The 67,006-nt window shown below is 52.7% G+C and overlaps 1 protein-coding gene across 1 annotated transcript; it reads right to left on the minus strand.

Annotated features, from left to right (window-relative positions):
* Positions 1-37,470: 37,470 nt before the first annotated feature.
* LRRC8C (leucine rich repeat containing 8 VRAC subunit C) lies at positions 37,471-41,923 on the minus strand. Its single transcript, XM_009979096.2, has 2 exons — positions 41,783-41,923; positions 37,471-39,760 (listed from the first exon to the last, which is right to left on the minus strand). Exons 1-2 carry the CDS (start codon positions 41,918-41,920, stop codon positions 37,490-37,492), a joined length of 2,409 nt encoding a protein of 802 aa, XP_009977398.1. The 5' UTR covers positions 41,921-41,923; the 3' UTR covers positions 37,471-37,489.
* Between the last annotated feature and the right edge of the window lie 25,083 nt (positions 41,924-67,006).

The raw sequence follows: 67,006 nt of genomic DNA on the forward strand, positions 1-67,006 counted from the left end.
GCCTCCGTTGGCCTTTGGGACCAGGGCTGCCCTGTAAGTCAGGGCCCGGCCAGTGCCCTGGAGTCCCGGGCGCTTTGCGGTCCAGGCAGCGGCTCCAGCCCCCTGTAAGCAGGGGCACAGCCTGTTTGGCCGCTGCTTTGCATGCCCAGCTCGATTTGCCCAGGGTGCCCGCCTCCAAGCCCGGCTCCAGCACCGGCTGGAACTCTGCTGCGCGTCGCTGTGGTGAGACAAGCTGAAGTCAGGAGGGTTTTGCGGCGGTAGGGGCTCGGCGGGTGGGCGGGCGGTGCCTTGGGGAGCTGCCTCTGGGGTGCGGGGGTCCCCGTCTCCTTCAGGCAGTTAGCACGTGGCGTTCTCGGGCCTAACCGTGTCCTCCTTGCTTGGCAGCAGCCGGCGGAGAAGAACGAAGAGGTCTCGGCATCGTGTGGACCGGCGAGGCAAGAGCGAGCGAGAAGAGGAGCGGCGCCGGGCTGAAGAGGGGGCAGGAGAAAGGCGCTCTGGGCAAAGGGACCTCCCTGTCGTCACCAGGGCGCGGTCACGTAAGAGTGTCGCGGGCACCTTTGGGGTGCCCTGGCGGGCTGGGCGACCTCCCTGTAACCAGGGCTCGGTCTTTGCTTTTGCTGTTGTTGGCCTTTTGCCATCTTGCTCCTTGGGCTGCCCGGAGAGAGTGGCAACCCTGTAAGGAGGGTAAGCGCCACCGTCTCCGCACCCGAGGGGGAAACGGAGCTCTCTGGACCCCAAGCCCCCCCTGTAGGCAGGGGAGGGCCGTTTCCCCCGGCCCCGGCGGCTTTGTGCCTGCTGCTGGCGGCCTGGCCAGCGTGACCCCCTGCAGTCGGGGCGTGTCATGGCATTTGCCCCTTGGCCACCCGTGAAGCCCCTTGGCGTGTTGAGGCCTCCCTGGCCTCCATGCAGTCTGGAGACCCCATGCCCTACCTGTAAGCAGGGGAGGGCTGTTTCTCCTCCTGCCGCGGCAGCTTTCTGCCCGCTGGTGGCCTTCCAGCGTGACAGCCCTGTACTCGGGGCGTGTGTCACGAGCCGTGGAGCCCTCTGTGCCCAGGAGCAGCCCGAGCTCCCTGTAAGCAGGGCTGGGCAGGCTGCTTTAGCCAGCCGACAGGAACGAGCCCTCCCTCGCCCTCGAGAGGCTGCAGGTTGAGGACGCGCTGTGCCGGGGGGCGCAGGCCCGCCTTTGGCGCTGCTTTTGGCCGGGGTGACCTCCCCGCAGTTGGGGTCGAGGTCGCTCGCTGGGCTCCCGAAGACGTGGTGTTGTGTTGTGCTGCAGCCAGGACGGCCAGCCCGTAACTCGGGCGCGGGTCGGAGCCTCGGGCTCCGTGGAGCTTGTTGGGAGGGCCGAGCCGAGGGGGCCGCCCTGTAAGTAGGGCTGTGCGTGCCCCCTGTGCTCGGCGGGAGGTGCTTGGAGGGACCCCCCTGTAATCAGGGGGGTATCTCTGGCCCCGGCCTTTCAGAGGCGTGGGGCCAGGATGCGTGGGGCCGGGCATGTGCCCTCCCTGGCCTCGGGGCTGGGGCCCCGGCCCCCCGGCCTTTGGCCGTGAAGCTCCACTGCCTGGCTGCTGAGCCTCGTTCCTGTGGCTGCGGGGGAAGGCCGAGCTCTGGGGCTCCCTGGGTGTCGACCCGCCTGTAGTCAGGGTCCGGGTCTGGGAGCCTTTGTGCTCTGCTGGCAGCCTGTGTGGGGTGACCGCCCCGTTAGCGGGGTGCGGGTCAGGGTGCCCCTGAATCGGAGAGAAGGAGCCTCCGTTGGCCTTTGGGACCAGGGCTGCCCTGTAAGTCAGGGCCCGGCCAGTGCCCTGGAGTCCCGGGCGCTTTGCGGTCCAGGCAGCGGCTCCAGCCCCCTGTAAGCAGGGGCACAGCCTGTTTGGCCGCTGCTTTGCATGCCCAGCTCGATTTGCCCAGGGTGCCCGCCTCCAAGCCCGGCTCCAGCACCGGCTGGAACTCTGCTGCGCGTCGCTGTGGTGAGACAAGCTGAAGTCAGGAGGGTTTTGCGGCGGTAGGGGCTCGGCGGGTGGGCGGGCGGTGCCTTGGGGAGCTGCCTCTGGGGTGCGGGGGTCCCCGTCTCCTTCAGGCAGTTAGGACGTGGCGTTCTCGGGCCTAACCGTGTCCTCCTTGCTTGGCAGCAGCCGGCGGAGAAGAACGAAGAGGTCTCGGCATCGTGTGGACCGGCGAGGCAAGAGCGAGCGAGAAGAGGAGCGGCGCCGGGCTGAAGAGGGGGCAGGAGAAAGGCGCTCTGGGCAAAGGGACCTCCCTGTTGTCACCAGGGCGCAGTCACGTAAGAGCGTCGCGGGCACCTTTGGGGTGCCCTGGCGGGCTGGGCGACCTCCCTGTAACCAGGGCTCGGTCTTTGCTTTTGCTGTTGTTGGCCTTTTGCCATCTTGCTCCTTGGGCTGCCCGGAGAGAGTGGCAACCCTGTAAGGAGGGTAAGCGCCACCGTCTCCGCACCCGAGGGGGAAACGGAGCTCTCTGGACCCCAAGCCCCCCCTGTAGGCAGGGGAGGGCCGTTTCCCCGGCCCCGGCGGCTTTGTGCCTGCTGCTGGCGGCCTGGCCAGCGTGACCCCCTGCAGTCGGGGCGTGTCATGGCATTTGCCCCTTGGCCACCCGTGAAGCCCCTTGGCGTGTTGAGGCCTCCCTGGCCTCCATGCAGTCTGGAGACCCCATGCCCTACCTGTAAGCAGGGGAGGGCTGTTTCTCCTCCTGCCGCGGCAGCTTTCTGCCCGCTGGTGGCCTTCCAGCGTGACAGCCCTGTACTCGGGGCGTGTGTCACGAGCCGTGGAGCCCTCTGTGCCCAGGAGCAGCCCGAGCTCCCTGTAAGCAGGGCTGGGCAGGCTGCTTTAGCCAGCCGACAGGAACGAGCCCTCCCTCGCCCTCGAGAGGCTGCAGGTTGAGGACGCGCTGTGCCGGGGGGCGCAGGCCCGCCTTTGGCGCTGCTTTTGGCCGGGGTGACCTCCCCGCAGTTGGGGTCGAGGTCGCTCGCTGGGCTCCCGAAGACGTGGTGTTGTGTTGTGCTGCAGCCAGGACGGCCAGCCCGTAACTCGGGCGCGGGTCGGAGCCTCGGGCTCCGTGGAGCTTGTTGGGAGGGCCGAGCCGAGGGGGCCGCCCTGTAAGTAGGGCTGTGCGTGCCCCCTGTGCTCGGCGGGAGGTGCTTGGAGGGACCCCCCTGTAATCAGGGGGGTATCTCTGGCCCCGGCCTTTCAGAGGCGTGGGGCCAGGATGCGTGGGGCCGGGCATGTGCCCTCCCTGGCCTCGGGGCTGGGGCCCCGGCCCCCCGGCCTTTGGCCGTGAAGCTCCACTGCCTGGCTGCTGAGCCTCGTTCCTGTGGCTGCGGGGGAAGGCCGAGCTCTGGGGCTCCCTGGGTGTCGACCCGCCTGTAGTCAGGGTCCGGGTCTGGGAGCCTTTGTGCTCTGCTGGCAGCCTGTGTGGGGTGACCGCCCCGTTAGCGGGGTGCGGGTCAGGGTGCCCCTGAATCGGAGAGAAGGAGCCTCCGTTGGCCTTTGGGACCAGGGCTGCCCTGTAAGTCAGGGCCCGGCCAGTGCCCTGGAGTCCCGGGCGCTTTGCGGTCCAGGCAGCGGCTCCAGCCCCCTGTAAGCAGGGGCACAGCCTGTTTGGCCGCTGCTTTGCATGCCCAGCTCGATTTGCCCAGGGTGCCCGCCTCCAAGCCCGGCTCCAGCACCGGCTGGAACTCTGCTGCGCGTCGCTGTGGTGAGACAAGCTGAAGTCAGGAGGGTTTTGCGGCGGTAGGGGCTCGGCGGGTGGGCGGGCGGTGCCTTGGGGAGCTGCCTCTGGGGTGCGGGGGTCCCCGTCTCCTTCAGGCAGTTAGGACGTGGCGTTCTCGGGCCTAACCGTGTCCTCCTTGCTTGGCAGCAGCCGGCGGAGAAGAACGAAGAGGTCTCGGCATCGTGTGGACCGGCGAGGCAAGAGCGAGCGAGAAGAGGAGCGGCGCCGGGCTGAAGAGGGGGCAGGAGAAAGGCGCTCTGGGCAAAGGGACCTCCCTGTCGTCACCAGGGCGCAGTCACGTAAGAGCGTCGCGGGCACCTTTGGGGTGCCCTGGCGGGCTGGGCGACCTCCCTGTAACCAGGGCTCGGTCTTTGCTTTTGCTGTTGTTGGCCTTTTGCCATCTTGCTCCTTGGGCTGCCCGGAGAGAGTGGCAACCCTGTAAGGAGGGTAAGCGCCACCGTCTCCGCACCCGAGGGGGAAACGGAGCTCTCTGGACCCCAAGCCCCCCCTGTAGGCAGGGGAGGGCCGTTTCCCCGGCCCCGGCGGCTTTGTGCCTGCTGCTGGCGGCCTGGCCAGCGTGACCCCCTGCAGTCGGGGCGTGTCATGGCATTTGCCCCTTGGCCACCCGTGAAGCCCCTTGGCGTGTTGAGGCCTCCCTGGCCTCCATGCAGTCTGGAGACCCCATGCCCTACCTGTAAGCAGGGGAGGGCTGTTTCTCCTCCTGCCGCGGCAGCTTTCTGCCCTGCTGGTGGCCTGCCAGCGTGACAGCCCTGTACTCGGGGCGTGTGTCACGAGCCGTGGAGCCCTCTGTGCCCAGGAGCAGCCCGAGCTCCCTGTAAGCAGGGCTGGGCAGGCTGCTTTAGCCAGCCGACAGGAACGAGCCCTCCCTCGCCCTCGAGAGGCTGCAGGTTGAGGACGCGCTGTGCCGGGGGGCGCAGGCCCGCCTTTGGCGCTGCTTTTGGCCGGGGTGACCTCCCCGCAGTTGGGGTCGAGGTCGCTCGCTGGGCTCCCGAAGACGTGGTGTTGTGTTGTGCTGCAGCCAGGACGGCCAGCCCGTAACTCGGGCGCGGGTCGGAGCCTCGGGCTCCGTGGAGCTTGTTGGGAGGGCCGAGCCGAGGGGGCCGCCCTGTAAGTAGGGCTGTGCGTGCCCCCTGTGCTCGGCGGGAGGTGCTTGGAGGGACCCCCCTGTAATCAGGGGGGTATCTCTGGCCCCGGCCTTTCAGAGGCGTGGGGCCAGGATGCGTGGGGCCGGGCATGTGCCCTCCCTGGCCTCGGGGCTGGGGCCCCGGCCCCCCGGCCTTTGGCCGTGAAGCTCCACTGCCTGGCTGCTGAGCCTCGTTCCTGTGGCTGCGGGGGAAGGCCGAGCTCTGGGGCTCCCTGGGTGTCGACCCGCCTGTAGTCAGGGTCCGGGTCTGGGAGCCTTTGTGCTCTGCTGGCAGCCTGTGTGGGGTGACCGCCCCGTTAGCGGGGTGCGGGTCAGGGTGCCCCTGAATCGGAGAGAAGGAGCCTCCGTTGGCCTTTGGGACCAGGGCTGCCCTGTAAGTCAGGGCCCGGCCAGTGCCCTGGAGTCCCGGGCGCTTTGCGGTCCAGGCAGCGGCTCCAGCCCCCTGTAAGCAGGGGCACAGCCTGTTTGGCCGCTGCTTTGCATGCCCAGCTCGATTTGCCCAGGGTGCCCGCCTCCAAGCCCGGCTCCAGCACCGGCTGGAACTCTGCTGCGCGTCGCTGTGGTGAGACAAGCTGAAGTCAGGAGGGTTTTGCGGCGGTAGGGGCTCGGCGGGTGGGCGGGCGGTGCCTTGGGGAGCTGCCTCTGGGGTGCGGGGGTCCCCGTCTCCTTCAGGCAGTTAGGACGTGGCGTTCTCGGGCCTAACCGTGTCCTCCTTGCTTGGCAGCAGCCGGCGGAGAAGAACGAAGAGGTCTCGGCATCGTGTGGACCGGCGAGGCAAGAGCGAGCGAGAAGAGGAGCGGCGCCGGGCTGAAGAGGGGGCAGGAGAAAGGCGCTCTGGGCAAAGGGACCTCCCTGTTGTCACCAGGGCGCAGTCACGTAAGAGCGTCGCGGGCACCTTTGGGGTGCCCTGGCGGGCTGGGCGACCTCCCTGTAACCAGGGCTCGGTCTTTGCTTTTGCTGTTGTTGGCCTTTTGCCATCTTGCTCCTTGGGCTGCCCGGAGAGAGTGGCAACCCTGTAAGGAGGGTAAGCGCCACCGTCTCCGCACCCGAGGGGGAAACGGAGCTCTCTGGACCCCAAGCCCCCCCTGTAGGCAGGGGAGGGCCGTTTCCCCGGCCCCGGCGGCTTTGTGCCTGCTGCTGGCGGCCTGGCCAGCGTGACCCCCTGCAGTCGGGGCGTGTCATGGCATTTGCCCCTTGGCCACCCGTGAAGCCCCTTGGCGTGTTGAGGCCTCCCTGGCCTCCATGCAGTCTGGAGACCCCATGCCCTACCTGTAAGCAGGGGAGGGCTGTTTCTCCTCCTGCCGCGGCAGCTTTCTGCCCGCTGGTGGCCTTCCAGCGTGACAGCCCTGTACTCGGGGCGTGTGTCACGAGCCGTGGAGCCCTCTGTGCCCAGGAGCAGCCCGAGCTCCCTGTAAGCAGGGCTGGGCAGGCTGCTTTAGCCAGCCGACAGGAACGAGCCCTCCCTCGCCCTCGAGAGGCTGCAGGTTGAGGACGCGCTGTGCCGGGGGGCGCAGGCCTGCCTTTGGCGCTGCTTTTGGCCGGGGTGACCTCCCCGCAGTTGGGGTCGAGGTCACTCGCTGGGCTCCCGAAGACGTGGTGTTGTGTTGTGCTGCAGCCAGGACGGCCAGCCCGTAACTCGGGCGCGGGTCGGAGCCTCGGACTCAGTGGAGCTTGTTGGGAGGGCCGAGCCGAGGGGGCCGCCCTGTAAGTAGGGCTGTGCGTGCCCCCTGCGCTCGGCGGGAGGTGCTTGGAGGGACCCCCCTGTAATCAGGGGGGTATCTCTGGCCCCGGCCTTTCAGAGGCGTGGGGCCAGGATGCGTGGGGCCGGGCATGTGCCCTCCCTGGCCTCGGGGCTGGGGCCCCGGCCCCCCGGCCTTTGGCCGTGAAGCTCCACTGCCTGGCTGCTGAGCCTCGTTCCTGTGGCTGCGGGGGAAGGCCGAGCTCTGGGGCTCCCTGGGTGTCGACCCGCCTGTAGTCAGGGTCCGGGTCTGGGAGCCTTTGTGCTCTGCTGGCAGCCTGTGTGGGGTGACCGCCCCGTTAGCGGGGTGCGGGTCAGGGTGCCCCTGAATCGGAGAGAAGGAGCCTCCGTTGGCCTTTGGGACCAGGGCTGCCCTGTAAGTCAGGGCCCGGCCAGTGCCCTGGAGTCCCGGGCGCTTTGCGGTCCAGGCAGCGGCTCCAGCCCCCTGTAAGCAGGGGCACAGCCTGTTTGGCCGCTGCTTTGCATGCCCAGCTCGATTTGCCCAGGGTGCCCGCCTCCAAGCCCGGCTCCAGCACCGGCTGGAACTCTGCTGCGCGTCGCTGTGGTGAGACAAGCTGAAGTCAGGAGGGTTTTGCGGCGGTAGGGGCTCGGCGGGTGGGCGGGCGGTGCCTTGGGGAGCTGCCTCTGGGGTGCGGGGGTCCCCGTCTCCTTCAGGCAGTTAGGACGTGGCGTTCTCGGGCCTAACCGTGTCCTCCTTGCTTGGCAGCAGCCGGCGGAGAAGAACGAAGAGGTCTCGGCATCGTGTGGACCGGCGAGGCAAGAGCGAGCGAGAAGAGGAGCGGCGCCGGGCTGAAGAGGGGGCAGGAGAAAGGCGCTCTGGGCAAAGGGACCTCCCTGTCGTCACCAGGGCGCAGGTCACGTAAGAGCATCGCGGGCACCTTTGGGGTGCCCTGGCGGGCTGGGCGACCTCCCTGTAACCAGGGCTCGGTCTTTGCTTTTGCTGTTGTTGGCCTTTTGCCATCTTGCTCCTTGGGCTGCCCGGAGAGAGTGGCAACCCTGTAAGGAGGGTAAGCGCCACCGTCTCCGCACCCGAGGGGGAAACGGAGCTCTCTGGACCCCAAGCCCCCCCTGTAGGCAGGGGAGGGCCGTTTCCCCGGCCCCGGCGGCTTTGTGCCTGCTGCTGGCGGCCTGGCCAGCGTGACCCCCTGCAGTCGGGGCGTGTCATGGCATTTGCCCCTTGGCCACCTGTGAAGCCCCTTGGCGTGTTGAGGCCTCTCTGGCCTCCACGCAGCCTAGGGGGCTGGTCTGCGGCTCCCCTCTCCTGCTCGCGGGTAGGGATGGCTCCCCAGACATTGGCTGAACAGAGCTCTCGTTCTCTTCCGGGAAGTTCTGTTTGTGTGTGCCTGTGTCTGTGTCTTTGTCAGAGTGAGTGACTGAAGGAGAGAGCTTGTCCTTTAAGCCTCTCTTAAAATCGCTGCAGTTTAGCTTAAACTTCCCAGGAGGGAGAGAAGGGCTCTGGGCAGCAACAGGGGGGTCCCCTCTGAGACCGCGAGCGGAGACAGGGTCCGGGCTTGCCCCTTCTTTCGAAGGACGGAGCAAAGCCGCCTAGCCGTAGTGTGGGCAAGGCGACCCGCCTGTAGTCAGGGCCTGGGTGTCTGCCTGTGCGGCTGCCTGTCCTGCTGGCGACCTGCCAGCGTGACAGCCCTGTACTCGGGGCGTGTGTCACGAGCCGTGGAGCCCTCTGTGCCCAGGAGCAGCCCGAGCTCCCTGTAAGCAGGGCTGGGCAGGCTGCTTTAGCCAGCCGACAGGAACGAGCCCTCCCTCGCCCTCGAGAGGCTGCAGGTTGAGGACGCGCTGTGCCGGGGGGCGCAGGCCCGCCTTTGGCGCTGCTTTTGGCCGGGGTGACCTCCCCGCAGTTGGGGTCGAGGTCGCTCGCTGGGCTCCCGAAGACGTGGTGTTGTGTTGTGCTGCAGCCAGGACGGCCAGCCCGTAACTCGGGCGCGGGTCGGAGCCTCGGGCTCCGTGGAGCTTGTTGGGAGGGCCGAGCCGAGGGGGCCGCCCTGTAAGTAGGGCTGTGCGTGCCCCCTGTGCTCGGCGGGAGGTGCTTGGAGGGACCCCCCTGTAATCAGGGGGGTATCTCTGGCCCCGGCCTTTCAGAGGCGTGGGGCCAGGATGCGTGGGGCCGGGCATGTGCCCTCCCTGGCCTCGGGGCTGGGGCCCCAGCCCCCCCGGCCTTTGGCCGTGAAGCTCCACTGCCTGGCTGCTGAGCCTCGTTCCTGTGGCTGCGGGGGAAGGCCGAGCTCTGGGGCTCCCTGGGTGTCGACCCGCCTGTAGTCAGGGTCCGGGTCTGGGAGCCTTTGTGCTCTGCTGGCAGCCTGTGTGGGGTGACCGCCCCGTTAGCGGGGTGCGGGTCAGGGTGCCCCTGAATCGGAGAGAAGGAGCCTCCGTTGGCCTTTGGGACCAGGGCTGCCCTGTAAGTCAGGGCCCGGCCAGTGCCCTGGAGTCCCAGGCGCTTTGCGGTCCAGGCAGCGGCTCCAGCCCCCTGTAAGCAGGGGCACAGCCTGTTTGGCCGCTGCTTTGCATGCCCAGCTCGATTTGCCCAGGGTGCCCGCCTCCAAGCCCGGCTCCAGCACCGGCTGGAACTCTGCTGCGCGTCGCTGTGGTGAGACAAGCTGAAGTCAGGAGGGTTTTGCGGCGGTAGGGGCTCGGCGGGTGGGCGGGCGGTGCCTTGGGGAGCTGCCTCTGGGGTGCGGGGGTCCCCGTCTCCTTCAGGCAGTTAGGACGTGGCGTTCTCGGGCCTAACCGTGTCCTCCTTGCTTGGCAGCAGCCGGCGGAGAAGAACGAAGAGGTCTCGGCATCGTGTGGACCGGCGAGGCAAGAGCGAGCGAGAAGAGGAGCGGCGCCGGGCTGAAGAGGGGGCAGGAGAAAGGCGCTCTGGGCAAAGGGACCTCCCTGTCGTCACCAGGGCGCGGTCACGTAAGAGCATCGCGGGCACCTTTGGGGTGCCCTGGCGGGCTGGGCGACCTCCCTGTAACCAGGGCTCGGTCTTTGCTTTTGCTGTTGTTGGCCTTTTGCCATCTTGCTCCTTGGGCTGCCCGGAGAGAGTGGCAACCCTGTAAGGAGGGTAAGCGCCACCGTCTCCGCACCCGAGGGGGAAACGGAGCTCTCTGGACCCCAAGCCCCCCCTGTAGGCAGGGGAGGGCCGTTTCCCCGGCCCCGGCGGCTTTGTGCCTGCTGCTGGCGGCCTGGCCAGCGTGACCCCCTGCAGTCGGGGCGTGTCATGGCATTTGCCCCTTGGCCACCCGTGAAGCCCCTTGGCGTGTTGAGGCCTCCCTGGCCTCCATGCAGTCTGGAGACCCCATGCCCTACCTGTAAGCAGGGGAGGGCTGTTTCTCCTCCTGCCGCGGCAGCTTTCTGCCCGCTGGTGGCCTTCCAGCGTGACAGCCCTGTACTCGGGGCGTGTGTCACGAGCCGTGGAGCCCTCTGTGCCCAGGAGCAGCCCGAGCTCCCTGTAAGCAGGGCTGGGCAGGCTGCTTTAGCCAGCCGACAGGAACGAGCCCTCCCTCGCCCTCGAGAGGCTGCAGGTTGAGGACGCGCTGTGCCGGGGGGCGCAGGCCCGCCTTTGGCGCTGCTTTTGGCCGGGGTGACCTCCCCGCAGTTGGGGTCGAGGTCGCTCGCTGGGCTCCCGAAGACGTGGTGTTGTGTTGTGCTGCAGCCAGGACGGCCAGCCCGTAACTCGGGCGCGGGTCGGAGCCTCGGGCTCCGTGGAGCTTGTTGGGAGGGCCGAGCCGAGGGGGCCGCCCTGTAAGTAGGGCTGTGCGTGCCCCCTGTGCTCGGCGGGAGGTGCTTGGAGGGACCCCCCTGTAATCAGGGGGGTATCTCTGGCCCCGGCCTTTCAGAGGCGTGGGGCCAGGATGCGTGGGGCCGGGCATGTGCCCTCCCTGGCCTCGGGGCTGGGGCCCCGGCCCCCCGGCCTTTGGCCGTGAAGCTCCACTGCCTGGCTGCTGAGCCTCGTTCCTGTGGCTGCGGGGGAAGGCCGAGCTCTGGGGCTCCCTGGGTGTCGACCCGCCTGTAGTCAGGGTCCGGGTCTGGGAGCCTTTGTGCTCTGCTGGCAGCCTGTGTGGGGTGACCGCCCCGTTAGCGGGGTGCGGGTCAGGGTGCCCCTGAATCGGAGAGAAGGAGCCTCCGTTGGCCTTTGGGACCAGGGCTGCCCTGTAAGTCAGGGCCCGGCCAGTGCCCTGGAGTCCCGGGCGCTTTGCGGTCCAGGCAGCGGCTCCAGCCCCCTGTAAGCAGGGGCACAGCCTGTTTGGCCGCTGCTTTGCATGCCCAGCTCGATTTGCCCAGGGTGCCCGCCTCCAAGCCCGGCTCCAGCACCGGCTGGAACTCTGCTGCGCGTCGCTGTGGTGAGACAAGCTGAAGTCAGGAGGGTTTTGCGGCGGTAGGGGCTCGGCGGGTGGGCGGGCGGTGCCTTGGGGAGCTGCCTCTGGGGTGCGGGGGTCCCCGTCTCCTTCAGGCAGTTAGGACGTGGCGTTCTCGGGCCTAACCGTGTCCTCCTTGCTTGGCAGCAGCCGGCGGAGAAGAACGAAGAGGTCTCGGCATCGTGTGGACCGGCGAGGCAAGAGCGAGCGAGAAGAGGAGCGGCGCCGGGCTGAAGAGGGGGCAGGAGAAAGGCGCTCTGGGCAAAGGGACCTCCCTGTCGTCACCAGGGCGCGGTCACGTAAGAGCATCGCGGGCACCTTTGGGGTGCCCTGGCGGGCTGGGCGACCTCCCTGTAACCAGGGCTCGGTCTTTGCTTTTGCTGTTGTTGGCCTTTTGCCATCTTGCTCCTTGGGCTGCCCGGAGAGAGTGGCAACCCTGTAAGGAGGGTAAGCGCCACCGTCTCCGCACCCGAGGGGGAAACGGAGCTCTCTGGACCCCAAGCCCACCCTGTAGGCAGGGGAGGGCCGTTTCCCCGGCCCCGGCGGCTTTGTGCCTGCTGCTGGCGGCCTGGCCAGCGTGACCCCCTGCAGTCGGGGCGTGTCACGGCATTTGCCCCTTGGCCACCCGTGAAGCCCTTGGCGTGTTGAGGCCTCCCTGGCCTCCATGCAGTCTGGAGACCCCATGCCCTACCTGTAAGCAGGGGAGGGCTGTTTCTCCTCCCGCCCTGGCAAGCTTTCTGCCCTGCTGGCGGCCTGCCAACGTGACAGCCCTGTACTCGGGGCGTGTGCCACGAGCCGTGGAGCCCTCTGTGCCCAGGAGCAGCCCGAGCTCCCTGTAAGCAGGGCTGGGCAGGCTGCTTTAGCCAGCCGACAGGAACGAGCCCTCCCTCGCCCTCGAGAGGCTGCAGGTTGAGGAAGCGCTGTGCCGGGGGGCGCAGGCCCGCCTTTGGCGCTGCTTTTGGCCGGGGTGACCTCCCCGCAGTTGGGGTCGAGGTCGCTCGCTGGGCTCCCGAAGACGTGGTGTTGTGTTGTGCTGCAGCCAGGACGGCCAGCCCGTAACTCGGGCGCGGGTCGGAGCCTCGGGCTCCGTGGAGCTTGTTGGGAGGGCCGAGCCGAGGGGGGCCGCCCTGTAAGTAGGGCTGTGCGTGCCCCCTGCGCTCGGCGGGAGGTGCTTGGAGGGACCCCCCTGTAATCAGGGGGGTATCTCTGGCCCCGGCCTTTCAGAGGCGTGGGGCCAGGATGCGTGGGGCCGGGCATGTGCCCTCCCTGGCCTCGGGGCTGGGGCCCCGGCCCCCCGGCCTTTGGCCGTGAAGCTCCACTGCCTGGCTGCTGAGCCTCGTTCCTGTGGCTGCGGGGGAAGGCCGAGCTCTGGGGCTCCCTGGGTGTCGACCCGCCTGTAGTCAGGGTCCGGGTCTGGGAGCCTTTGTGCTCTGCTGGCAGCCTGTGTGGGGTGACCGCCCCGTTAGCGGGGTGCGGGTCAGGGTGCCCCTGAATCGGAGAGAAGGAGCCTCCGTTGGCCTTTGGGACCAGGGCTGCCCTGTAAGTCAGGGCCCGGCCAGTGCCCTGGAGTCCCGGGCGCTTTGCGGTCCAGGCAGCGGCTCCAGCCCCCTGTAAGCAGGGGCACAGCCTGTTTGGCCGCTGCTTTGCATGCCCAGCTCGATTTGCCCAGGGTGCCCGCCTCCAAGCCCGGCTCCAGCACCGGCTGGAACTCTGCTGCGCGTCGCTGTGGTGAGACAAGCTGAAGTCAGGAGGGTTTTGCGGCGGTAGGGGCTCGGCGGGTGGGCGGGCGGTGCCTTGGGGAGCTGCCTCTGGGGTGCGGGGGTCCCCGTCTCCTTCAGGCAGTTAGGACGTGGCGTTCTCGGGCCTAACCGTGTCCTCCTTGCTTGGCAGCAGCCGGCGGAGAAGAACGAAGAGGTCTCGGCATCGTGTGGACCGGCGAGGCAAGAGCGAGCGAGAAGAGGAGCGGCGCCGGGCTGAAGAGGGGGGCAGGAGAAAGGCGCTCTGGGCAAAGGGACCTCCCTGTCGTCACCAGGGCGCGGTCACGTAAGAGCATCGCGGGCACCTTTGGGGTGCCCTGGCGGGCTGGGCGACCTCCCTGTAATCAGGGCTCGGTCTTTGCTTTTGCTGTTGTTGGCCTTTGGCCATCTTGCTCCTTGGGCTGCCCGGAGAGAGTGGCAACCCTGTAAGGAGGGTAAGCGCCACCGTCTCCGCACCCGAGGGGGAAACGGAGCTCTCTGGACCCCAAGCCCCCCCTGTAGGCAGGGGAGGGCCGTTTCCCCGGCCCCAGCGGCTTTGTGCCTGCTGCTGGCGGCCTGGCCAGCGTGACCCCCTGCAGTCGGGGCGTGTCATGGCATTTGCCCCTTGGCCACCCGTGAAGCCCCTTGGCGTGTTGAGGCCTCCCTGGCCTCCATGCAGTCTGGAGACCCCATGCCCTACCTGTAAGCAGGGGAGGGCTGTTTCTCCTCCTGCCGCGGCAGCTTTCTGCCCGCTGGTGGCCTTCCAGCGTGACAGCCCTGTACTCGGGGCGTGTGTCACGAGCCGTGGAGCCCTCTGTGCCCAGGAGCAGCCCGAGCTCCCTGTAAGCAGGGCTGGGCAGGCTGCTTTAGCCAGCCGACAGGAACGAGCCCTCCCTCGCCCTCGAGAGGCTGCAGGTTGAGGACGCGCTGTGCCGGGGGGCGCAGGCCCGCCTTTGGCGCTGCTTTTGGCCGGGGTGACCTCCCCGCAGTTGGGGTCGAGGTCGCTCGCTGGGCTCCCGAAGACGTGGTGTTGTGTTGTGCTGCAGCCAGGACGGCCAGCCCGTAACTCGGGCGCGGGTCGGAGCCTCGGGCTCCGTGGAGCTTGTTGGGAGGGCCGAGCCGAGGGGGGCCGCCCTGTAAGTAGGGCTGTGCGTGCCCCCTGCGCTCGGCGGGAGGTGCTTGGAGGGACCCCCTGTAATCAGGTGGGTATCTCTGGCCCCGGCCTTTCAGAGGCGTGGGGCCAGGATGCGTGGGGCCGGGCATGTGCCCTCCCTGGCCTCGGGGCTGGGGCCCCGGCCCCCCGGCCTTTGGCCGTGAAGCTCCACTGCCTGGCTGCTGAGCCTCGTTCCTGTGGCTGCGGGGGAAGGCCGAGCTCTGGGGCTCCCTGGGTGTCGACCCGCCTGTAGTCAGGGTCCGGGTCTGGGAGCCTTTGTGCTCTGCTGGCAGCCTGTGTGGGGTGACCGCCCCGTTAGCGGGGTGCGGGTCAGGGTGCCCCTGAATCGGAGAGAAGGAGCCTCCGTTGGCCTTTGGGACCAGGGCTGCCCTGTAAGTCAGGGCCCGGCCAGTGCCCTGGAGTCCCGGGCGCTTTGCGGTCCAGGCAGCGGCTCCAGCCCCCTGTAAGCAGGGGCACAGCCTGTTTGGCCGCTGCTTTGCATGCCCAGCTCGATTTGCCCAGGGTGCCCGCCTCCAAGCCCGGCTCCAGCACCGGCTGGAACTCTGCTGCGCGTCGCTGTGGTGAGACAAGCTGAAGTCAGGAGGGTTTTGCGGCGGTAGGGGCTCGGCGGGTGGGCGGGCGGTGCCTTGGGGAGCTGCCTCTGGGGTGCGGGGGGTCCCCGTCTCCTTCAGGCAGTTAGGACGTGGCGTTCTCGGGCCTAACCGTGTCCTCCTTGCTTGGCAGCAGCCGGCGGAGAAGAACGAAGAGGTCTCGGCATCGTGTGGACCGGCGAGGCAAGAGCGAGCGAGAAGAGGAGCGGCGCCGGGCTGAAGAGGGGGCAGGAGAAAGGCGCTCTGGGCAAAGGGACCTCCCTGTCGTCACCAGGGCGCGGTCACGTAAGAGCATCGCGGGCACCTTTAGGGGTGCCCTGGCTGGCTGGCTGGGCGACCTCCCTGTAAGCAGGGCTCGGTCTTTGCTTTTGCTGTTGTTGGCCTTTTGCCATCTTGCTCCTTGGGCTGCCCGGAGAGAGTGGCAACCCTGTAAGGAGGGTAAGCGCCACCGTCTCCGCACCCGAGGGGGAAACGGAGCTCTCTGGACCCCAAGCCCCCCCTGTAGGCAGGGGAGGGCCGTTTCCCCGGCCCCGGCGGCTTTGTGCCTGCTGCTGGCGGCCTGGCCAGCGTGACCCCCTGCAGTCGGGGCGTGTCATGGCATTTGCCCCTTGGCCACCCGTGAAGCCCCTTGGCGTGTTGAGGCCTCTCTGGTCTCCACGCAGCCTAGGGGGCTGGTCTGCGGCTCCCCTCTCCTGCTCGCGGGTAGGGATGGCTCCCCAGACATTGGCTGAACAGAGCTCTCGTTCTCTTCCGGGAAGTTCTGTTTGCGTGTGCCTGTGTCTGTGTCTTTGTCAGAGTGAGTGACTGAAGGAGATGAGCTTGTCTTTTAGGCCCTCTTTAAAATTAGCTGCAGCGTTTAGCTTGAACTTCCCAGGAGGGAGAGAAGGGCTCTGGGCAGCAACAGGGGGGTCCCCTCTGAGACCGCGAGCGGAGACAGGGTCCGGGCTTGCCCCTTCTTTCGAAGGACGGAGCAAAGCCGCCTAGCCGTAGTGTGGGCAAGGCGACCCGCCTGTAGTCAGGGCCTGGGTGTCTGCCTGTGCGGCTGCCTGTCCTGCTGGCGACCTGCCAGCGTGACAGCCCTGTACTCGGGGCGTGTGTCACGAGCCGTGGAGCCCTCTGTGCCCAGGAGCAGCCCGAGCTCCCTGTAAGCAGGGCTGGGCAGGCTGCTTTAGCCAGCCGACAGGAACGAGCCCTCCCTCGCCCTCGAGAGGCTGCAGGTTGAGGACGCGCTGTGCCGGGGGGCGCAGGCCCGCCTTTGGCGCTGCTTTTGGCCGGGGTGACCTCCCCGCAGTTGGGGTCGAGGTCGCTCGCTGGGCTCCCGAAGACGTGGTGTTGTGTTGTGCTGCAGCCAGGACGGCCAGCCCGTAACTCGGGCGCGGGTCGGAGCCTCGGACTCCGTGGAGCTTGTTGGGAGGGCCGAGCCGAGGGGGCCGCCCTGTAAGTAGGGCTGTGCGTGCCCCCTGCGCTCGGCGGGAGGTGCTTGGAGGGACCCCCTGTAATCAGGGGGGTATCTCTGGCCCCGGCCTTTCAGAGGCGTGGGGCCAGGATGCGTGGGGCCGGGCATGTGCCCTCCCTGGCCTCGGGGCTGGGGCCCCGGCCCCCCGGCCTTTGGCCGTGAAGCTCCACTGCCTGGCTGCTGAGCCTCGTTCCTGTGGCTGCGGGGGAAGGCCGAGCTCTGGGGCTCCCTGGGTGTCGACCCGCCTGTAGTCAGGGTCCGGGTCTGGGAGCCTTTGTGCTCTGCTGGCAGCCTGTGTGGGGTGACCGCCCCGTTAGCGGGGTGCGGGTCAGGGTGCCCCTGAATCGGAGAGAAGGAGCCTCCGTTGGCCTTTGGGACCAGGGCTGCCCTGTAAGTCAGGGCCCGGCCAGTGCCCTGGAGTCCCGGGCGCTTTGCGGTCCAGGCAGCGGCTCCAGCCCCCTGTAAGCAGGGGCACAGCCTGTTTGGCCGCTGCTTTGCATGCCCAGCTCGATTTGCCCAGGGTGCCCGCCTCCAAGCCCGGCTCCAGCACCGGCTGGAACTCTGCTGCGCGTAGCTGTGGTGAGACAAGCTGAAGTCAGGAGGGTTTTGCGGCGGTAGGGGCTCGGCGGGTGGGCGGGCGGTGCCTTGGGGAGCTGCCTCTGGGGTGCGGGGGTCCCCGTCTCCTTCAGGCAGTTAGGACGTGGCGTTCTCGGGCCTAACCGTGTCCTCCTTGCTTGGCAGCAGCCGGCGGAGAAGAACGAAGAGGTCTCGGCATCGTGTGGACCGGCGAGGCAAGAGCGAGCGAGAAGAGGAGCGGCGCCGGGCTGAAGAGGGGGGCAGGAGAAAGGCGCTCTGGGCAAAGGGACCTCCCTGTCGTCACCAGGGCGCGGTCACGTAAGAGCATCGCGGGCACCTTTGGGGTGCCCTGGCGGGCTGGGCGACCTCCCTGTAATCAGGGCTCGGTCTTTGCTTTTGCTGTTGTTGGCCTTTTGCCATCTTGCTCCTTGGGCTGCCCGGAGAGAGTGGCAACCCTGTAAGGAGGGTAAGCGCCACCGTCTCCGCACCCGAGGGGGAAACGGAGCTCTCTGGACCCCAAGCCCCCCCTGTAGGCAGGGGAGGGCCGTTTCCCCGGCCCCGGCGGCTTTGTGCCTGCTGCTGGCGGCCTGGCCAGCGTGACCCCCTGCAGTCGGGGCGTGTCATGGCATTTGCCCCTTGGCCACCTGTGAAGCCCCTTGGCGTGTTGAGGCCTCTCTGGCCTCCACGCAGCCTAGGGGGCTGGTCTGCGGCTCCCCTCTCCTGCTCGCGGGTAGGGATGGCTCCCTAGACATTGGCTAAACAGAGCTCTCGTTCTCTTCCGGGAAGTTCTGTTTGTGTGTGCCTGTGTCTGCGTCTTTGCACCTGTGTGAGCGTGCGAGCGAATGAGCTTCTTGTATAGGCCCCTGTTAAAATTACTGCAGCGTGCTTAGCTTGAACTTCCCAGGAGGGAGAGAAGGGCTCTGGGCAGCAACAGGAGGGTCCCCTCTGAGACCGCGAGCGGAGACAGGGTCCGGGCTTGCCCCTTCTTTCGAAGGACGGAGCAAAGCTGCCTAGCCGTAGTGTGGGCAAGGCGACCCACCTGTAGTCAGGGCCTGGGTGTCTGCCTGTGCGGCTGCCTGTCCTGCTGGCAACCTGCCAGCGTGACAGCCCTGTACTCGGGGCGTGTGTCACGAGCCGTGGAGCCCTCTGTGCCCAGGAGCAGCCCGAGCTCCCTGTAAGCAGGGCTGGGCAGGCTGCTTTAGCCAGCCGACAGGAACGAGCCCTCCCTCGCCCTCGAGAGGCTGCAGGTTGAGGACGCGCTGTGCCGGGGGGCGCAGGCCCGCCTTTGGCGCTGCTTTTGGCCGGGGTGACCTCCCCGCAGTTGGGGTCGAGGTCGCTCGCTGGGCTCCCGAAGACGTGGTGTTGTGTTGTGCTGCAGCCAGGACGGCCAGCCCGTAACTCGGGCGCGGGTCGGAGCCTCGGGCTCCGTGGAGCTTGTTGGGAGGGCCGAGCCGAGGGGGCCGCCCTGTAAGTAGGGCTGTGCGTGCCCCCTGTGCTCGGCGGGAGGTGCTTGGAGGGACCCCCTGTAATCAGGGGGGTATCTCTGGCCCCGGCCTTTCAGAGGCGTGGGGCCAGGATGCGTGGGGCCGGGCATGTGCCCTCCCTGGCCTCGGGGCTGGGGCCCCGGCCCCCCGGCCTTTGGCCGTGAAGCTCCACTGCCTGGCTGCTGAGCCTCGTTCCTGTGGCTGCGGGGGAAGGCCGAGCTCTGGGGCTCCCTGGGTGTCGACCCGCCTGTAGTCAGGGTCCGGGTCTGGGAGCCTTTGTGCTCTGCTGGCAGCCTGTGTGGGGTGACCGCCCCGTTAGCGGGGTGCGGGTCAGGGTGCCCCTGAATCGGAGAGAAGGAGCCTCCGTTGGCCTTTGGGACCAGGGCTGCCCTGTAAGTCAGGGCCCGGCCAGTGCCCTGGAGTCCCGGGCGCTTTGCGGTCCAGGCAGCGGCTCCAGCCCCCTGTAAGCAGGGGCACAGCCTGTTTGGCCGCTGCTTTGCATGCCCAGCTCGATTTGCCCAGGGTGCCCGCCTCCAAGCCCGGCTCCAGCACCGGCTGGAACTCTGCTGCGCGTCGCTGTGGTGAGACAAGCTGAAGTCAGGAGGGTTTTGCGGCGGTAGGGGCTCGGCGGGTGGGCGGGCGGTGCCTTGGGGAGCTGCCTCTGGGGTGCGGGGGTCCCCGTCTCCTTCAGGCAGTTAGGACGTGGCGTTCTCGGGCCTAACCGTGTCCTCCTTGCTTGGCAGCAGCCGGCGGAGAAGAACGAAGAGGTCTCGGCATCGTGTGGACCGGCGAGGCAAGAGCGAGCGAGAAGAGGAGCGGCGCCGGGCTGAAGAGGGGGCAGGAGAAAGGCGCTCTGGGCAAAGGGACCTCCCTGGCATCACCAGGGCGCAGTCACGTAAGAGCATCACGGGCACCTTTAGGGTGCCATGGCTGTCTTGGTGCGTCTGCCCGTGTCCTTGTCTTGCCATCCATGTGTGCGAGCGAGTGAATGAACTTGTTGTTTAGGCCCCTTTCAAAATTACTGCAGCGTGCTTAGCTTGAACTTCCCAGGAGGGAGAGAAGGGCTCTGGGCAGCCATGTGGGGTTCCCTCTGAGACCGCGAGCAAGGAACTTTGCTATTGCTTTCATAATCAGCAAGATAAAAAGAACAATTCGCAATGGCTTTACAGTGCAGAGCTATTGCAAGAATTGCTGATCTAGGGGTCCTTTTAAGGCAGATGATTTAAAGAATCTTTCTATCTTACACCACCAGCGCTTTGCACGTTGTTTGTGGGCAACTTCACCATATCCTGATAGCCTGCAGGTACCTTGTTTTTCCCATTTAGGCCAATCACCATCTCTGATAGAAGAGCACAGCTTTTCTCCTGGCTGTAAGGCTCTCCTCGTTCTGTGCAGAGCTGCTGGGCTGTAGATCACTGTGGCACAGAAGCTGTAGCCTTGAGCAGCTTGATAAAGCCACAGCCTTTCTGTGTGCTGGCTGTTGTCTGGCATCCCCCTCCCCAGCACCCCTCTGTGGGATGTCCCCAGCCTGTCCCCTAGCTTGAGGGCAGCTTGGGAGCCCTGGCTGGTACTAGCAGCTACCTGCAAGTGTTCTGTGTAAGGAAACTGCCCTGAGCATCTAGTGAAGAGATGTCTAGTCTTAAAAAAGAGATTTGGCTCCCCAGTGCTAGTTAATATTTGTGTCACTTGTCTCAAAAATAAACAAAAAATCACACCAAGAAGAGTAAAGGCAGTGGGAACACCCAGCTGTGACAGGATGGGTGCCGTGCCCCCAGCACCCTGGTTCCCTAGGGCTAGGCTGGCTCTTAGAAACCATGGGAGGCATCGCAGCCACCTCATGGATGAAGCTGCTGTGGCTTCCATCCTGACAGCAACCACCCATATCTGCAATTAGGCAGAGTGCTCTTTTGGAGCTGTCTCTTTATCTGTAGCAAGGCTGCTCAAAACATGTAATTACTCAGACTGACCATCCTACAGGAGCCAAGTGGAGAATGGCCATGGTGAGCTCCTTACAGCCATATCCTCACTCCACGGCACAGGCGGGTGATCTCAGGGAACACAGGCACCTTGGACACAGTCCTGGGCCATCCAGGGAGCGGGGCATTGCTGGCACCACACCTTGGGTCCTGGTGGCAGCTTCTCTGCCACCCCGAGCAAGTCTGTTTTCAGACTCCCATATGCTGAAGTAATTTGCAGTCATGTCTAGGTTTTACATTGCCACTAACTCCATTAGTACATAGATTTCTTCTCCCATGGAGTTCCTGCAGCTGCTTATGTTTTCCCAGTTAATTTCTCATATATTTCCTTTCCCATCTGAATTGAATTAGTGAGCACAAGTGATGAGGCACAGTAGGAAGAAAAAAAGGCAGATAAAAGCTGACACAGACCAGATGCCTCTTTCAGCTGCTGCAACACCAATACAGTGTGGGTAAACGTCAGGTACACGAGAGAAACCAGGACATAGATAAAACAACTTGCCAGGATTTGATCAGCTACTTACATAGGGGTTTTGAAAATTCCCTGCCCTCAGGGCATCAACATTTCTCTGATCTTTCCAAGTATTGTGAGGTTTAAGTAACATGTAGAGGAGTTCATTTGCATGAGAAAAATGTTGAATAGGTGGGAACCAATGGCTGAAGGAAGACCAGCAGAAGACCATCCTATAGGGGCACAACACATCAACATTACCACCACCCACACAAAAAAAATCCTGAAACCCAGTCTCCCTTCACCTCCTCAGTAGGATACTCTGCCCATCTTTGAGACTGCTCATTCTCAGTTATATGCACCTTCATTAATTAGTGCCTATCAATCAGCACTGCAACACATACACACACAAAGCATTCAGTGCGCAGGAGACATTAACTCTCCCCATCAGCAGCACCACAAGCCAATAACTGTATCCTCCATTTTCTGCTCTGGCTTCCTACAGGAAATTAAACAAAGGTCGAAGGCCTTATATTCAAGGCAGCCATCAGCAGGGACTCAGGAGTTGTAGGGAGCAATGCAAGGCTGTGGGACAGAGCCTGCAAGCGGGAGGTGAGCTTCACACCTGGGAGAAGAGAGTGTCCAGCAGCAGGCATACCCTACTCCAGAGGAGGACTGAGACCCAGACCTCGTGCTGAGAACACAGCTACCTTCTCTGCAAAGACACTCACCAGACACAAAAGGTCCTGTTTGAATGGGCTAAACCATGCTGTGCAGGGCAGAGAGCTCAGTACTGGCTGCAGTGAAGCCATTTGAATGTAGATGCTAATTGAAAATGTCTTCTTTCCCAAGAAGAGTTTCAGCTTATTTCAGGGCTTCCTCACAGGAACTCCCCCAGAGAATGGCTCCACTGGCACTGGCTCAGCTGACTGAAGTTGAAGAGGTTTTGCACTTTTTAAAGACCTCTCCCTTTCTTTATTTCTAAGAAACTTTGTTGAAGTGATGTGAAATTATCTTGGAAGAACTAGGGGTATTGCCTTTTAATGACACGAAATAAAACATAAGATTTGTTCATAGAAGTTTGGTTTTGTGTATTTATTTTTCAACTCGCCAAATATCCAGTCTCCATCGAAGGTCTCCCAGGGTGAGCAGAGCCTACAGTTAAAGACTTGTTGAAGAAGTGAAAACACAAAAGTTCTAACAGAAGTGGTTTTCTCACTTCTGTTTGGCAGATATTTTATTAAGTGCTAAGACAATAAACAAATTAAACATCCCACTAGTTTTATTATAACTAGGTCAGACACTTGAAGCCCTCTAGTTATTCACAATTTGTTTCACGAAAAATAAGCAGGCTTTCGATTCTGATGTTCTTCCTGCATAGTAAAGAAGGAGGAAGGTACAACCCTCTAGTCTCAAATTGTAGTTTGCTTTTTAGATCCACCTTCTTCCTTCTATGTGAGTCACTTCTGGCAGCTGATAGTGATTTCTTCCTCTCTGTGCATGAAGGGAAGGAGTTGCATGAGATGTCTCCAGCATCTTTGGGAGGAGAAGCTCTCCTTCCGGCCAACCCCTTCTCCAGCAGCCACCTCTGTCCCTGGTCCCTCTGTGCATCATTTCATCCCTGTGCTAACCTAGCCTCAGCTGAGCCAAGTTTCCTACAAGTGCTGGGTCCCATGGGCTTTGCAGGAGGCTTTTCTTTCCAGTTCAATGGTGGAGGAAAGATAATGCTTTCGGTAGCCTTTGCCCGTGGGGTCTCTCATAGTCCCACAGGGAGGTAAAAGGAAGTGACTGTTTAGTAACAGATGATCCAAATGCAAATGAGCTGCAGAAAGCAAACTGAAGTGAGGCCCTCACCGAATGAGCCATGATAGTCCTGCCTAAAACACTGGTTTTGCAGGAAAAAGAAAAAAAAAAGCAGGAAAAAGAACCATGTAGGCAAGCACTGGGAAACAATTACAGAAATACAGTATTTCCTCGTCCAACTTGATAATTGCTCATTTTTATGTTTTCAGCCTATGAATCCAGTGCATCCATTAAGTTTATGTGATATAGGGCTGCTTTTATGGTGTGTTTTTTTGGGTACTCTCATTTGGTGAGCGTTTGAGCTACTGCTGATGTACCCCACTCACAGGAGAGTTTCCTGCCTAGCTGAGGTACTTCCTCTGCTTTTTAACAGCAGCAAAAATCTCCCTTTCCCCACTCCCTCGGGAAGTACCTTGACCAGGGAGGAGGCAGTGAGGCTAGAGTGCCCCAGGAGTGCCCTGGCATGCCCCCACTCCCCACCCCTCCCACATTGCCTGGAAACACGCCCGAGCCCGGAGGTGGGTGGCAGAAGATGCCAGGCATCGAAGGAGCCAGAAATGAAGTTAGGGAGAGGAAATGCAAAAATAGCTGAGCTTTTCCTGTAAGTCTGGGTTATTTATTTAATTCGTTGTTGCTGGGTTTGGTTTAGGGACTCTTTTTTTTTTTGCCCTCAATGATCCAGGAACGAGGAAATGGAGAAGCTTTAGGAAACAGGCAAGGGAATAAAAAACATTTCAAAGCAAACGGAGAGGAAAAAGAGAAGGATTTAGAGGAATGACGCCAAGGATAAGAGCTTCCCCTAGATACCTATCAGTTTTAATTATGAAGAAAGAACAGAAACTGAGAACAGCAGGAAAGCATCCTTCCTCTTCTGCCCAGGCTTTCACACCATTTGGGGCTGGGTCCCTATAGCCCTCCCTGACTCACACCCCAGGGCCGGGGCTGCTGTGCTCCCCACAGCCAGCCAGGGACGCCCCTAAGGGACGGGAGCTGGGCTCTCTGTCCACAGAAAACTGCACAGCCCCGCTGCCGGGCCCCACCCAACACCCTGCTCTGGTTTCCATGCCCCCACCGGGTGCTGCCCTCCCACCCAGCGGGACCCGGCCACAACCCCAGGGCCCAGCAGGGCAGCACAGGCCGGACGCAGCGAGGCCGGGGCACGGTCGCAGCCGGGGATTCATGGGGCAGAAGCTGAGGGAATAGGAGCCCAAGAGCGAGCGAACCGAACCGGAGAGCTGCTGCCGCAGGGTGCGCCCACGCTGCCCAGGGCTCCCGCGGTGCTGTCACCTGCCGGCCTTACTCGGCCTCCGCCCGCCCCTTTTTTCAGCCCGGCTGCTCTGGAACTTTGCTCAGCTGCAGCCTCCCCGGAGGGACCTGGCTCAGCCTGCCAGCCCCTGCCCAGCGCGGGGGCTGGGGAAGCCCGGCTCGCATCGCGGAGCGAGCGCGGACGCCGGTGGGATGTGGCTGGCGGTGCTGCATAAAGCGGCAGGGCGGCAGCAGAGATTATCTTTACACCGGGAGTGGAACTGCATTTCCTACCGCGGCCGAGAGGTTTATGCAGCTGCTGCCTGGATCGACTCAGGCCCTGTTACACGAGGAAAGTGCAAAGACGCCCTTAGCAGCGCTGCTGGCTGTGTGCACCCCTACAGCCCTGCACCAGGAGTGGTGAGAGGTTTTCAGAGAAGTCTGCTGAGATGCAGAGCTATGACAGGTTATTTTCTCAGTGGATTTCACCTGAGGATCCCAAGAGTATTTCACATCACCCCTTGTCAGCTTGACAGACTCCTCTAAATGCTCCCCCATGCTAAAGGTGGGGATGGAGATGGCAGAGAGTCACAGGATGGCTATTCACAGGGCAGCGAGTCAGATGCTGGGTACCGGCCTCTGGCTTCCATGTATAGCTCGAACCCTCGCAGGGGCTGTCCCGGGGAGCTCCCCTGGCACGTGTGTCCCAAATGTGGGACAAGACACAACCCCCCAGCTGAGGCAATGGCTGGTATCATGCTCAGTGTGTGCCCAGTGAGTTAATTAGCAAGGCAAGGAGAGAGGCTTCTCCAACTCTGCCCCCAGCAGCATCTTTAGTGAATTCTGCTTTTTTCACCCCAGAAAGGATCATAATCTGAAGAGAGACCATCACCCGTCCCCTGCCATGCAAGCCAGCACTGTGCAAGGGCTGAGGTCTCTAAGCTCCTGCCATCTCTGACAGCAGCACTGCTCAGCGTGCTCCTCACATCAGCCGCTGCCCTTTACCCTTATAAGATGCTGCTTGATGCATCCCTGGTTCCTCCCGGCCTCCATAATATCTGCTGCCTGTCAGTGACGCTGTGGAAGAAGGCCACACCCTGAGGTCTCACCTCTCTTTTCCACAGCTGTAAAAGGAAAAGCAAAATGTTAAAATTTGAATGCTTTGAAGTTTTGCAGAATAAACAAACTTTGTGTGGACTGCAACGAGGAAAAAAATTCACAGAGTGCTCCATAAGGCATAATAAATCTGGCATCTGTTGCATTATCTGTGCACCCATGACAAATAATACATTAAAGACCTGAAAACAAAGTGTTCAAGGACACCATGTTATTAAAAACCAGGCTATCTTGGAAGGCAACCGAAGCATCCAAGGCACATGTGAAGATGGGATCAAAATCCAGTGAGAGACCTGAGGACCAGCAGAAGCGTGAAATTATATGGAATTCACTTTAAAGGCTCCTAAAACTGGAAACATTTCTTATATAGTGAGAGATGTTTTAATGCAGGATGCCCTTGAAGGCCTGAAGCAACTGTAAACATGTATTTACAGAGTGCTATGAGCCTTCTATGCTGTAGAGACAAAGGGTGTGAAAAATGGAAATGTGCTTGGGGTAGGTGTAGCTTTGGGCCATTTGTTTGTTCTCTCTCTGAATTCCTTACTGGCCCTGTCTCTAAATCATCATTATCACAGATCCCCAACAGCTGAGTGATCTCCGATTGAATAATGTTGAGGCAGGCAATGTGTAGGGAAAACATGCTCATACATTAGGCAGATCTCTGAGGCATAACTTCTAAAAATGAAATTACAGCTCAAATAGATGGATTTCAGTGCCATTTCCAGCCACTTTTTAAAACTTTCTTGGAAAGCTGGTTAAATGAGATTTAAATAAGGCTAAGGCTCGCCTGTGCTGTTGTCAAGGGAAAGCATCCACACAGACATTATTAACGATTGACTTGGGGACACATTCCTCATTTTTGTTTGGATTGTGTCTCAGCCCATACTAAAATCCTGGCTACAATTTTGCAGCTGGCCAGTGGGTGCTGTACAGAGGGTTACACCCAACTGCTGCGATCGAGCACCCTTGAACACTCTGGGATGGCGATATCCAACCGTAAGCCTTTGGGGTAGGGCCCGTCTCACCTCCTTTTGGCTGCCTGGGATTGAGCATCACACTGTAGTTACTGTTCACCTTCCACCTCCAGCCAAAGGGCACGGAAAGGAGACGAAGGAGGAGGAAGTAGCCTGTGCCACCCAAGGGGCCGGAGGCACGGGGACCCCATCACGCCGATGAACATCCTGCCCCTGGGGCCTGCTGATCAGTTCACTCAGAAATTATCCCTCATCCTCTCATCTCTCTTTAAAATATCCTGGGCCAAAGACCAAGACAGACAGGACGGGTTCTCGACAGGACTGAGCATGCCCACTGCAGTGAAGGAGAGCTCCCAGAGATGCTGGGAGCACCTCAGCTGGCCTCACCTGCCCTCACCACCCTCCTCCTCCTGTTTCAAGGCTTGATAGCCCCTCCAGTGAGATGATGCATGGGGACCCCCGATACACTCTGCTCCAGCCTTGGGGTGCTGGGAGAATGAGGACGAGACCGGCTTTGGGACACTCACCACTTTAGTCATCTACTGGACTGTTAAAGGAACCTGTTTTTTTTCTGGAAAAAAAAATCAATAAATATTTTTTTATTTAAGACCTGGGATTACAGAAGGACAATCAGATCTGAAATCTGCAAGTTTTGGGCAGTCATTGTTTCATATTGAGGTGTAACTTCGCTCAGAGAGCGTGACAGAGCCTCCTGCGCCCTTATGAATGAGGACTCTTGAAACCTGCCCGGTGGCAATCTGAGCTGCGAAGCTGGAAAAAAGGAAGCTTAAGTAAACACAGGCTTTTTTTTTTTTTTTTTCTAAAATGACAGCCCCAAGTGTTGTAGTGACAAATCTGGTGCTGGAGGGTGGCAGTGGGAGCCCCAGGCTGCAGTCTAGGGTGCTGAATCTCCCTGTCCCACCGCCTCACCCAGTCGTGAGTGGCCGTGGACCTTCCCAGGCATCCGAGGCACACAGTCCCTGATGCTGGCTCTCAGCTTGGGCTGAAAAGCAGAAGAAAAGGTGACTTGTGCGGATGGTGGCTGCTCACTGCATTGCCATGGCAACACATCTGCTTCCTCCATTTCCCTGCTCCCTGCCAAGGGAGAGTCCCAGCCCCGCTGGCGTCAACACGAGCCCAGGAGAAGTCCAAGTCCCAACAAAAACTCTTTTCACTGGTCCCTTGCTCCCCGGACCACAGCCCTCTCTTCAATGACTGCAAAACCCTTTACTCTCCTGCAGAATTTGCCCTGCTGCTGCTGCCCTGCTCATGAAAATGCGGTGTGACCCCCAAGCACTCAGGTACCCTTGCAGCATCGGGGCTAACAGCACCCTTCCCCACCATGGGTATCATCACATCCCATGGCAAGCAGCAGCCCCCTGTCTCATCCTCTCAATTTTTTCCAGGCCTGCAAACTTACATTTGCGCCTCTCAGAGGCTTGATGAGCCCCGAGTTTTCCTTTAAGGTTCTTTTTACTGTGAAAGATCTTTTGCTTTGGGAGATTTATGGCAAACGTCCACTGATGATTTGGTGCAAGCTGAAGCTCCTGTTGATACACCATTTGCTCCCTCACTAAGTCCCAGCCTCACTTCCCTGAAGAAGACACCTTTGAGTACTTGGGTGCTCACAGTAGAGTGTGGTTATGGTGCTAAGGGGTCCCATAGCTCTGGAGAGGCTGTGAACAGCACAGCTCCTGTGGCAGAACTGGACCATTGATGCCCAAGGTGCCTGGACGCCAGCACCGACTGGGGCAAGCCCCTTGTGCAGCTGGTTTCCAATGTCAGGCACAATCAGCAGTTTGGAAGCCGTTCCTCTCTGCTTTCACAACTTCTGCAGAAATAATTGCTGGCGAAAGCAAAGCGTACGCTTGGTGGTTCCTCTGGCAGCTTATCAGGGTGTCTGCGCCGAGTTCCCAGGAAGAGCTGCTCTGGCAGGAGCAGCCGGCACCGCCCACTCAGCCAATCCAGCCCTGAACCAGCAGGACCACTTGATTGCTCTTCCACTGGGCAAGTGCCAGGCTTTGCAAAACCATTTCCACCAGCACGTAAAGTTACTTTTCTCTTCTGTTCAACCCACTCATGCCCCTGATAGGCTGTCTGGTTTGATACGAACACCCCAGTCTTTGGCTTCGTAGAAGTTTTTCAGCTCATTGAAGCAACAGGGATAAAATCCCGCAAAGGTTAGGCTGTGGTTTCAAGGAGCATTGTACCCACCAGCCGGGAGCACAGCTGTAACATATCTATTTACCATGTCTTACCCTGCTCAGAGTCACGTGTGGGTACTCATATGCTGATGACAACAGTGAGAAGGGTCAGCACTCCCAAAGTGCCACAGGTTGCACATTTAGACCTTGTAGTGAGGAAGCAGCAATGGATTTCTTGTATTTAAAGAAAATCATAGAATCATAGAATCATAGAATGGTTAGGGTTGGAAGGGACCTCAAAGATCACCTAGTTCCAACCCCTAGATCATCTAGTTCCAACCCCCAATAATAAGTTCTGTCCCTTTGAGCCTGGCAATCTCCTGCTCAGCACACCCAGAGCAGAGATGCTGCAGCCAAGTGGGCAAAGAAGCTGCCTCATGGAGAGCATCACCTTCAAAACACAGGGGAGAGGAGAGGGGCAGCACTGCTCCTTCCAGCTGTCCCACACCCCACCCCGGGCACCCTGTCCCTCTCACCCTCCGCTCCTGCACTTCAGAGCATCGCCTGTGTCGGGAGAGGGACAAACAGAGGACAACACGAGGTAAATGAGGTTGCAGATCTCACCAGCACTGCCTGCATTTGCTCCTGGCACTTCAGCTTCGTAAAGTTACTCTTTGCCAAGGGGATCACTTTGCTCTGTGGTTTTGTTTGCAACTTGCTCTGGACTTGTAAGAATATCATTTAGCTTGTAGCTGTAGCAGCAGCTTGTTCCTAAGGAAAACCTTGTGACTCTAAACTTTGTGAAGTTCTGTGCTGCTTTAACTACTTTCATCTCTGCTCACAGAAAGGAAACAGAATGCCATGGCTTGCCAAAATATTTTACTAAATAAATAGAACTGCAGGCAGTCTCCACAAGCCAGTCCCACAGTGGCACATGACCCCAACTGGCAACAGACAAGGGTTACATTTAAATTCCATTTTAATTCAGCAAAATATCAACACTTATTTACCACAGTCCACAAAATTCATGTGACAAAATACCTCCAACAGACAGATTAGTGGCCCTCTTACTTCATAAATGGAAACACACAACAAATGAGGTCAGCACACATTGTGCAGTGTCACACCACGGTGGCAGCAAGACATGCACTGAGTGACCCCTCGCTGAAATCCCTGCCTGCTCTGGGGCTCCCCGTGCATCTGGCAGTCCTCAATTCTCTTGCTTTGCTCCCGGGGGAACTTCCAGTTACCTGAAGTAGCGAAATGTTCACCTTTAGTGTAAGCAACACATTGCAGCGCTGTCAGGGGACACAGACACGCATGTCCTGTTGGCCTGTTGGTATCTGAATGGTTTTGAAGGAAGCATCATCTTGCCATTAGCGTTCCCAACGCCCCTGCCATTGCCACTTTGCCACACTGAGAATGCTGCTGGATGTGCTACACAGACCCCGCCAGTTTAGGCACAACTTCATAAGCCTTGGCAGCAGGGGAGAGGATGGGCCAATACGATCATGTTTGGTAACAGAATGGCTCAAACTTGCCTGCAATGTAGGTGAGACAGTGATAAAAATGCACAAGCTCCTTGTGCCTGGAGCCAGAGGGCTGGAGCAAGGTCCTCTCGCTGGTCTGGGCTTCCTGTGTGGAAGCTCTGGGGCCATTGCCATCCATTGCACGTCAAACCTCACATCCCCCCATGGCATGCTGGCTCTCTCTGATCCCTGTGGGGATGGGGCAGGTCCAGCCTGGGTTGTCCCCTGCGCCCAGTGCTACAGACAAGAGTGTGACGAAGGGCAGGACATGTGATGGGAAGTCAGGAGCTGAGCCCAGGGCACGCCAGTACCCACGGGTGGAGGTGGACCTGCAGAGACCTCCATGCCGAGCTACCCTGCCGGCAGGATGCTGCCTGCCCAGCCCTGCCCAGGTGCTGCCCTGGCGGGGAGGGGACCGAGGGGCTCATCCTCACCCTCCCGGCAGATCCACTCCTGCCTCCTGTGGCAGCCCCGGCTGTGGGCCATCGCTCCCACACACCTGCTGCTCAAGGGGACAGAGGTGGCAAGAGGGAAGACCGGCACCCTTGGCACAGAGGAAATAAAAGAGAAATGGAAACTTCATCTGAATCTTCAAGGCTCCATGTATGCTCCAAAGGAGAAAAGAGGACAGATGTGCAATTTTTTCATCATCATCTACATTACTGAACGCAATATTTGAAGACATATAAGCAAACTGTCCCATTTATTGGGAATTCCCAGTAGCTATTTGGCCTGAAGTGAAGGACAAACTGGGCCTCGCGTTGCTGCCTGCTTGCGAGCACAGGATGTAGCTGCTGGTGGGGTTGTGTCTTGGGAGCCCCTTGGGTGGTAGGGCTGGGGTTTTCTAGGGCACAGTATCTGCTCTGGTTAACTCTTGCTCCTTAGCACGTGTATTCAGGAAATTGAAAGAAGAGGTTTGTTGGGGCTCAGCTAACTTGGGCTGTGAACTTCTCCTGCCACCAGCGCACTTAAACAAGGCAACATCTGCTCCGGCAGCGTGATCTCATCGCCCCAGGGATCCCTAGGGCGGTTTCACCCGTTCCCATGTTCCCATCCCACTGGGTGCAGCCCCAAGATGGTATCACCTGCGGGGCCTGAAGGAAGCAGCAGGGCTGCGAGGAGCGGACCAGCTTTCCCAGTTCTCCACATCTTTGCACGAACAGCACAGAAGTCCAGAGCCAATGCTGTCAGCGAGGCTTCCTCTGCTCCTTGGCAAGGACCACTGTGCCCCAGGGGCTGCGTGTCTCCGGTGCCAGCTCCCTGCCAGGGCTTATCCAGAGGCAAAGCTGACTTGGGCTGCTGTGCTTGCTGCTCCCCACCTCTCCCTGGAACCACAAGGACCAGAGAGGAGCATTTCTTGCTCTGTCTCAGCAGGACAGCGTTGTCTCAGTATAAAAAAACAAAACTGAAACACATCATTCCTTCCGACTTAAAAATATAGAGAAACCAGGAAAACATTCCATGCCAAACGCAGGCAGCACGAGCCCATCGCCTTTGCTCAGGAGATTTATAGGGAGTTACGTCAGACGCAAGGGCTAACGGCATCGCTCCCCTCAGCAGCACAGACGTGCTGGGGGAGGCTGGAGCCCTCGTGCCCCTGGCTGCATGGCAGGAGGTGCACAGGAAGTGAGATCAGGTGGCTATAAATCCTGTCAAGTGTAACGATATTTTTTCAAGCATATTTTCCTGACTTCCCTTCCAAGGGATCAAACTCAAAAGATGGTTATGTCTGATCTTTAGGTAACCCAGAAACAAAAATGTTTCCCAAACAAATAATCACATTGCACTCTGACAATGTTCATTACTACAAAAGAGCATTTTATTTCCATTTTTTTCTGGGTGTACTATATTGCCACGTAACACTAAGCAGGTCTATTATCATATTAAGATTCTTGCTACAGAATTAAGAAGTTTGTCTCAAATCTCAAAGTTTTTCCTTGGCACTCTTACAGGACTCGTCACCACTTAATCACATGAATTAGTGGAAGTGCCAGAAATGTGCTATGAGACTTGGAGCAGGCGCTTTCCAATCAGAATTTGCGAAAGTTGTTGGGTTGGTTAGATGCAGGAGGTCAGCACATATTTCCATCCTAACTTTGACAAAGGGGGAGGTGCACATCTCTGGATTTTGATCACAAAGTGGATTTGTTTTCAGGCTTAATGTACTATTAAGATTGTCAAGTTATTTTTGATGCATTCTTTGTCATCTCTGCTTCTGTTACCAAGGAAGATTTGTGTTATTTTTGAACAATAATGTAAAATGCCTTGCTTATATTCTGGAATTGTCTTACTTGTTAGGCACCTGATTAATGTAAGTAGTTATACAAACTCATACAAATCGTGCCTAAAGTATTATCCACAAAATGTCCATCCATTCCAAGTCAAATACTATAGGTCACAGAAAAGTCTAGTATGCATTGCATGTGAATATACATATGAGCAGTACATGAATCACTGAGTAAATATGGCACTTGTACATATTTTCCTGGATGTCATACAGAATTAGGAAACAATCTTCTCTTAGCTGACGCATTTCTACAATACTGTAATATGGTTTTGGAAAATACACCTCACAGACTAGAGAGTAAGAAGTTTAGAAAAGTCAACAGTGCAGCTACCTGAGTTTGTTTCATTAAGTTTAAGCAATTAACAGTAATGTGATATTTTACCATTCACTGCAAGCCTGAGGGTTGTCTACCCACAAAAGTCACGCCACCTAATCCTGCTATAGATAAAATTGCACAGCTCTCCAAGCACATGGCTCGGCAGGATGATGCACTGACCTAGCAGCTCAGCACCTCCAAAGTGACTTGTCCCACCTTCTCCTTGCTCAGACTGCAGCAGCAGTGTCCTGTCCCCTTGCTACTCCTACCCTAGTGTCCATCTGGTCCTTTGGAGAGCTGATCCAGCAGAAAATTAGTCTCTTTTTCATAGAATCATAGAATCATAGAATGGTTAGGGCTGGAAGGGACCTTCAAAGGTCATCTAGTCCAACCCCCCTGCAAGGAACAGGGATATCTCCAACTAGATCAGGTTGCTCAGGGCCTCGTCCAACCTGGCCTTGAACGTCTCCAGGGATGGAGCATCCACCACCCCTCTGGGCAACCTGTTCCAGTGTTCTACAACTCTCATGGTAAAAAACTTTTTCCTAATATCCAACCTGAATCTACCTCCCTCTATTTTAAAACCATTACCCCTTGTCCTATCACAACAGGCCTTCCTGAACAGCCTCTCCCCATCTTTCCTGTAGGCCCCCTTGAGGTACTGGAAGACCGCTATAAGGTGACCCCGGAGCCTCCTCTTCTCCAGGCTGAACAGCCCCAACTCTTTCAGCCTGTCCTCATAGGAAAGGTGCTCCAGCCCTCTTATCATCTTCGTGGCCCTCCTCTGGACCCTCTCCAACTGGTCCATGTCCTTCTTATGTTGGGGGCTCCAGAACTGGACGCAGTATTCCAGGTGAGGTCTCACGAGGGCAGAGTAGAGGGGAAGAATCACCTCTCTCGACCTGCTGGCCACACTCCTCTTGATGCAGCCCAGGACGCGGTTGGCCTTCTGGGCCGCAAGAGCACATTGCCGGCTCATATTGAGCTTCTCGTCCACCAGTACTCCCAAGTCCTTCTCCTCAGGGCTGCTCTCGATCCATTCACCACCCAGTCTGTATTTGTGCCTGGGATTGCCACGACCCAGATGTAGGACCTTGCATTTGGCCTGGTTGAACTTCATGAGGTTGACACAGGCCCACCTCTCCAGCCTGTCGAGGTCCCTCTGGATGGCATCCCTCCCTTCCAGCGTGTCGACAGCACCACACAGCTTGGTGTCATCAGCGAACTTGCTGAGGGTGCACTCCATGCCACTGTCCACGTCACCGACAAAGATGTTGAAGAGGGCCGGGCCCAACACGGACCCCTGAGGGACGCCACTCGTGACCGGTCTCCACTTGGACATCGAGCCGTTGACCACTACTCTCTGAGTGCGGCCATTGAGCCAATTCCTTATCCACCGAGTGGTCCATCCATCAAACCCATGCCTCTCTAGTTTAGAGAGAAGAATGTCGTGCGGGACAGTGTCAAAAGCTTTGCACAAGTCCAGGTAGATGATATCCATTGGTCGACCCTTGTCCACCGATGCTGTCACCCCATCATAAAAGGCCACCAAGTTGGTCAGGCATGATCTGCCTTTGGTGAAGCCATGTTGGCTGTCACCCACCACCTCCTTGCTCTCCATGTGCCTTAGCATGGTTCCCAGGAGAATCTGCTCCATGACCTTGCCAGGCACAGAGGTGAGGCTGACCGGCCTGTAATTGCCCGGGTCCTCCTTGTTCCCCTTTTTAAATATGGGGGTTATGTTCCCTCTCTTCCAGTCATCAGGGACCTCGCCAGACTGCCACGACTTCTCAAATACAATGGCCAGTGGCTTGGCAACTTCATCCGCCAGTTCCTTCAGGACCCGCGGATGGATCTCATCAGGTCCCATGGACTTGTGCACCTTCAAGTTCCTCAGATGTTCTCGAACCTGCTCTTCAAGTACAGTGGGCGGTGGTTCATCCTCACAGTCCCTGCTAGTTCTTTCCACAGCTTGGGTGGTAAGACAAGAGGCTTTATCAGTGAAAACTGAGGCAAAAAAGTCATTGAGTAACTCAGCCTTCTCTATGTCCCGGGTAACCAGAGCACCAGTATCCTTCCGGAGGGGGCCTACGTTCTCCTTGGACTTCCTTTTGTCCCCTACATACCTATAGAAGCTTTTCTTATTGCTTTTTATATCCCTTGCCAAATTTAATTCCTTCAGGGCTTTAGCCTTCCTCACCTGATCCCTGGTCACTCGTACAGCTTCTCTGTATTCCTCCCAGGCTATCTGTCTCCGCTTCCACCCTCTATAGGCTAACCTCTTCATTTTCAGTTGATCCAGGAGCTCCTTGCTCATCCACGCAGGCTTCCTGGTCTTTTTGCCCGACTTGTTCTTCATCGGGATGCACCTCTGCTGAGCTTGGAGGAGGTGCTCCTTGAATGTGGACCAACTTTCCTGGGCCCCTCGTCCCTCCAGGGCTGCCTCCCACGGCACTTTGCCCATCAGGTCCTTGAAGAGGCCGAAGTCCGCCTTCTTGAAGTCTAGGGCACAGAGTTTGCTGTATAGTTTCCTTGCTGCCCCGTGGATCTTGAACTCCACCGTGTTGTGGTCACTGCAGCCAAGGCTATCCTTAAGTTTCACATTGCTCACCAGTCCCTCCCTGTTGGTGAGCACAAGGTCGAGCATGGCACCCCTCCTTGTCGGCTCCTCTATCACCTGCAGGAGGAAGTTGTCGTCCACGCATTCCAGGAACCTCCTGGACTGCCTGTGCCCTGCCGTATTGTCTCTCCAACAGATGTCAGGGTGGTTGAAGTCCCCCATGAGGACCAGGGCTTGTGACCGCGAGGCTGCTCCTATCTGTCTATAAAGCGCCTCATCTGCTCTGTCCTCCTGGCCAGGTGGCCTGTAACAGATCCCTTTTTAACCAGCTTAGTTTTCTGCTGGCTTAGAAAGTTCATTTGTCCTGTGGAGGGATCAGACCAGCACCAGATCAGTAAAGGTACAAGAGAAGCAGCTGGAACATATTGGCAAGAATGAGGAGCATGGGAGAACGAAGGAACTGCCTTTATGGTGGCAGTGAGTTGTTAGATTGACTAAGCTGTCTCAGCAGACCAGACCCTTGGAGAAGATAGAGTTATTAGTGTGAAAGTGCTTAGACCAGTATAGTTTATTCCTGTCAAAGTGAATAAAGATATACCAGCACAAGGCACTTTATACTCATGTAACTGCGTCCACATGAGGGGTTGCACTGGTATAAGTATATTCAGTAACAAACAAAACCCCCCACATCCCCTAAGTGATGTATTGACAAAAATGGCATAAAGCAAGTCTCCAACTTTCAGTTATGAGGCGTGCATAACTTCCGTTCAGAAAATAGACCACAAACTACACATGAAACAACATCAGACACAAAATAAATTAGAGATTTAAAATGCTACATCTAGGAATATAAAGATTTTTCTTAAAAAACTTTAAATGTAATCCCATATTTCAAATCTAAGTAAGAGAACTATACAGCTCCACCGATTACTTGGACATTTTAAACAGTTTACATTCATCAGGGACAACAGCACTTTGGTTTACATAATTAGGTTAATATAAGCAATGAAACATTTCTCTCCCTCACATTACATCAAAGTGAAATACATTTAGAATACATATATACTGCCAAGCTGTTCCAACAAGTGCATTCCATACACGTGTAAGAGTAGCTCTCACAACAGCTACATCAGTTAAAGGTCTTTAATAGAACTAACTCAAAACCCCTTTAGAAAAGCTTGCTTTGATTCCTTCATGCCTGACCCATTTTTGATTAATGACATGGATCTTCTCCAGAACACAGCCAAGCGCAAAAAATAAGTCTGACTTGGTACTGTGGCAAGCCCACATACCAGATTGCACAGCACACCCTGGATTAATGAGGAAATTCTAGTTTTAGTTTGTCTCCCCACCTTTATAAGTCAGACTCTTAAAACAACAGTATGCTTTTGTACCAGGTTTAAGAACTCAGATTAACTGTAGCTCAAGACACGCAACGGCAGTTAGAAAACATTTAAGAACAACCAACCTGACGATCATCAAACAATTATTTTACATAACTTTAAACAATCAGCAACTCAACCTCTGCAATTTATGAACAGCGTTGGCTCCTAGAGAAAGAAGTACTTATTCCTAGATATTCTTGCACAGTATTTATCCAGTGCCTGCATCTGACTCAAATATGTGTTGTCGAATGGGATGAAGAGATCTCCTCCCAGCAAAATACTGTCATATGGTTATTTTTGAATGGCTTAAATGAGCTTGTGAGCAGCACGTGAGTTACCATATACCTGCCAAACTTGCCTAAAACAAAGCAAATGGCTGGATTAAATAAACAACTGAACATAGCTTCAGAGGATAAAGTTCCCAACTTGATGCATAATCATCACAGATTATCACATTACTTTAAAAAGCAGACTTCCAACTGTATGATTTCTAATGTAATTACTAGCTGGGAGATGAAAACATAGCCTTCATCACTGTCCTCTGGTAGGTCAAGACTTTTGAGAAGTTAACGTATTCATTTAATCTCATTTTCGCAAATCTGCAAATGTTCCTGTGCTGAGCTTGGTTATATGATACCCACGCTCAATTAAGGGGCATATTAGATGCTATTTCCTCGTCAGAAGCTTTACAAACTAAACATGATTGCACTTTTTCTAGATTCCATCCCTGCAAGGTGCCAAGCATCCCAATGGGGAACTGACCTGAGGGAGGCCAAAGGCACTCTCTCCCTCACAGGACGAGGTGTTTAGTGGAGGATGGGGATTTTTCAAGATAGTGTTTCATCTCACTGGGCTGACGTTTCCAACCCAGGGAGTTCATTGCACCCCTTCTGTTCAAGTTAGCAGGAAATGGGCAGCCACATCCCTTTGCACTGTGAGTCACTTTCGTTCTGACTCCTCTGTGGTCTGTGACCTTACTCTTCCTGCACCAGAGACGAAACTGCCATCAGTGCCTCCTGCTTGGCACGGTGTGTGAACGGAGAGCTAGACTAAACTTGCCAAAAGGCCCTGAAAGAGTTCTGCATGCTCTCTCAGACCTGTTAAAATATATAAAAAACCTTTTCTACTTGCTTTGACCATCTGAGAAAACATGTCATAAATAAAAAAGAATGGTCAACCCAGATTTGATCTTTTTAGATGTTGAACACCTTCTACTGCCACTGAAGAAAAGAGGAAACAAGGCATTCAACACCTGCAGCACCACCTGTTGAAGACTATGTCCTAAGGGATTAACAATAACTGGGAAGACAGTATAATCATCTATTACAAATTATGCAACCCAAGGCATACAGCTTAAACACAGTTCTCCTGTTGGGACTAGGCCAAGGAAAAAAAGAATAAATCAGCAGATAAAACCATTTACTTTTACCAGTAAAAATTAAGTTACAGATACCCTTGTTCTCAGGGCAAAACGAACTTAAAAAATATCTTAAAACAGTGAAAAAATACAAGAAAGTTTTATTAAAAAATATACGTACTCCTTACTCCAAATTTGTTTGTACAGAAAGGGTTTGTTTCAAAAAGAAAAACATAATGACAAACTAAATGCATATTCGGAGTATGCACTTTCTACAGCATATTTGGTAGAAGCGTTATTTCTGTAAAACTGAGCGAGAGAAAGTTAGTTATTCAGCTTTCATTTGTTCCCTGACGTCAGAAGGCAACGTTTCAAACAAGGTGTCCTCTACAGTGAAACCAGTCCGCTTCAGAGCTCTACATTCACCAAGCTCAGGTGGGAGGATTTCAAAGTGATTGCCTTTAATATCCAAGTAGGAGAGGAATACCAAATTACCAATTTTAGGTGAAAGGACTGACAAGTTATTTTTCCCAATTTTAAGAGTCTTAAGTTTTTTGCAAAAGTATAGTTCATCTGGCACGCTCTCCACTTTGTTGCAAGTGATGGAAAAGTATTGTAAACTCTGCAGAACTCCTATTTCAGGTGGGATAAAGCGAATGTCATTGTAAGACAAATCCAAATATCTGATTTTGTTGCATAGGAATAGGTGGGATGGAAGAACCTCTATTTTGTTATGGCTGAAGGAAAGCCGCTCGAGACTGGTGAGTTTCTTTATATGCTCTGGGATGTACGTTATACTGTTGTACCACAGCTTTAGGATTGTCAGTTTTCGCAGATGTTGAAAACTTACTATTTCTTCAATGGATTTGAGGTTGTTTTCCTTTAGATCCAATTCCTGAAGACTGAGAAGGCTGAAGACTGCATGAGGAATGCGCTCTAAATCACAATGAACCAATTCCAGCTGTGTCAGGTTGACCATCTTTTTCAGGTTGTTGAGCATCACTAACTTGGTGCCGTCATTATGGATGCACAATTTTTGCAGGTGACTTGAAACATCGACTGCAGATTGTGGAATTTTGGACAAATTACTTTTTATGTAAAGAACTTTAAGGCTTTTAAGTTCCCGAAAAGTCTCCAGTGTAATGTTTTTTGAAATATCGTGACTTAGGGAGCCAATTAAATAGAGCTCTTCCAAATTTCTGAGGCCATACATCCAGTGTGGAAGTTCTCTGATGTCATCAAACTTGACGCTCAAGATTTTGAGATTCTCCTTTAGAAACGCCAAGGCAGCACTGTGGATCTTCACAGAGCACTGGTGCAATGAGAGCTCCTGGAGATTGTCCAACTGCGCAATGGTTGCCGGTATCATTACGTTATTAATTATTTCAAGTTTTAACGACTGCAGCTCAGTAATTTCAAAAACTGTGTCTGGTAGTCCAGAGAGCATGAAAAGCTGTAGCTCCAAATGGCTATGGGAGTTTGTCTGTAGCCTCTGTCGCAGTTTATCTGCAGTCCACTCGTTGTTTAGGTTCAGCTGTTTCAGCTTATTTTCACTGACTTCAGACAGGAAGACAGCAAACCGCTTGGAATAGAGGGGATCATACTGATCGATCATATGGAGCATAAAAGCAAAGTCATTCTTGACATCTGGGATATCATCAATTCCCGTCTCTTGCCGAACATATTCGAAAGAATATTCCTTCAGTGAACGGTAGAACAACCAGTATAGTGTATAAAGGCATGTGAGGCCATAGATGCTTACAAAGCACAGGTAGCAGTAAGAAAGTTTAGAGAACAGATGTGCCATCGTGTGATTACAGCAAAAATTCTTATATCCTGTCATGTCTTCAATATCAACGTTACAGACTACCGTAAAATTAACTTCTGAGACAAGTGCTGTGTTGTAAGCAATAATAATAAGGAATTTAATTACCTTAAGTACAGTCTGGCGAACGTACATGACATAGAGTATATCACCTTCCTCAACATGAAGTCTAAATTTTTTCACCTTTTCAAACAGTGCTTTGGCCTGTTCACCTTCCTTCTTATCTAATGCCCCAGGTGTTCCTTTATCCACAACTAACTTCTCAGGGATTGATTTTAAAGACTGTGTCTTGACCAAAGTGCCTTCAGTGCTTGGCTGGATAGTATTAGACTTGTTCATGTTGTTCTTTCTGTTATCCTTCTCTTCAGAGTCTTCCCCTGACACTTCGGATAAGGCTCTCGTTGTCCAGGGAGAATCGAAACACTTCCCAAGTATTGAAATGAAGTGTTCGATTTTGGAGCTCGATCCAGGGAATTTGAACCAAAAGTTACTACACAGCATGAAGACCAGTGTGTGTATAAGGACAAGGTAAGGGAAGTACTTGGCATACCAGTGCAGGGCACGTTCATAGCATACCTGATTTATAAAGCTGTATTGCTGAAGGTCCAAATCAGTCTTCAGTCCTTTCATTTCGACTGTAGCTGGAGGGGTGGATGGCTTAGGCGGAGGAAGGGGGGTTGTATCTGGGATTGTGTTAAACACATTTGAACTATTAGATTGGTTCTGGCAAGGCTGTATGCGCTTCGGAAGGCATATTATTTTGTCTTGCATGACCTGAAACACACAAAAAGATATCTTTTCAACCAATGTACAAACAACGGTGGCCATATCAATGGGTAGCAGTCCTTGGAGGTCTTCCAGCTGCCAGGCATTCCTCCCCACAGCCTGACACTTGGCCCCACAGGCTGTGCTATTATTATTATTATTATTATTATTATTATTATTATTATTATTATTATTATTATTATTATTATTATTATTATTATTATTATTATTATTATTATTATTATTCCCAACAAGACACTTATTCTATATGCCGAGAATGAGGTGATCCCTTTTCAACTATGGTTAGCTTTCCATAATTGGAATGAGAGGGCATTGAGACAATCCAGTAAAAGGAAAAGTGTGGGTAATGCTTCCAGAAAAGACCGGGGATCTCCTGCATTGCTCTCCCCAGAGACAGACTGTTCTTGCCAGGTGTATTCAGCCTGGCTACACGATGTTCAGAGGCAGCTTAGGCTTGAAAGCAGCGTAACTGCATTCATGTGGCTGTATGCACACACTGTGATGTCTTATCACACTGAAAATGGCTGACAAAGAGCTAACGTGGCTTTATCTATGCTGGGACATTATTAATCTTCAGTCTTGATAAAGACAGATAGGGATAATGGACAATTTATGTCATTTATGTGTGCACGGACGTAATTTTTATTCAGTTTCCCATACACAGAGTTCTAATGCCACACACCTGGGTGGAAAAAAGGTAGCTCTGTCCTTCTGTTCTTGAGTCTGTCTATAACACACAAAAAAGCAACTTTCTTAATTTGGGCTGGCCATCCATGTTGGCAAACGGAGGTCAGAGCGCCTTTAGGGACCAATTACCTTTGGTTTAACTTGGGACAACAGTTTGAATTCAGCACAAGGCTCTCTATAGGTCTGAATTTAAAATGCTAATCCAGGTGATAAACCAAGGAGCTCTGTTATTTGCCCCGAATGACTGAGATTAGCCCAAACTAAGAACATGTGCGTAGTGCAGATGTATCCTTTGACATCATGGTTGTTGAAACCACTAAATACAGGGTACGCAACAAGAGCTATCAAAATCAGATCCTCCTTGATGATCCACTCTGGTGCAGGGAGATGCTGAGATGAGACCACATGTGTTTTGAACACATATCAGTGCAAAAACACACTGATATCAGTGTCATAACAGTTGACACGTCAAAATCTCATGCAGTTAATATTTGTCTGTAAATGCTATTCTGATATACAGCATTACTTACACTCTGTATTCATGCCTCTGGTAATAAGTTGGGCCATGTAAGTGAGCAAATTCCCCTGAAATAAGAGCTCTGTCAATGTGTCTCTCTAGCTCCGTTTCTAAGTAATGCCAACAAATGTGAGATCCATGTTTGAACTAGTACCATAACTTCCTATTTTTGTGGACTTCATCCCAAACAGTATGTTCCATTTCTTTCAGCTTTTGGCTCTTAAGCAAAACGTAGCTAACAGTGATTGACAGTAATGTCAATTGTTTACGTGTAAGCATCCTCAGAGACACTTTGGAATGGAAGAGGCATAATATTAGTTGTGGGTGGTGTTAATAGAATAAACACATTCATTTCAAATCTCTTCGAAGCATAAAGACAGAAAGAATATTAACATTTGCCAAATAAAGAAAAATAGAAATTGCAAAATTACATTTTTCAAACTTCTAAACAGAAAAATGGTAACAAATAAGAACATAAGTCAATTATCTGTTTTGTTATGCCAAATTGTGGTGAAAACAGGCATCCAGGCACCAGCCAAACCAACAGCTCTTATCTTTGCTGGCACCGCTCCATCGACTCTAGCGCAACTCTCTTGATTTACAGCTGGTAAAAGTCTGGTTTGTGTTATTTGTTGTTGCTACCTAAACAGCTTTAATCCTGGGACCAGCAAATTTTTTCTTTGCTCGCGGTGAACCCAGGAGATAAAACAACACATGACACCATCCTTCCAAGCACCATCCTCCCTGGTGGTGTTCTTTCAGCACCCCTGAGAGCACCCGCCTCGCCTCCGTCCCCTTTGATTTACCTGTAATGTGCACCCAAACACACCGATCATCAGCATGGCGACAGACAGATAGTCCGTGAACACATCCCACCAGGGCTTCAGCACCCTGAACGCCGGCTGCTGCTCTGAGAACTGGCGAAACTCAGTCACGGGAATCATCGTCCTGCAAAGAAAGCAAGGCCAGCGCTCAGCCTCCTGCAGCCCGCACTCCTCAGTCTGGGCAAGAAAGTACTTCTGTGAGGTTTGAAAAAATATGATCTGGAAATGAGATGCCCAGGACATGGCATAAAAGTTCCGAGCGAGTGCCCAGGCAGCCCCTCTGACAGCCCGCCTCAGCAGAGGGATGCTGGTGCTGCTGCCCCTCTGCCGCTCCTGGGAGGACGGGGGTCCGGACGGGGATGCCATCCGTGCAGACAGGCTGATCCCCTCTCTGCATTGACTCCAGCCTTATCTGATGGGTCAATGAGGCCTTCTGAACCACTGAAAATCAACCCATTCTGTAGATACTTGAGACATTCAGCTTTATATATGTTAGCCTTGATCTCTGAGGTCTGGCTAAAATGCTCGTCCTGCACTCAAATTTCACAGGCCCTTTTAGCTATTGTGTTTCATTCATCTCCATTCTATTCCTAGTGGTTTCAGGGATACTTTGGAATATTTTTTTGCATACTCACTGCAGCTTTAAATCTACTATGTTTTGAGTGCAAGTTGTTAAAGCTAACCCAAACTGCAGGCAGACCAAGGGCTTTATCTTCACCTCAGGTGTCTCGGCTTACTTCATCACTTCCTCTGAAAAATCAGCTAACACATGAGCATGTACAGGCAAAGCAAAATGCTTTTAAAGCCTACAGCATATTGTGTAACTGAGTGCCTGAGATCAAATCAGTACTGAAACTCCCTGGTAAGTTACAATGGAAAAATAAATTTGCATGGGAATGGAACAAAAATCCCAAGGGCAATTGACAAAATTTGTCCTTTAACTAATATCGAAACTGCTCACCACAATCACTTCATATCACAGTAATATTTGAAGAGTCTATAATCCTGATTCAGCTGTGCACTGGGACCCGTTGGTGTGGGTTTGGTGCCATCCGGCTGTGCGCAGGTTTAGCGATAAGCACACGCTGATACGCTGCCCAGGGACTTCAGGGAGTCAGTTTGTTCAGAGCCAAGGATCTGGTAGGGAAGGATTCAGGCCCTAATGGCTGCAATCCATCGCAAGCATATGGCCATCCCAAGAATTTATAACTGACTCCCGCTACATTGGCCATACTCACGTGGAAAGATGCTCAGTTTGACACCTTCTCACGGACTGCTGTGCCTCTGCTTGACCTGCTGAGCCTCAGGAGTTACCATAGTCCCAAAAGGCACAGGCTGATGCCTGTAAATGAACTGGGGTTAGTAGCCAGGCTGAAGCTTTGCAGCTTTTTGAGTGCATAGCATAAAAACTTCTTAACCCTTGCTCCCCTCTCCTCTTGCAGACCTCTGTGTTGCTTGAAGCACTACTTGGCCAGGCAGGAAAACCTCTCTCTCAACTTCTTGTCCTTCAGAAAGCTGTCCCCAGAATGTACACTACAATGCCAGATGAAATCACACACATTGCTCGCAGGGCTGGCGATCCCCAAGAGGAAGGCAGGCTGCCCTCTGCAGCACTTGCAAATTAATAGACTATCAGTGAAAATGACGGCGATACAAACCTGACTTCACACAGCCAGATCAGAGTCTTGGCAACACCCATGCCAACAGGCCTGGATTGCAGCAGCGGTGGCGAAGGAATGCAGCATTCTTTATCAAATTACAAGCAGCCAAGAGCCGCAATTCTGATTTTGGTGTGCCTGTCTTGCAAACGCTCAGCAGACACGCCAGGGAAGACACACCTCTACAGAGGCAGAGAACAGCGCAGGTAGCTGCTGGGACAAACTGTTGTTGCCTTTCACTTTTCTTTTACAAATACTGCTGGAAAATTGGATCTCATAAATTAGAGGTGCTCCATGCAGCTTTAAGTATGTGCCCAGCACTCCTTCAGCTGAACCCAGGGAGGGGAAACCCTCTGCTGGCAGCTCCCAGCAGCACCTGCTCTGAACAACATCACGCACTGATCTCAATTCCACACCTGCACGCATTTCACTGCCAGTGGTAAGGAATTACCTTCCTCTTTTTTATTTCCACGTAAAATGTAGGTGACCAGCAATAGCTGCTGGTCAGCTTTAAAAAATAATTTTTCTGTAAGCTTTAAAAAATAATTTCTCTATCAAGCATTGAAAACCATACAAAATTCTTAAGGGAATATACTCATACAGATGTTAGCTAATCAGCTGCCACATGACAGTCCTGCTCAAAGCTTTGTAACACATATACCACCGTCAGCTCAGGTTTGGAGGCCTGTCGATGGCTGACGAATGCCATCGGTACACCCAAGTATACATATCAACAGATTGCTTGAAAATCATGAGAGTCTGACATTTTCTTTTATTTTCTTTTTTCCCCTTTAATAATGCCACGTGGGTTCTTTTTCATCTTCTGATGCCACAGCTTCTAGGGGTCTTATTTGTAAGGTTTTTCCAAAAGTATAGACAATTAAAGCGTCAGATAAGACCCAATCATGTGAGAAAACATGAGTGCTCACATGCACCAAAACCTGCGGAGACCCAGTTCTCGCTGGCTAGATGTCTGAGCGACCCTGTGGATCTGAGCCATAGCATTAATGAAAGTTGGCAGTACTGCAACAGGGGCAGTGCCTGACAGCAGATGGGACTAGAAACTATCTTGGAAATTACTGTGCAGGGACAGCTTTCAAGACCAAAAATTAATTTGGCTGTTGCATTTGATAGGTTTCACTCTGTATTTTTAGGGGCCTTTGTTGTATTATATATTTGCTTTATTTCTTCTAAGTGATGTGTGGGGAATTTAGATGAAGGCAGATAGTTTCTGGCACCACAAACACATGCTGCTCTGCTCCCTTGTTCCCTTTAGAGGCTGCTGTTTGCATAGCATGACGATTCATTAGTAGAGTGCACATACTGTTACTCTGGTTAACGGGCCAAGCAGAGGGAGACGTGCATACAGAAAGCCTCTCTGAGCCGTGCTAGAAAACTCATCTGTGAGGGTGGAAGGCTCGCAGTCCAACACAAGACATCAAAATCGGTCTGCCATTTATGTTTTTCTTTATTGTTAGAAAGGAAGACAAACGTGACTGAATGATGGCAACGGTACTGCACGTAATAATGGTAAATAAACCAACAATGTCTAATGACAGATAATATTTTTTAACTTCAGGAAAAAGCTGTCCACAAGAAGCTTTAAATGGAGACTGGAGGTGAAGAAGTGGGATAACCATTTTCCAGCATCCTCTGGAGAAACCCTATTGCTTCTCCCCTTGCTGCACTAGCAATAAGGAGAAAATGCTGGAATGAAGTACAGAGAAACCCAGGCTTACCAGCACTGCTGGTGTCTGCATGCAGAACAGAATGACTCGAAATCCCTTTGTATTTGTCTTCCTCTTCCCTCTAGCTTCTCTTCCGTTCTGGCCCATCCAGTGACTAAAAGGATATCTATGAGCAGTGGCTTTGAGGCCTCAAAAAAGCCACAGCAGGTCCACGTGGCTCAAAGCCTCCTGAACACCCCTCCTGGCTGTGGCCGGAGTCCGGCTCTTCCCCACTGCTACAGCCAGCACTGCACCACTTCCAGGCTCATTTATAAACCACACACAAAGCAGGTCTGTACGAAATAAAGTGATTCAGTCAATCATGAATTTAAACAAATCGAAAAAAGTCACACCACAGCCCAGATCAGAGCAATCTCTGGGGCAGCACATTATCTACTGTAGATTCTTATCTCTTCTTATAACAAGGAAAAAGAAGAAAAGTAGTTCAACATTTCAGCTGGTGAAAACTAAGACAACATTACTAAATTCAGTTCACTCACATTCAGAATGCTATTTAATGGCACAATGTTAATGGCTGACTTATGTTAAACACTATTTAAACCTACTTTAGGAAATATCAAATTCTAAATATTGGATCATTTTTTCAATTAAAATCAGAACTCATTCTCTTTTTTCTCCCTTGCATTTCTAATAATCCTCAGTCTCTAGGGAAAAGAAAACCATACATGATGAAAATCATCTGGTATTCAGCTACCAGAAGGAAATAAAAAAGGAACTTGGATTTAAAAAAGTGGTTCTGGCTGCTAAGCAGTGCTAGAGAAAAGAGCTGAGAGTTTGCCAGATTAAATAAAAAACCTAAAAAATCCCAAACAAAAACCTAAAAAACCCCTGAGGGGATAGAAATTAGTAGGGTTTTTTATTATTTTAAAATTTCTAGGAAATATAGAAGGGTTGATGAGTGAAAATGAATATGTGATAATAAGATGAAATACTGGAATTCGGGTACAAGGAAGGTGTGCAAAGAATATCTAATTTGCCCTGCATAGGAAAAGCAGGATCAAATAAGTACTCCAAAGGCACCTGTGAAGACTTGGAGATAATAAACAAACAGATATGGCTTACGCTGGAAAGAGAGATGTGGAAAAGAAATAAAAAAAATATTCAGACTCTTAGCTGATGTAAACAGGAACAGCTTCCAGCAAAATATCATATATTTACTCCAGCAGAAAAACTTAACTACAGAAATCAACTAATGCATTAGCAATTAGGAGCGAGACACAACGACGTAATGTGACCTAAAAAAGCTAAGGAGAACAAATAGATCCAAGGGAGAGAGAAAAGTATTGGAAACAAATTAGACTTAATAAATCAAGAGATTGAATCAAAGGATGATTGTGAAATGGCTGCACCGTGGAGCAAATGAGCTTCTCAGCAATTGGCCTTCATCAGAGAGAATAAAGGAAAGCGGTAGGGACAGTTGGGAAGTAATCATGGCTCTTGCCAGGGCGGCTATAGAGAAAAATAAGTATGTTTTACAAATCGGGCAATCCGCGTGATGCGCAGTGCAGAACATGGAGGAAGTTAATGAGTTAATTTCCTGCCCACTAGCGGCTCAGGACGCTGGGGCGGGCAGCTCGGGGCATTTCTGGGCAGCACCGGTGCCCCGGTGGTCGAGTGGCACAGCCGGGGCTGCCGGGCAGTGGCCAAACCTCTGCCATCGGCACCAGCTCAGCAGGGCCTCCGTGCGAACCGGCACAGAGGTGCTGACGGGCAGTTTCCAGCTGTAGCCGTAGCCCCGCTACCTCCGCAGCCATGGCAGCCCCACATGCCAGCCCTGCCCAGCCCAGCACCGCCTGCCCGGCTGGCACTGCTCGCCACGGGGCTCTTCAGCAGAGCTCACTGTCCCAGTGTGGCCAGCAGAGCCCCGGCCTTGGCTTCGTGCTTCCCAAGTAGGCGCTGCGAGATGCTCCCTGCGGCTTCGTGCCCACTGAACTGCGACCAGCATCATGGCAGCACACCAGGGACCCAGCCAGAGACAGGCAAACTGGCCAGACAGGCAAATGCTTGGGGACATGCAGTTTATACACTTGGCCTGAGATGCATGTGATACACCCCCTCACCAAGCTGTTCTCATGCTGCATCTCGAAAGATGCTTTACAAAGAAAAAACATACTAATATTCAGAGAAGTGCCCCTCTGGTACCACCCCGAACAAAACCGCTTTTGGCTTCCAGCAGCTTCCAGGCGCCACGCTTCAGCTACCACTAGGTGACAGTTGCTATTTTTAAGCAGATTCTCACAGAGTAACTTCCTTCATTTCATGGAGCGTAACCACACGGATCGACATGAGCCCTCAGCAGAATTAGCGGGTGCACAGCAGGAGAGCGCTCCGTTACCAGCGAGAGCCGTCGCGCCGGTCCCGCTCTGTCCCACCTCAGCTTTCAAGGCATGGTTTGTAGAGACACTGCGACTAAGAAAAGCACACTGAGTGAAACAGAAAGAAATATCTGGGAAGCCCTGCCTTTACCTCACTTGTGGCAGGTCTGCTAGCAGGTGTTCCTCACCCAGACAGACCCCCAGCAGCGCCCACTACTGATCCCTGCCATGGCAAGACGGCTGCCGGCCTGCCTGTGCCATGCTGTCGGGAAAGCTGCCAACTGGTCTGTGCCCTTCCACAGGCGATGCTTGATACTATCTGTGGACACCAGCCAGGCTGTGCCCCAGCCATGGCCTCCTTGCCCAGCAAAGCCCAAAGGCCTGTCCCTGCACTTTGCTGACCCTCATGTGACAGAGAAGCGGTGTCACCGCTGCTTCGTGTGCTGTAGGTGGGAGACTAGAACTTGCCAGAGCTATGTTTGCCAAGCTACAGATGTTATTCACCCCAAGTCAAGCCCTCTGCTATGTTATTCTTCCAGTAGCTGTTACTCAATCATGTTGCCGTGCATGGAAGCAATCGCTGTCATCCATTGCTTGTTTTAGGGGAATGACCACAGCTGCACACCAGAATTGGGGCCCCTGCGTGCTGGACAGGCAATTAGCATCCAGAATTCATTGGTTCCGTAGGGGCAGGGCATGAATAACACAACAGAGGGAAAACGGAGGAGGAAAGCCGCAGGAAGAAAAGAGACAACGTTGCAGAAATAGTGACATTTACAACTGAGAAGCATAAAAATTAGGTGAGATTTCTTAAGCTGACTAGAGAAGATGTTTAAATAATTAGCCAGCTGACATATAAGCACATTTCCCTCACATCACATCAACCCTCCTCAGACATAGGATCACCACCACCACCTCTCGACAGCAGCACAGAACCCAAGCAAGTCCTAGATGCTATGGGCATGGCCCTGACCTCCCCACAGGGAAGGATCTTTCTCCTTGGCATAAGGGGCTGTGTGGGAAGGGTAGGGCTGAGTACGCTGGGAAGGGTACTCAGGGAAGGCTGCAATGCCCTCAAGAGACAATTTGGACTGGGACTGCTCAGTCTTTCACATCAGAGATCTACTTGAAAGGAGAAAGTGCTGGGCTAGGCAAGACCCGTCCTCCTGGCTGTTTTGAACGTATTGCATGTGTCAGGATAAATTATGAAATGCCTTTTGGGAATAGTGCTGCAAGCAGGTCTCTGGTCTGGTTCCCATACATGATTTATTGCATATTCATCTTCATTAAAGGAACAGAGCACAGCACATACTTAACACATAATGAGCTTGTGACCTGGCAGCGGAGACTCCGCAGAGCCCCAGTGCTGCAGGCTGCATGTGCAGGGGCTGCACTCCAGTGGGCTTTGCTTTACACAAGACATGGCACTGCACACCCTGAACACCACAGCCCACTGTCCTTCTTTGTAAACATCTGTTACTCTGCATAAATACCACAAAGTCACTTTTCAGGTGTTTCTGTGCTGTCTGGCCTCGGCTGCCTTGGGCCAGAAGCTGAAGTTAGGCTAAAAGGCTTCTCAGCACAAGGCCTGCGGCTCACTGAAAAGCAGAATTTTGCATATTTATTTGGTACAACCATCACCAGTCATATTCTCTGTTGATTATAACTTTGCCAAATTAGTATTTGTGAGTGGAGCAGGGTTCCTGAAATTACCATAAGGAAAACTCTGCCTACTTTAAAACAAAATTTAAATAAAGATCTATCCAGCAATTGTTCAAACCATTTCTAGAAATAAGCTTAGGGCAACAACATCGGACGGTGCACACTACGGTACTTGCAGTCTTTTTTTTTTAAAAAAAAATTTTCCAGAACCCTCATGCCCCAAAGTTTGGCCTATGTATCTGGGACCCACGTTTTACTGCAGCGTGAACAGCTCTCTGCAGCTGGCTAATTAATAAACCTTTGAAAACTGTGGTTTTGCTTGTGTCCTTTGATCTCAGCAGCTGAACACCACATCTTCAGCGCGTGGGCAGGAGCCCCTCACAGCTCCTGGCACTGCCCGTGCTGGCACCACAGATCACAGATAACGAACCTGCTTCACTTCATCACCTAACCAGGAGAGGACTAAAAGTGGAGCCAGGGGCAAGGCACCAAGTCTGGAAAACGGAGATTAGACGAAGGGGGAAATAAGATGATAAGGGCTGGAATTAGCAACTCCTAATTCCCAAGAGGCTGATGTTCCATTCTTATCTGTGTATTCTCACACACGTTGTACACGCAGTAAAATAATGTCTGAACTACCCTGACATTTGGTTTTGGTCATTATCTCTCTATATGTTTGCACTGACCAAAATGTCCAGCATTCTGGTAAGTGTAGGTCCTTGGTCAGTTCCCATGTAACATACGATATAATACCTCTGCTACAAACTTCTCCCTGTATTTGAGGCATTTCAGAAGACCGGTTTCCCTATCAGGCTTTACAGCCACTGGTGTTTCCTCTAATGTAAAATGAAAAAAAAAAAACCAACACAAACTCACTGTCAAATTTTTTTGGTTGGAAAAACTACTTTGAATGCTGGCTATGTGGGAGTATGGCAAAAATGTATCACATGTTGCCACTTTTTCAAACACAACAGGTTACTTTTTGCTCCATTGACTGTAAGGGAGATTTTCATAGGAAGAAATACCATCATTCTGAAGAAAGAAATACAAACAAATGATGGTGTTGCTTAAACATAAATCCTATGTTAAGGAACTGGAAAGTCATTAAAAACAAACCATTTGTATACAAACAGTTATTTTTAAAAGTCCGTGTGTTTACTGTATTTTCAAACAAGGTCATCCTTTTGGGGCTGAGGCTCCTGAGGAAACATGGCCTGGAGGAACAACAGAGAGTGAGTCAGGAGTCCCCATCGGGACGCGGCCGTGGGCTCCCTGTGCTCCTGCTTTAGGCACACCATGTTGCCCTGCCATGCTGTCACTCCTCCAGCCGCAAAACAGAAAGGTATCTACTTTCTTTACTATCTTTGGTGGGAAATACGAATGAATAGCACTACAAAATCGTAACATACTGCTTTTTCCAATTCCCTGCAATGGTTGAGTCTAAATTGATAGCATGTCAAAACTTCTCTGCAAAACCACTGGAGTTAATGTGATTTCATACTACACATTACCAAAATTTTGTGTCACAGTTGGTATTAGTTTGCAGTCGGGGGAGCAGACAAAATACGATCAGCTCACAGAAGATATTACTCTGGACCCCACAATGTGGTGGTCCTACAAAACCTGTGCCACCCGTGCAGTTTTCACAGGGGCTACCCATGCACTGCTGCGGATGAAAGCAGCAGCCCATGATCGGGCTGTCCCCTGTGCAACAGCCGTTCAGCATAGAAATGGGGTTTCACTTCCAGATGTGCTGACTGGAGAAGGCTAGGCTGTGCCTCCTGAACTCCAGCACAGTCACAACCCAGCTACTGGAAAACTGCGCTCCGTTATGCTGACTGCCGCAACTGAGCTTCCCCAGTGCCCCGGCTGTGCAGGTCCGAGACCATGGGCAAGACTCCACTGAATCGCTGGGGATTTAGTTGCTTGAGAAAACTGGAAAGGATGTAACTTTCAGAAACTTTCTGAACACCTAGACCTTTTCCATTCTTTTCCCTCCGAGTTAGAGGCCCACACTACAAGCATCTATCATACATTCAGGTTTCAGGTGCCTCTCTGCCTAACACCCAGGAGGGAGTGTGATGGATTCAGAGGTGGCAGTGAATCCTCTGCGCTGCTGCTAGGGCTGTCGGTAGCATCCGCTGTGGCAGTGGAAGCTCAAAGGCCTGAATCCAGAACTTGGAGGACACATAAGGGACATAAAGAGGAGACACAAAGGACGTAAAGAGGAAGCAACTTTAATAAACTGCATTTCAAAATTTATGCTGCAATTTCCACCTACACATCCAGTAAGTGCCGCTTTGGTGGTGGATCCCAGACAATAACATTGTTTGTTTTAATTGAGTCATAGTATTTTTTCATGTATTACACACCAAAAAGACTCCCTATTGTCAGCAGCTCTTCGACTTCAACTTGGTTGGACTGAAAACAAAAAATGTTCAGGGCCAGATTCTGCCAGATAAAGTCTCAATGAAATCAGCAGTTCTTTCTGTACCAAGCACATAGGCCTGTGTGGAGATTTGGCTTTGCTGAGCTATTTGTCCAAATCTAAAGGAAAGTAAGCTCTACACATTTCCATGTCAAAGACTACTTCAAAGGCCATACTTACCATTTTTCAGCTCAGGGAGTAACATTCTTAGCTTATCAGGGCTATCACTCAAGCCAACCACCCTCTTTCCAGAGCCGCAAAATGGTCTTAATGCAAGTGAAAACCTTTAACAGCAAACCAAAGCACTAAGCAAGAAACTATCCAGTAAGTGACATTTTAGTACCCCTGAAGTATGGCTAAATGATTGCAAAAAGTAAACTCACATCAAGTTTTAATCAAAGTTGCACCAGGTTTTCCATAAACACTTATTTAACATACTCAGATAATGAAGACAGAAACAATGCCATAGAATGTCATAGGACAGACAATATTACACAAACCAGTGCCACGCACTGTCAAAGGAACAGTCAGGGGCCTCACGCTAATACAAGTGCTCATAACAAAAAAAGTTCTGCTGATATAATTAAAAATTTATTCCTAATTGGGACAGGAAGCACAAAGGGTCCATTCTGAGTCTTAAGCAGCTCAACCATCTGAAAAGTTAAAAACTTTTATGCAGTGATTGAGTGAAAAACATTAAAGAAATGCTTTTTTTTCACAATTTGTGAGACTTTTTCATATAAAGGATCTTTTCTGCTCCCGCTTGCAGGCTACAGAAGAGAGCTTTCTAAACTTTGTCATAGTCTCATAAAACATGGATCCCAACATGCCTGGATAAACATACAGGTATTCTCAGCCTGAAACACAGCTGATGAATTTTCTTCCCCCTAAACCATCCTTTGTGACAAAAATCCCTGACAATAAAAGCAAAGCTCATAGTCTCATCCACACTCCTGAAAGAATAAGAAAGACTAACATAAAGAAAAACAAGCACATAAAATTGATGTGATCTACACATACTCAACAATAAACACGAACAGCTATAGGGTCAGAACCACTATTCACATAAGATAACTTTTAAAGATCATAAATTTCAGAGATGTAGAAAACCAGAGCTAACTGCCTACATTTTCTATTGAACTTTTTCAGCACGGTGTCCAGCCACGGCCCACCAAAGAGAGATTAGCTCTAAATTGTTCCACTGAAAAGTCTGTTGCTGCATCCTAAAACAGAAAGAAAGGCTGTATCCATCAAGTCTAAACTTTGTGAGATCAAACCAGTTGCTTCGAGAGGTTCTGACCATACCACAGCAGGTGTGCAGGTCTTTGAAATTATGTTGTTGTGGGTAAACAACCGCAAAGAGCAAATACTGTTTTTAATCACATTACATTTAACAAAGGGCTTTTCCGACAACATTGTCTGTGAACACCCATCTTGCTCTGTAACCTTGCATGAAAACTATCTGCCCCTGAGACAGCTCATCTAGCATTCACATCGACTGGAAAATGAGATGCCCAACGGTGCTCAACCAAACCTGCTTTCTAACAGCAACCTGCACTTCTGAGCTGTTGCGTTCTGCTGTAAATCACACGTGTATCAGCATCTTACACCGCTGCATGCTCAGGGCAGGGCTTGACCTGTGTTCTGCTTCACCATGTGCTCCAGAGCAAGCAACCAATCCAAGCTCCCACTATGCTTTCAGTGATGAGTAAATGAAACTGGAAACATTCTCAGCACTTCAGCAGCCTTATTGCTGGGTTCTTGAATTTTGGGTTCCCATCAATACAAAACCACTATGCGCTATTGCCACTGAAGGGAGACGTGAGCTAGCATCTCCGTTTTCAGCAGATCATCGTTTAGCCCAGGATTTAAAGTTGGTATAAAAAGTTGGATGCTGCTCACCTGAAAGTCAATGGAAAAGTTAAAGTTTACTTTGACAGAGAGAGAAATGGGTTTTTAATGCCGCTCTACAATACCAAATGATTTTGCTTATGCTGGTTCAAATTCAGTGGAACTTTGTACGCTCGCCGTGACAGCAGCATTAGAAACTTTCCAAGGAGAACAGTGCCATTTTGTGCTTCAGGGGCGGCATTTGTTTTACTTTAAAACCAAGAAAAACATGCCCTGTATCTTAATGCATGATACTCCCTACAAATGGAAAATGTGCAAAGCACATACATGGCAGTATCCTACCTTTTAGAAATCTGACCTGATCAAACACTAGATTGTAAATCAGTCCTTCATGGGAAACGGAAACAGAGTGGACACAACCTCCATACTGGAAAAAATGCTGAAAAAAAATCATTCTGGTCCAAGCCTACAACCCTCTGGATGATATTAAATTTATGCTGTGTCTGATCAGCTGCTTGTGTCAGGCACTAAAATGTAAAACCAACACAGTGCAGGAAAGCTGATCCAGGGTCTGTCAGGTTTAAAGACAGCTCTGAGACACTTTGCCTGCCTGGGGATGGGAGGAGAGCGATGACTGCCCTGTACTATGAATGAAACCAATGGAGCGAATGGCATATTCACGCAAGCCCAAGGTGGTGAATCAAAGCTACTGTCTTCTTAGTAGGAAAGGCGCCTTAGAAACACAAACACCCAAAAAAGTCATTGTACTATAGCTTGAATTTGCATCAGAGTTTTGTTGTACAAAATCCCTGGGCAAGCAGCTAAAGGATGAAAAAGGGAGTAAAGTTTCCATTATGTGGAGCATGTGAAATCCAACACTTGTTAACATTCTTCTGAGAAATCATTTTGGAAGGAGAATGGCTTCTTTGCTTTACTAAGTATGGTTTTAAGGGAAGTATTTTGGGGTTCTCTTTCTTTTTCCTGATGTAAGTTGTTTCATTTTCAGGGTTTTCTTTAATATATAGCCCCTCCCCTGCCCTTCCCGACTCTGTGACAATGAGGACAGTATCTTTTCACTCAATTTCCTCAAAGAGGAAAAAATCCTGTAAAATTAAACTCTAGCTCCTGTTATTGTGAATTGTTTGGATGGTCAGCTAATTTTTTTTACTTCCCGCAGCATTCAAAAAGGCTTGGGCTGGGAAGTGCCTTTCTGGCGGTGAATAGGAGCCACTTCAACCAGTTGCAACTGAGGTCAACGGACAATCGGGGGAACTGCTCCTCCCAGCACTCTCTGACCCAATTCATTATTCTGGGTCTTACTGTGTCCTCACTCTGGCGCTAAGGCCACCTAAACATTGTTTAACCCTCTCTACCGCCCGGCCTGGATGCCGACCCCCCTCCCAGACAGAGCCTTTTATCGTGGGCCTCAAAAACCAGAGACCGAGGTGGGATGCGGCAGCCTCAGGAAATCAACTTGAACCGGTGCAGGAACTGATTGCAAGATACCACCAGGCACTGACGCAAAGAACTTGTGTGAAGAATTTAGCAGTCTCTGATTTTGTTCTTCACTGACAACCAGCACTGGCCTTTGCCAATACCAAGCATACAAAGTAACTGGACTTTTAGGCTTTCCATCAGAAAGCTTCTTTCTAAAACTGCTTACAAGAGTAAATAATAACAAAAACCCACAGAAAGTTATATCACAGTAAAACCTCCAGTGGGGCCCATCGGTATTCGGACTGGAAGAAAACAGCATCACGGCTGCCACACATTTAGCAAACTCAGAATGCAACTGGAAAAGGAAATGATTCAGAAACCACAGGTGCTCAGCACCAGGCTGCTGCACCTCGCTGGCAGCCCCTGGGCATGGGCACTTGTGAGACAGCAGGAATCCAAGGCCAGGTTAAAATTAGGGATCAACTCAGAACTGTGCTCAGCCTGGCTCTCGATGCTCACCTGCACCACAGGGGCAAACAGGTATTGCCAGGAGAAGAGTGGGCCCAGGGGGGTGAGTGTTACCCTCCTGACTGCTTTCATCATGCCAAAAAGAAAAGTAAAAGCAGGTCTAATATACCAAGGGGGAGGAGAATTATGCATACTTGGTTAAATTGGGAAGGGTGATTCTTTTTTAAATTTATTTCCAATGCTACTATCTTTTTCTCCACTATCTTGCAAAGCATGTTTCTGCCTGTCCAGTTTTTTACAGTGTCATTCAAGCCCACAGTGCTTTACGGGAGCAAACACATACGTGTGTCTTCAAACAGTGCTGCTCATAATACTGAGTCTTTTCTCACAGAAAGCACCTATTTCAAAAGTAAAAAAAAAAAAAAAGAAAAAAAAAAGAAGAGATAAGCCACAACTCACACACTTATCTGTGCAATAAAATTTTTCATTTTTAATCAGTTTCATCCTAACGAAATTCTAGCAGGATCCATTCGGCAGTCTTTCACAAGCTGACTCTCATTTTGCTTGGTCAACTCTTTCCAGTGAACTGGACAAACTGCATTTCGTGAATAATGAACAAAACCGCCCATCACACTGCGACAAGGCAGAGCTGGTTTAAAACCGATTTAAAAATCAGGACTGGGTTTTGTTTAAATCCCTTGGAAAATACAGCCGTGAACGCCGGAGCCTCGCAGTGCCGCCGGGGGTTGAGCTCCCCTCCCGGCCCGTCGGCAGCGACCCGCCAGGACCCTCTGGGGCACGGAGACGCTGCGCAGCCCCCGCGGAGGGACCGCGCTCCTCGCGTCCCCTCGGCCCGCCGGCGGGCGCGGTGGGAGCGCGGCCGAACCGCCGCCGCCCCGTCCTGCTCGCAGCCGCGCTGTAAGGCGGGTTGGTTTGGGCTTTTTTTTTTCGGGGAAAATACCGTCAAGGGCTTCCCTCGAGCCGCCCATCTCCACGGCGACTGTTTCGCCTGCCCCCCGCCGCCCCGGGAAGCCCCGCTTGGCTCCGGGCTGCCGCCCCGCAGGGCACCCCCGGGGCCGCCCGAGCGCCGCGGCCCGGCAGGGGATGAGGTGAGGTGGGGTGGGATGGGGCGGGGGGGCTGCCGCGGCCGCTTCCCGGCGCCCCTCCGCAGGGGAGGAGACGGCGGCGATCCCAGCTAAAGTTTGGCTCTCCCGGCGCTGCCCAGTGACTGTCCAGCAGCCGCTGCCCGGGCCGGGTCTCTTCTCCCCGCGAGGGTGCAGCGCCGGGCCCCGCAGAGGCTCCATCTCCCCACGGCCCCCCCAAGACCCCTCCCCGCGGCGATGCCCCGGCGCGGCCCCGCCCGGCGCGGGCAGCTGAGGGCCCAGGGAGAGGCGGGCCGGGCGCGGCAGCGCCTACCTGGTGCGCGTCCGGGCGCGGGGTCACGGGCGGCGGCGGCCGGGCGGGAGCGCGATCATGCCGCGGCGCGGCGCGGTGCGGGGCTGAGCGCGGCGGGTAGGGCCGGGCCGGGCCGGGCCGGGCGTGGAGGCCGCCTGCAGCCGCGCTCCGCCCGCCGCCGCTCCGCCCCCCGCCGCCGCGGGGCCACGTCTCCGGTCTGACGCACGCGGCGGCGGCCGGGGGGTGCGGGTCGGGCCGGGCAGCCCCCGCTGGCGGCGGCGCCCCGGGCGCGGCGCCCCGCAGGCGCGGCCGCGGCGGGCGGGACGGCCGCGCTCCGCCCCCCGTCTCCCCCGGAGGCCGGGCGGGAGGGGGCCGTTAACGGTAACCGACAGCCGAGGCCTTGGGGAGGGCCCGCAGCATCCCCGGCTGGAGCTGCCCTCAGCGGCATCCAGCCGGAGCGGCGAGGCGGGGGCTGGCGGAACAAAGGCGGCATAAACGGGCCGGGCTGGGGAGGCGGCTGTTCTCCTGCCCGAAGCGCAGCCGGTGCCATGGGAAGGAGTGGCGGGTGGGGGAGCCGCGAGCCAGCGGGCGGGCGGGCGGATTCGGTCACGCCGGGAGGGTGACAGCAGAAATTGTTACTGTACTGCGTCCAGTTCTGGAGCCCCCAACATAAGAAGGACATGGACCAGTTGGAGAGGGTCCAGAGGAGGGCCACGAAGATGATAAGAGGGCTGGAGCACCTTTCCTATGAGGACAGGCTGAAAGAGTTGGGGCAGTTCAGCCTGGAGAAGAGGAGGCTCCAGGGTGACCTTATAGCGGTCTTCCAGTACCTCAAGAGGGCCTACAGGAAAGATGGGGAGAGGCTGTTCAGGAGGGCCTGTTGTGATAGGACAAGGGGTAATGGTTTTAAAATAGAGGGAGGTAGATTCAGGTTGGATATTAGGAAAAAGTTTTTTACCATGAGAGTTGTAGAACACTGGAACAGGTTGCCCAGAGGGGTGGTGGATGCTCCATCCCTGGAGACGTTCAAGGCCAGGTTGGACGAGGCCCTGAGCAACCTGATCTAGTTGTAGATAACCCTGTTCCTTGCAGGGGGGTTGGACTAGATGACCTTTGAAGGTCCCTTCCAGCCCTAACCATTCTATGATTCTATGATTCTAAAAGACCTCAATCTGAACGCAGGGGGCTGTGGAAAGACTCCTAAAGAGAGCCAGCTGTAAAGCGCCTGGGATTGCATTAACAATGGCAAAGCGTCTGAAAGAGCGACAATTGGAAACACAAACTTCTGGCCCAGCAATTCAAAAAGTGCAGACTGAAAACTGCTGCTGAAAGAAACCACATATTTGAAGGGACTTTTGTCCAACATTTCCAAGGAAGATTTACATCTCTGGCAGAACGAAGAGACGGGACAAATTCTGCATCAGAGGGAGGTACTTGCCCTCTAATGACTTGCTCCTGACCTTCGGGATAGTGTGTGTATCCCCTTAGGGACAGCACAAATATGTAAACAAAGAAATACAAATATATAAGCCCACTGGGGGGGAGTTAATGGAAACAAATACAACATGAGGCATCACAGCTGTTTTGCTGCAAAAATATTAACTGGCTTGGGATGTGGACCGAAGGAAAGCTTTCTGCCGTGGAAAGCTGTGGGTAATTCTGACTGTGTGCCTTCTGACCCTTCTGCTTCAGGGACTGCAGAGGGCACACTCAGGTTCTTCACCTGAGAATCACTAACGTGATTTACAGCTGTGGTAGTTCAGCTCATCGTTTGACCGAAGTGCGGAGCAGAGCACTCATTGTCCAGAGCTGCTTTCCTCGGCTGAAGCCTCGGGGCTTTCTGAGGTACCTCAAGAAGTGAGGGCCTGAGTCTGGCTGGAGCTGGAAGAGGTGGTTGGCATAGCTCCCTCACAGTCCTTCAGAACCGCCAGCCTAAAAGATTTCAGAAATATTGCACCGTTACGTAATTTTAAGTGTTAGCCCCATGCTTTGGGGAATACAGCTGAGGAATAAAACAGGACAAATGAGCGAGGTTGCCGCATGGACAAAAGCACTGGGGTGGGTTTTTTTTTGAGCTTTGGTTATGGTGACTGCTGTGTTCATTTTCTTTTTATTGGTTTCTTTCCATTACTTTTAACTCCTGGCAGCAGCTTAGAGAATCCCTCCCTGTCCTGGATGGTTTCTTCTTTCAGACATTTGCAGGCAGTTGTTCTGTTCACCCTTTCGTCATCGCTTAGCTCATTTAATCTTTTCTCATAAGTCAGTCCCTCCCGTTACTTAATCATGGTGCTGCTTTTCCCTGAACTCCCTCTCAGTTGCTCATTTATTTTACGGTGACATGGTGGCCACTAATCCTGCCATTGTTAACGTTTCCTGTTGTGGACTTTTGGTTTATTTTTGTTCAGAGTTGCTGCAGTACTTGGAGGACTGAGCTAAGCTTCCCTTGTGGAGAATAATTACAGGCAAGGTCACTGATACTGCAACAGAAAACATAGTCCATGGTTAATTATAGCTGATGAGTTTGGGGATGGAGGCTTAGTGCAGTTCTGGTATGTGAGCTTCTGGTGGAAGAAGGCCCAAAAATTCATGTTTGATATTAAAAACACAATTGGGGCTTTGCTCCACTGGAAATATTTTGCTGCCTGCAGAAAACTGTAATTTATTTGTGAGTTGATGCATTATTTTCCTAAGACCATCTGGGCAGGTGAAGTCTGAAGTAATTTTGGGATTTATTTTACTAAAATATTGTTTCTACCAAAATGATAGGTAACAGAAACAGGATTCAACCATCTGTATGACTGCAAGTTTTTGACGTCCTTTGATTTCAGGTTGCCTCTTTGTTTTTCACTGACTCCAGAGAAACGTGGGACGGGTACATAAGAAATGCCATTACTGCAAACTTGGTGGATTTGCCTTTACCGTCAATTGTCCTTTTCTGTCATTCATAATTTACAAACTCCAGAAGCGTTGTTGCTGCTATGAGTGCTACCTTGCAGTACTTACACTACAACAGAACCAAGAGCAGTGCTGGCTTCCACCTGAGTTAAAACTATCACAGACCAGCCTCCAAACTCAGTTGGATGCAGGGACAGATCGCACCATCGGTGCTTATGTGACAGTTATCCCCCGTCCACATACCCGTCGACCGATTCCCGAGTGTGATCCAGGTTCAGAATGCCTAATCCCGATGTCCCTGCTCAGCAACAACATAGCATCTGCCAGGATACAGCCCCACCATCTATGGATTCTTGCTCAAGGTTTGTTTTTTTTTCTTTTCATTTTTTCTCTCCAATCCTGTGATAATTTGAGGATGCGCCCTGAAAAAACTCAAAGCCATCCCATACCCAAGAGCCTGAGGTCCCAAAAGCAGCCCTGAAGCTGGTGCTGAGGGGATGGTGCTGCGCAGAGCATGACAGACCACAATCCCTCTCAGCCTCAGGAGGGATCGGGGCAAGAAAACAGAAGTTTTCAGTGCAAGAGCTTTGTCTATACTTGGAAACACACCCGCAATGAAAATGCTTTTCATCAGTCATCTCTCCAACAACTGTTGAAAACAGCATAATCTGCTAACACAGAAAAGCTAAATTGCTTTCAGACGAAGTACTGAAAAATGGCTTCTGCAGCTCAATCCAAAATGCATGATGTGACAGCTCTAGTGCTTCTTAGCTGCCTGAAGTTTGTCAAAGTTGATCTTTTCCCCTAGTTTGCTTTTCTCTAGTTTACATTTTAACCCCTCTCCCTCCAGATTAGTGTTTTTGAAATATAAATTTTAAGTGCACCAGATGTTTAAATAATATCAGCGCACTGGAAATAGACTTTTAAAATAAATTGCATGGATGCTATGGGCTGAGTCTGGGCCGGAGAAGCACAGTTTCAGAGAAAGGTGAAGAATACACTACCATTTCTTCAGCCTGCAGCATTTTCTATATACTAAAACCTGCGTTAATTGGAAGGAAAACACCAAAAGGATGTTTCATCTCATGAGCTCTGTTGTTCCTAAGTAAAGAGGAGCCACATTCATCACTGGTATGATTACAATGAAAGCGATGCAATTACATGAAGGGAGAATTTGGCCCAACTAGTTCTCTGTAGAGAAGTTATTGACAGCTGTCCCCACGTACCTTGTATTGTTGAGAAAAGAGAGAGCTAAACACATGCCAAAAGAAACAGGACTAACTCCCAATTTTCTGACTTTTGGCTGAACGAGAGCTCCTGGATTTGAACGATGCTTTACCTCTGTTACAGTTCTGATCATCATTTGATTTTCTTCAGTGATCCATCTGAAAGCATCTTCCTAACTGAGGAGCTATGCAGCTGTGCTTGGTACAGCTATTGCAGCTCTGAGCCACTGGCTGTGTGCTTCACGGGATACAGCATCTCATCTAATTTTAGATGTGATGCAATGAGTGGGGGTAGCTCACGTGAGGCAGGAGGAATGGAGTCCAGCAGCCAGCGCTTGGAACAAGCACTTCATAATTACTGAATGCTACTTTCAAAATAACGGAGGCTTTCATTATTACCAATGCACCTTTATGACTGTGATTGAATAAACAAGCAATAGCAAAGACAAACACTTCTGGGGGAGCACATTAGGACAAGAGTCAATCACCAGGCTTGATGAGGTAGCTGAGGCTGCCCCACATCCTGCCTCCCAGCCTTCCCCCCACTCTCTGCCCCCTCTGATGCTCTCTACTGACGTGCATACAGTCTTTTTTCTACATGGGCACCATCTCTTACCCTCATTCAAGCACTCACGGAGAGATGCCTAATTCAAGTGTTTGGTTTTCTCAACAGCCTTCTGCCCCTCGCACAAGCCAGACTGTGATCCTCACAGAGCCAGGTTGCTCATAACTGAACTGATGCACAGACTCTATATAAATTAATAAATACAAAGCAGCTCTGCTTTTAGGGAAGTCTCTACTTGCCAGAGCAGTGACCTGTCCTGACCGGTATCCTGGTTCCAATGCTGTATTGGACTGAGCCACTGGTGACATGGCATGCTCCTCCTGGCTGATAGCCTGCTAAGTGGTCACAGACTGTTGTCAGTCCACTTTGCATCATGCTTTGGGCTTGGATGTTTGAAGGAGAATTCAAATCTTCCACTCTCATTAGACCTCAGCTTGGAATGTTTTTCCCTAGTTCCTCCCTACCATGAAATTCCACCAATGAATTACCCACCTTTTTGTCCACTGTCTTTAAACAGTTATTTGCAGATCTTTTACTGCTAGCAAACTGTCAATAAATCATAATTTAAAAGTGCAAACAGCACATTTTTAATTAAAATATCCTTTTACACATGCAAATAAGAAACATTTGAGAAACAAGTCCCTAAATTTTTCATAGTATTTTAAAACAGTCATCTCAAAATAAACAAAAATAAATGTTATTCATCTGGAATCTTTAATTTCCTATTTTGCATGGGAACCTACGTAATCAAACATATGGTATGCTTGTTAGCTGGGAATGGGTCAAGATTAGAATAGATTCTCAAAATTAGAAAGTATTAAAATATAGCAGCAGTCTTCACTGCCTAAAAATAAACAATGTTTTGTGTTAATTGCTGAAACAGATCAACACTGAAAAAAACCCCACACATCTAAATGATTCTCTGAAATACGGTGCCTGGCAGGAGAGAGGAAGTCTCAGGGGACTGGGAATAAGCTAGTCGATAATTTACCTGCAAAGGGGATTATCTGATACAGACAGCTGATAAGAAGACAAACATGAATTGTAGCTTAGTGGCTTCTCTATGAGCTCAGTAGCTTTACAAGTCATGGGATTCCTAACGCAGAAGAGTCTGGTCAGATAAAAGTAACCATATTTTTGGATTTATAGTGCTAAGCATCACTGAGCTATTAGGCAGTAAAGTATGTTCTGGAGTAAGTTTTCAAGCCCAATGTGGAAATGCAGTGCATAGGCCTTACTGCTGCCATCAGTGGAGGCATGATAGAACGAAAACCTCCACATCATCATTCTAGTTTGGTACCAGTGTGATTCTTTAAATCACTAGTGCAATGGCTGAAGACGGCTCCCAACATTTTCCTGCGTCATTAGACTAGGCCCATGCGGAGGAGGACTGGATACACGTTTTGCTGCTTATACACAACGCAGGTCCAGGCCAACACTACTTCCAACAGAGGAAGTCGGCATACATCCTGCACTGTGCTTCGTGCTTATTCATCAGCCAACAGCTGCGTCTGAACATGGAATGTATCTGAACCCACTGCAATCATGCTTGCTATGTTCAGACTTGCCTCCATTTCAGCACATTGAGTTAAAAATCTTTTTCCCCTCTGTTGTGTTTCAACCATGTATTTAAGACTTGCACTTCACTAGGAATCAATTTGAATCCAACCATTGGAAAGAAAATAAAAACCAAAACACGCCAAAAACCTTAGGGATAGTTTACGATTTCAACTCTGGCTACTTCACACTACTTCAGTAGGGGAATAACCCAAAAGACAATGTACTTCACTGCTTCAGGACTCCTTTGCTGCAAAGGCCATGGTGGGCACAGCCTCTGAAGCTGGTAACTTCCACAGGAGAGTGAGTAGTGTTTGGGGAGACTGTTCAGAACAGTCTTTTGTGGTGAGAGGGCATAAATAACAGCAATCCATGGCCTACCCTAATTGTCAGTCCAACTATTCAGGCATCATACACCCAGCATGCACCTGAATTTCATTTTTACTTTCCTCTTTTGTAGGTTGTCAACAGTTGGCTCTCCATTGGGACTGCACCCAATTCGGCTGGGTCAGTGACTCCACATTTAAAAGTCTCTCTGTCATTACTTGTAGGAGTGCTTTGGTATCCTCCAAGCTCTGGCTGTGAGCCATTCATACAGTTGCAAGAGCATAGTCCAAGGGCTTCGTACTTCCCTTCTCACAGCTGTAGGTGTTTCTGGAGGGTGTGATTTGCAGAGTTGTCCAAGCAGCCCAGGCTGCATCGCCAAAAGTTTCTATCTATATGAACAACTATCACACTGAAGTGTTCAGAATTAAGGCTGTGTGTATTTGCATATACATACACATATGCTTACATACTAAAACAAGCCTGCATGCAGCTGAGATGAGACATAAGATTGTTTACTGTAGCACAAACATAAGAGGATGAAACATCCGTGCAAGCTGTTTTTGGTTTAGCTGTTGGTTGGACTGTATATGGTACCATGACTCTCTGTTCAGCAAGAGGCTGAAGATTATATACTCACACTTGAGACCTTTAAGACTCAGACTATGCAGTAGACAACTTCCCCTTTAGACTGGCTAATAATAATTTGAAAGACTGAACTGTGCATTTTTCTATGCCTGGTGTCATCTGCTGTATTGCATTTTTAGAGCACTGTATATGACAAACCTTCCAGGAATCCCAAACACAAATGGAAGTTCCACTGAATCTCTTGAAGAACACCATCAGTGAAGCCACACAACTGTCTGGAATGTGGTGAATTTCCAGGAATAGGATTGTTTCCTGGAGATTATTGTGTAAAATACAAGTATAAAGAGGGAACGAAGGTAATGCTGACAGTCTCTGCACCACTAGGCTATTTTAGTTTGTGAAAAGAAGAATGAAGAAAACAGACATGTTAGAAAACCTTTGCTAGGCTAACAAGAAGCCTGTATGTCAAGAGCAAACCTGAAAAAAAGCAGTACAAAATCATCTCTGCATAAAATGTCATTTCTCCATGATTTTATCTTATGAAACAAAATCCACTTTTAGCTTGAATGCAGTGCTAATGGAGAGGTTAAGAACTCTATGCCAGTGCTTCCATCTAGCAATAATAAAGGAATGACTAGGTAAAAGGCAATAATTTTATAGAAACAGGTGAACTCTGCAGTTCTGAGGGGAAAGGAGAGCAGTGCATTTTGGAGTTCAAAAGCACTAGGAAACATGTCCATTCAGGTTCATTAAGAAATCAGTTCTGCTGACTAGAACCTACTCTGGTAGGTTAAGCAGAGCACTTTCAAAGGAAAGCACCACACAGCACGTGCAAAAGTTTGGCCTCTGGACATAATGAAAGCACTCCTCTCAAGTAGAGCCTTCTGCTCTCTTCCTCCAGGGAACCTCTGCTCCAACATGCTGGAGGAAATCTTACTTTTAAATAAGTTGACTCTTAGCACTACAAAATCTGGTAGGGGTTCAACCCTGAAAGTGTTTGCTTCTCAGCTTTAGCAAGCACAGCTCAGGTCCTGACACTGCCTGTTGGTGAGTAAAAACTGCAACTTCTAATAAGATATCAGATGTCAAATCCAGGTGACATTGTGGTTAGTGTTCAGTGTTTGCATACTTCCAATTTGGTCTTTCCAAAAGACCACCAATTTCAGGTGGTCTTTCTACCATAAACAAAGATGTTCGGATGGAACACAAAAACTTGGTATACCATTTCATGAAAGAGGTTTTCAAATGCTCTCATATTTCTGTCACTCATTTACTTTTTGGTCCAGCAGAGAGGGAGGCAGGAATATGAAAACTCCACTTATATGGAGTCCAAGGATAGGCAACTAGACACAGTCAGCTTATCAAGGTTTAAAGAGCAACGATATGATACTATAGTTACTTTTCATATCTACTTATTGCAAAGAATGGCCCGTGTCCGTACAGCTAAACTCCCTCATTGCCACCAACAGGGCTACATCCAAATTGCCAGCTGGAAACAGTTGCTGGCCTGTGCCCCCAGAGCACTGCTGGGAAGGGTGTTGCCCAGCCTGGAGCTGTGCCATAGCCTGTACCGCGATTTGCAGTGTGAACAGAGAGCAGCCAGTGCTTGGGCCTCTGCCCCAGACCTGCTTAGCTTGCCCATGCAGACATTGTCGGCATAGCTGCCGAAATACCTGCACACACAGGGAGGGAAGGAGGGAGGAGAGGGCAGCAGAGCCATCTCCCTCAGCAGTGCCATCCGTTTGCGCCAGCTCACACTATTCACGGAATTTCAGCTTAGCTGACAACAGCGCAGTACGCCAGACAGCCCGCCCTCCCCCAGACTTAGACTGGGAAAACACACAGCAGCATCAGTCTACCAAAGGTGATACACCGGCTCTGCACAGGGAACAGGACTTTTTCATCCTGCACCTATATTTTGCCATGACCTCCACAGCATCTCAGCAGCGCAGCCTTTTGTCTCCGCACTGAGTATGACTCCCCTGCAGAAGGCACCCCTGTGCAGAGATGCTGAGCTAGTCCAGATGAGCTGCCAGAGCTGCCTGGCCCAGCCCAAGGGCCGAGCTGAGGGTCCAGCAGCAGTCAAGCTGCATTAGCTAAAAAGGAGACAGCAATGCACAGCAGCCTGGCCAGAATGGAGGGCAGTCTGCACTCCCTCTCCTAGCAAGTCTCTTGACATAAAGTGAGAAGAAAACTCTTACAGGGGCAAAAAAAAAAAAGTTTGTAAAGTACTATTTGTTTCTGTCAGTCAAACAAATAAAAACATGTTACTGGTTCAAGTTCTATAAATTTGACATGAACACTATGTTTTTATGAAAAAGCAGAAAGGAAATTATGAGCAACTTTCCAACAGAAGCAACAATTAAAATCCTGACTGGTTACAGCCTTGATAATTACACTCAGAATCACCCAGGCAATCTTATTCTGACACATGCCTTTGCATAGGTCCACCTTCCCTTCCTCTCCCCCATCTTCAATGTTCCTCTTAGACTTAACAGATAAAGTTATAAGCTGAAAGGAGATTTGGTGTATATATATAGATGCACACTTGAAACTCTGATCCATGCTCTCCCTAAAAGTGTTGCTTTCTTCACCTCTTTCAAAGTTCATTAAATGTAGAGTGGATGATTTAGCTCAGAAGATCCTGCGTTCATGGTAACAAATAAGGTTTCCGCAGACCTCTTAGGATGAAAAGTATTTACATCATATTCCCACAGGAAATTAGGTAAGGAACAAACATTAAAATAATGATGCGATCTGTGTCATCCTCCTAACAAATAACGGAAATTTCTTTGGAATCAGCCAGCAAATTCACAAAAGAATAGAAGTCTCAGATAAACCAAGTTCCTTCAGGTTGAATGAAAATAGGCAACTGGCTACCTACAGGAAAAAGATACTGCAAGTGTTCCAGCCAAGAGAAAGCCTGCAAGATTAAGTTAAACACCAGAAAAATCTGTAAGAGGGAGGTCACTTAAATGCCCCAACTATAAGGAAATCTTCAGAGACACTGATCTGCAGGCCAGGCTTTGTTCTTTCAGCTGCTTCTGAAATGATGCAGTGTTGGGCTCCTCCTCCCTGGTTTCAGTTTT

This window comes from Tauraco erythrolophus, chromosome 10 (genome assembly GCF_009769465.1).
Source record: "Tauraco erythrolophus isolate bTauEry1 chromosome 10, bTauEry1.pri, whole genome shotgun sequence".
Taxonomy (NCBI): Eukaryota; Metazoa; Chordata; class Aves; order Musophagiformes; family Musophagidae; genus Tauraco; species Tauraco erythrolophus.

Coding starts and splice junctions, on each gene's coding strand:
- LRRC8C (XM_009979096.2), bottom strand. CDS start 41,920: ATGATTCCCGTGACTGAGTTTCGCCAGTTCTCAGAGCAGCAGCCGGCG. Junction 39,761..41,782: donor TGTTTGGGTGCACATTACAG/GTAAATCAAAGG, acceptor TGTGTGTTTCAG/GTCATGCAAGACAAAATAAT.